Source organism: Phymastichus coffea, unplaced genomic scaffold (assembly GCF_024137745.1).
Source record: "Phymastichus coffea isolate CEN01 unplaced genomic scaffold, Cenicafe_Pcof_1.1 PCOF00020, whole genome shotgun sequence".
Lineage (NCBI taxonomy): Eukaryota > Metazoa > Arthropoda > Insecta > Hymenoptera > Eulophidae > Phymastichus > Phymastichus coffea.
In genome coordinates this window covers 2,009,842-2,081,930 of record NW_026706831.1, presented here as the reverse complement: position 1 = coordinate 2,081,930, position 72,089 = coordinate 2,009,842, and positions in this window count along the sequence as shown.

Below are 72,089 nucleotides of genomic sequence, written 5' to 3'. Positions count from 1 at the left end.
TTCAGAAAGAGCGGAAAATTCTACGTTTAGATGACCTATCATGCGTGGGGTCCGGGAGACCCGCCAAGGTCATGTGAAGGTCAACTTTGTTTTTTCAAATAGGAACCTCTATTTTCGACCCCGGATTCGGAAAGAGCGGAAAATTCTACGTTTAGATAACCTATCATGCGTGGGGTCCGGGAGACCCGCCAAGGTCATTTGAAGGTCAACTTTGTTTTTTCCTGGAGTACCCTACTTTTTTTATCACGGATTCGGAAACAACAAAAAATTCTACGTTCAGGCAAGGTGTAACTTGTGGTTGATCACTCAAGAACATGTGAAGGTTAACTATTTTTCATAGGAATCGCTATTCTCGACCCCGGATTCGGGAAGTATGGAAGGTTGTCCGTTCTGTCAACGTCGAGATGTAACGTGTATTCAATTCTTTATGCTCATTTAGAGGTAAAAGTAAGTTTTTGAATAAAAACGTCGATTTTTGTTTTGAACGGAGTGACGAATTTAGTGTTGAGATGAGTGATTATTAATAGTAAGCATTTTTTTAACAACTGTTGAAAAAGTCGTTGAGCGTTTTTCATGTAAGTATTAACAAATTATTACCACTCTTGTGGTTAGTGTTATCTTTCAAATATGCATTACGTCTTTGATATTTCTTCACAGAATGACCAATTATTCAGGAAATGAAGTCGTTGAAGTATTGTTAGTACTTGGTGAATGTCGCCGGAACTACCGAGCTGCTGCTCGGCTCTATGCTGAACGTTTTCCGAACCAGCGCCATCCTAATGACAGGCAAATCAGAAATATCGAAAGACGTTGCCGTATGAATGATCTTCATCGACAGAGAGGTGGAAACAGAAATGTGAACAACAATGATCCAAGACTTCTTGCTGTGTTAGCAATGGTTCATGTGAATCCTCACATCAGTACAAGAGAAATCGAACGTCGGTTGGGCGTACCTCGTAATACTGCTCATCGGATAGTAAGATCCGTGGGTTACCATCCATACCACATCATCCTGCACCAAGAACTCAATGAAAATGATTATTTACTCAGAATGAATTACTGTAGGTGGGCTCTTAATCAACTGGACGAGGATCCCAATTTCTTTTGGAATGTTTGTTTTAGCGATGAAGCTACCTTCAAAAGTGACGGTAAACTCAATAGACATAATTGTCATTATTGGTCACCTGTCAATCCTCATTGGCATCGTCAAGTGATAAATCAACACCGTTGGAGTCTTAATGTTTGGGTGGGAATATTCAACGGGCATATTATTGGTCCCCATTTTTTTGATGGCAATGTCAACGGCCAAGCGTATCTTGATTTTCTGGAGAATCATCTACCTGAATACTTGGAGGACATCCCACTGAATGTTCGGCAGCTCATGTGGCTACAACAAGATGGTGCTCCAGCTCACTTTGCTGTAAACGTTAGAGAATTTTTGAATGCTCAATTACGTGACCATTGGATAGGTCGAGGTGGTCCAGTTCCCTGGCCACCTAGGTCTCCTGACCTGAATCCACTAGACAGCTATTTCTGGGGATATTGCAAGGACGCTGTTTACAAGGATGCACCTACCACTAGATTAGATATGATGGATAGAGTGTGAAGAGCTTCTGCAGCTGTTACGCCTGAAATACTTACAAACGTTCTCAATAATTATCATCGGCGTTTGGAAACATGCTTAGCAAACAATGGGGGACCTATTGAACATCTCATGTAATTGTGCGTGCGCATCATTCATCACCAACTTATTGCCAGATCATTATTATTGTTATTATTGAGTTATTCCTTATCAGATTGACTAATACTGTTGATTATTACTACTAATGACTAATATTTTTTTGTTAAACTCTGTACATAAAAAGTTGAATAAATTTAGTGTGTTCTACAATTTACGCATACTTTATTTCTCATATGAAAACATGAAACTGTTCTGAGTAAAGTAATTTGCCATTAATTTGACGTTTAAATGGCCATGGAAAGTTGAATTAATTCATTACATAAAATATTTAGGATTTTTTGTACTTTTCGAATCCGGGGTTAAAATTAGGGATTCCTATTTGAAAAAACAAAGTTGACCTTCAAATGACCTTGGCGGGTCTCCCGGACCCCACGCATGATAGGTCATCTAAACGTAGAATTTTCCGCTCTTTCCGAATCCGGGGTCGAAAATAGAGGTTCCTATTTGAAAAAACAAAGTTGACCTTCAAATGACCTTGGCGGGTCTCCCGGACCCCACGCATGATAGGTCATCTAAACGTAGAATTTTCCGCTCTTTCCGAATCCGGGGTCGAAAATAGGGGTTCCTATTTGAAAAAACAAAGTTGACCTTCAAATGACCTTGAAAATGACCCTCGAGGTCAAAGTCAATGTCACCATAATATGTCCCCCTCGGAGACGAGTAACTTTTATTCGAAACATTTTTCGCTAGCTCTTATAGTTTTTGGGTTATCTTAGTGCGTAAGTTAAAATGGGACACCCTGTATATAAAAAAATTTGATATATCAAAAGCTTTGCTACCTGGAAAGTTATTTCCTTGATTCGTTACTTTTTAGACATCCTGTATATATATATATATATATATATATATATATATATATATATATACAGGATATATATATCCTGTATATATATATATATATATATATTTATATATGAAAACTAAAATAATGTAAGTATTTCGCAAGAGAAATTGTTTTTATTCCTTTATAGATGTTATTGTTGAAATTTTCTTTAGCATTATCTATGCCTTGTTGAGTTTTGATCGGTATATTACAGGTTAATTTACCTTTTAATCGAGGCACTATTTGTCTGTGAGACGTTTAGAACATAACCTTTTAATAACCTTTCGATAACTGCAAAGTCTATTAAATCAGGTAGTTTATTAGTATCAGTGGGACGATAGGTGGGTTCATCCGTTGGTATTGGTATCTGATTTTTCGTTTGCATCAACATGTAGAGATTTTTCTACTCTTTATTTTGGATGTAGAGTTAATGTTGGGTGGTTAATTAGGTGTAGAGTTGTAGTTAATATATGCAAAGAATATAATTAAGCCGTTTTTATCTTCAATTGTAACATTTGTAACTTATAGATAATTATATTTGTCTGATTTAATTTTGTAATGTTTGATAGAAATTTGATTAATATTGGCACTTCTCCATGTGCTACCTATCAGGATGATTAATCATATATACAGAGTATTATGGAATTTTTTAAGTTTTTATATGCGAAGTGTGTTTCAAATATTAGCATTAATTTAATATTATTTTCTATAAGACAAGATTTTGATTCAAGACTTCTTTGAGCTAAGCCGTTAGCGTTCTAAATTACTATTTTTATTTCAGTATTCATTTAATGTTATGTATGAGCATGGTAAGCAGATTAATCATTGAATCCATTCTATTCATCAGCTGAATCAACATATTTTCTAAATGACTATCATTGTCTACTCTTGTTGGCTGGATTTATAATTGTTTGGGTTTTTTTACTGTTTTTTAAACATTGCCATTTGCTACCTCTGCATACATAATGTTTGATCTACTGATATTTTCTATACTTGTTATTTGTTTTAATCTTAGAGTTGGGAATAATTTTTTTCTTTTTTTCTTTTATTCCAATTTTACTTTTGGTCTACCAGAGCGTTTCTTGTTTTCAATACTGCCGCTACTTTTAAATTTATTTACATTAATTGGACAGACACTGAGACCTCTGATGGCCAACCAGACCACACGCGAAACACGCGCCTGCAAAAGGACGTGGTCCTCTCGCGGCACCTGTTTGAGCGCCATTAGCTTGTCCACGCTGTTGTGGAATTAAACTCGGCGCGGAGAACATCGGCACCTGGGCGGCCGGCGGCTGCGCTGCAACGTTCTGCTGAGCTGCAATATTCGGTTGCGCAGCCTGCTGCGAAGAGCGGTTCGTCGCCTGCGGCTTCGCGCCTTGGGCATTAGCCGCGGCAACTTCGCTCTTCGGCCCTTTGCCCTTGGTCTTTGCCTTTTTCCTGCTAGCGCGCGTTTCTTTAGCCGGTTCTACTGTTAAAACTTCTTCTAATTCGCCCGCGACCTGTTCTACTGCCCCGATCGCTTTCTTTCCAGCCGGCTTCTTAGGCTCGGAATAAGCGGACTCCGGCACGAGCGTAACGTCCGCGCTCGGTGGACGCTGCCACCTTTTCCAGCCCGCCATTCGGTCTTCCAGAGCTAATCCTGCCTCTTTAAATTGGCTTAAATTTTTAAAGCTTTTTGTCTCTAGAAAGCGCTTGTACTGGGGGTGTAGTCCTTCCACAATTATAGCTACCTGTCTTTTATCGGATACCGGAGGATCGAAGCATCTTAAAATTGATTGGAAAGCAGCTACATAATCCGAAATACGTTCGCGCTCTCCTTGCGACCTCTGTCTCAGCTCTCGGTACAGCTGTTCGCGAGTAAGCCGGCGACAAAAGTTAGCCGAAAAACTCTTTCTAAATCCTAAGAAACTTGCCCACTGTTTACGGTTAAGTTCGTACCATGAACGCGCCTTGCCCCGGAAGATAGTGCCAATAGCATTTAGCATTTCTTCGTCCGAAATACCGTAATAACGCTGGCAGTCTTCTAACCCTGATAAATAACTCATCGCGTTCATGTCATCATCGCCCGAGAAACGAAGCGACCATGCTGTCAACGCACTAACGCCATCGGCCGGCACGCCATTTATATACTTAACGCGTTTCGGGCTTTTTTCTCTAGTTTTAGTTTTAATCGGCCTGTCGCTATGCTGCGATACGCTTTCCTTGCGGTCCCCGATCTCTGACTCGGAGGAGCTCGAGAGGTCAACCATGCTGCCATGGTCCGGCAAAATTTTTGTTTTCGCCTTGACCGGCCTGCTCTTTGACACTCTCGTGGAAGCTCTAGACTCCGAGCCCGAGCCTACTTTGTCTAAACCTGATGCGCGCGTGTATTCGCTACAGGGTGCGCGTACAGCCCTTTCCCATTCACGAACCCAGGTCTCTGTGTCAGGTTGCGGGGGCGATTTATAGATAGTTTCGAGAGAGCTGTTTGGGAATAATATCTGATTCATCGGCCTTTCTCCACGCAGAGGAACGCCTGGGTGAATCTGATAGACGGGGCCGGCGGCCGCTGGCATGTTCAGCGCCGCGCGGCCGGCCGACGGATCGGCCTGCAACGGCCGTTGAGCCTGTTGCAAGGCCTGATCCACTCCTCCTTGCACAGCTTCTCTCTCTACCCTATATAATGCCTTAGTACCGTCAGTGATACCTTGCTGCACCTCCCGCCGATAAATCCATCGTGGGACTGCTGTTATCGCGTCCTAAACCTGACTAAAAGTACCGTTGCTGTGTCTTTCTAACTCGGGCGCGGTCGCAGCGCGTACGCCTACCTCTGGTGTCATCGCACTAGCGGTAGCGGTGGCGGGTAAAATTTCCTCCTCTGGGATGGGAGTGATAACCCTTTCGCCCGGCGGCCGAATTGGCTCAGGCAGAACGGCAACACGGTCGGGTGATCGCGTCGCCTGTCCTGGTGATCGCCATTCTGCTGCCTTTGGCGGCGCAACCTTAGCCGATTCGACCGTCCTATTCTCGCTCTCGTCGCTATTAATTACCCTATGCATTGACTCGTCGCGCGTTACATCAGGCACGCGACCCGACGCAAAATCGCCCGGCTGTAAAGGCGACCCAAGCTCTGGCATCTCCGACGCGATCGTGAAGCGCAAGTACCTTTCCCTAAGTTCGTCCATGTCGCCGTGCAACGCTAAACCACGGTAACGCATTAACTCAAGTAGGGCAGCCGGCTCCGTCGAGTCGATACGGCGCTTGACTTCCTTGACGCGGGCATCGCGGAGAATTCTACGCATGGTTACGCGATCCTTACATACAAGCGGCATGGTGCGATCGAATCGTTAACTTAAAAAAAAAATTCAAATGAAAAAAAAATACTTAAAAAAAACTATTTTCAAATTCAACGACGCGCGCGAGTTGCCAACAGACAGCTAACACATTAAAAGAAAAATATAAACGGAAAAACTACACTATGTAACCAACCAAAAAAAGAAATAAATAATAAACGAATACAAAAAAAACTATGTTCCTTCAGTGTGCTAAGCCGGCAAGTTATCGCCTTGCCTAGAACGAGAAAGGAATGCAGCGTTCGAACGTAAACATACTCGGACACTCAAATTCTCAGAAGCGAACACGTGTTGGCGCGAGCGACCTTTGCGCGTCGCGACCTGATACACTGATGCTTCAAATTTCCACGCTTTCTCTCAAACAAAGGCGCGTTGTTTTAACACGCTTTGCCCTTGCTAACAAAACGCGACAAAATCACTTTCACAAACCACACGACCGAATTAACCGTAAAAAAAAAGAAAATGTAATTACTAATGCTACTTATTAACTATTCGCGCACACACATACAAACACCGTTCTCAATTCTGCTTTTGCCCATCCCCACAAGGGATGCCATGTAATAGTGTCGGCCTGCAATGCCGATTAATTCATCACTATCACCAATTATTTGTAAAGGGGGAAGGCAAGGGAGGCGGTGTGTCGCTCCAAGCAAAGCAGGGAAGAGAGATACAGGCAAAAGAATTTCACACACACAATTCGTTAACACACGTTTATTACAAACGCACTACCACGAGTGCCGACGAGAACACAAATCACTTATTATTATTAACACGCGAACTTATTCTAAACGAGATGACCGGCACGTTAGCGCCATGTCACCTCGTTAACCGGCTCAAACAATTACTTAAATTTACACACTGCCGAAAACTACGCCGGCTCGGAAAAGCCTGGCGTAGCAACGCGAACCGTGAGAATCGCCGAGGAAAGACAGAGATATAGAGAGAGAGGAATCGGTGACCTGACCAAATTGGTGGACGTCGCTGTTGCTGGCAGCCTTGAAGGTGTCCCACCGGCGGCTAGTCTGGAAAACTCCTCGCTGCTGCGTGGCCGGCGACCTGGCAGAAAAGGCTGTCGGGTTCTGCCTCGGTGACGGCTTCTTACAGGGCAGCTGCTGCGTCGCTGGCAGAGGAAGTCCCGTCCGGCCGATCTGCTGAGGAATGCTGACTTCTTCCGGACAAAGGGCAGGCAGCGATGGTCACCAGCTAACTCTCGACTGATTGCTGTCGCGCGCGTCGCGTCACTCCCTGTCGCGAGTGCGTGAGAGCCGGCTTCTCACGCTTTCTCCCACCACTCGCCTAATCGGCGGCACGCGGCGATGCCCGTCGCGACAAGTGCCGCGCGCCAAGCCCAATACTCAAACTATTGCTTTCTCTCTCTCTCTCTCTCTCTCTCTCTCGCACTCTCAATACTCGAACGCGTCGTCGCGTCCACGGCTTCTCCTTCCACCGCTCTCGTGCGTAGCTGAAAAATAAAGGGCAGGCATCAGGCACGTGATAACAACGTGCGCTTGATGCCGGCCGTGCACCCTTGCCTAGGAAGGAGAGGGAGATAAGCGAACGGTGCAAGCCATGACGGGCCTACACCGTCACAAGATAAAAAGTTGTTAAAATCGGTTAAAATGCGCCTGAATTTTTTTGAAGAGTTTAGAAAAAAAATTTTGTTTATGCCAATTGCAACTTTTTGCAAAATCAAAAAATTGTTCAAATCGCTTCTAAAAAATTCTCATGTAATCTATAACAAATTCTAAAAATATTTAATTCTCGTCAATTTTCTTGTTTGGTTGATTGTTGTCAACAAAAAAAATATCAAATTTCAAAGTAGTCTCATAAAAAAAATCTATCGTCTGTCTGCCGTAAACAAACTTTACGTTGCCCAACTATCACCACCGTGGAGGTCGACGAATATAGATAGTATCTTTTATTTTTTTTACGTTTTTGTGAATTTTTAATTTTTTTTTTTACTTTTTTAATTTTTTTTTAAATATTTTAAGACTGATCAAGTATGTGATTCAAATATCAGATTATTATATTTACGTTCCTGGAGAATGCAACTTTGAAAAACAGTTCAAGCAATAATATTTGTCATAATTGATGCAAAATCTGCTTGTCCTTTGACGACATCCTTCGTAGTTACACGATACTGTCTTTTTTGATTCATATTTGTGAGATTTGAAATCATCCAAATTGGCTTTTGACAAATATTTTCTGCTTACTTCCTTACAAAAATATTTTGTATTCATGTGAGCCTTTTTGTCCTTGTTGCAAATGTTCAAAATTGTTACGGTATTTGTAACAGATGCTTCAATAATTCGTAAAAATATTTTGAATGGCCATTTTTTGAACTAATAGAAGAAGAGGTTTTCTTACATCGAAAATCATGCAAATCCACGCCACCCATGCATTTATTATATACACAAAAAGCAGAAGGAAATCCTATTTCTGTTTTATCGCAAGCAGTTCGTGAGTATCTCTTCATTAGCCTGATAAGACTAACACCAACAGCTGTAGAAAGAATGGAAACCTCTTTTGAATCAATGACACTGATGAGATTCATGTTACTATTGGTATCATAGCTTACTTTGAATGTTCCCCTAGGAGCTTTTTTTTCAAACACATGCTTTTCCTTTATTCTATCTTTACGAACAGTTCCCGTCGATCGTAAGCCACATTTATCCAAGTGAATCACTAAATCTGGACTGGTGAAATAATTATCAAAGTAAATATGATAGTTAGATAGTTTTATTTTTGAAAGACTAAGTAGAAGTGGATTGATCATTTGTAAAACTACTCTGGAACCAAGTGGGCACTTCGATAAATTTATCCCAATACTTGTATCATTTTTACCACAATAAATATCTAAATTGAATATGTATCCATTAACTCCACACAAACCCCAGAGCTTTATACAATATCTATCAGGTTTGCAAGGTAAATATTGTTTGTAACGGAGAATTCCGGCCGTACCCGTCTGGGTTGCTCGCGACCGTCCGTACAAATTATTTATTCGGGGATTCGGAAAGCAAAAGACGTTCCCACGACTGAATAACGCGTCGAGCATAAACACGTTAAGCGCACAGATTCGAAGTCGGGATGAGGAGTGATACAGCGGCAAATAAACACAACAAGCGGATTAATACACTAGTCGTTTAATTGTCAACAATCAATTACAATACGGCGACCGCGGACTTATAGACTACGAGCGGCACAATAACAAACGCGAACGCAAAGGTGAATCGGTGGCTGGTCAGCCTGCCGATTCCCTTGTAAGAACTAAATATTATAACAATATATGCCCGACAAACACTTTCCGCCGATAGGCTACCAACGGGTAGCCAGCAGATCTGCCGTGCTATCAGCCATAAGCCGGCGCCCAAACATGCAAGAGAGAGAGATAAGAGAAAAACACGGCACCGACCTCGACCTTCAGCCTCTCCGACGGCTAGAGCGCTCTGCACCGTGACATCACTGGTGTGTTCCTCGCTGGCCGTCTCGCTGGTATTTTCTTTTGTCGTCGCTATCTTTCTCCTTCTCGTCCTCTCGTTCGCTCCACAATACTGCTGTTATCTTCGCCGCCTCCTCTATTGCTCGGTACTGCAGCACGTCTAAACTGCACGCACGCGCACCCGCGCGCCTCGTCGGTTACCCACACGCACTGGTGCCGGGTATCTTTCGGGACACGACTGGGCGCGACCCAGCCTCACACTTAAATACTCGTCCGCGTACCGGACGTGTCCTCGGAAACGAAAAGACGTCGACGAGGTCGCGGGGCCAACTTCGGAAAAACCGTAACCTTCGGTTTTATCCGCGCGTGCGACTTCCTCTGCTTATCGCTTAGCAGAGACTCCCCGAATTTTCCGCGGCGATCCGAAATTCGAGCGCTCTCTCTCTCTCTCTTCTTCTGTGCCATCTGCATCGCTCCAGTCGTCAGCTTAGCCCGTGTTCAGCACCTCACAAACAAAAGGTCCAAGCGTAAGTGTGTGTACCAAACGCTCACACTCTCAGCCTGGCGCAGCGCACGGACATTTGCGAGAGCCAAACTCCACGTCTGTCCGCTGGAAGAGCAGTCAAGAAAAATCCAAACTGCTGAATATTTTTCTTGAACAGATTTAAAATTTCTCGGACTTTCCAAGCCTTATCAGCATCATTTTTGTCACTTGTTTTCGAATACTTTATTTTTGATTTGATTTCGCTAAACCTGTCGCGAGACATCGCTAAAGAAACGGCTGAGCACTTGACGAGAGTCCCTTTCCCAATACTCTCTTTAATCATTCCGTATGTTGTATGATGATAGCAAGAATATCCCTAAAAATGTATCAAGTTCATCCACCGATAAATTTAAGCCGTTTTCTTCATTACCTTCAATAATATAATTTTTTATTTCCGTAGAAAAAAATAGTTCAAATAATTCCATAGGTGACATTGAAAGAATTTTTTTTTGCACTGCATCACTCAATAATAAATCATCATCTAAATTCCCAGTGATAACTTTTTCTCCATCATTCCATGAAAACTCATGATTTGGTTTTAACTTTGTCTGAGTTTCTGTATAATTATGAAAAATAGATTGATAAGATATATTTGGAACTGAAATTTCTGGTTCGAAATTTTCATCATCTGACTCAAAAACTCCATCAAAGTCTGAATCATCTGGATCAGGTATTATGAGATATTTATCTTCATCAGAATACTCATCCTCCATTGATTCAGAATCGTTATCTCTTGAAATTTCTTCTGCTTTACGCTTGGGCATTTTTTCACACTATCTAAGAAGTTTGATTGTCTATTACAAAGTTGAATAATCTGTTTCTACAACTGCAAAGAGAATCCCGCTGGTGAGAGCTTATTGTAATGCGCCAATGGCTTACTTCACTGAGTGTCTGTTTTCGGGTACGACGCGACGTCGTGCAAGTCGACCAGGACTAAAAATCGATCACTGGAAAATTTTTCAATGAAGAGTGGAAGAATCTAAAGTATCGCAAACTCTTGAGCTCAAAATTAGGAAAACTTATAAATTCCGAACCGTGTTACCAAGCGGTGTCGCGAAAACGCGAAAGAAGATAAGAGACTCTATTTGCAGCTGAACAATTTTTTCATCGAAAAACATTACATTCACAGAGAAAATTGACAAGAATAAAATATTTTTAAAATTCGTCATAGATTACATGAGAATTACTTAGAAGCGATTTGAACAATTTTTTTGATTTTGCAAAAAGTTGCAATTGGCATAAACAAAATTTTTTTTCTAAACTCTTCAAAAAATTCAGGCGCATTCTCTGACCGATTTTAAAAACTTTTTATCTCATGGGACTTTTTCCATAATATCGTAGTTTTCGAGTAAAAAAATCATGAATTATATAAAAAAATTTCCATTTCGGGTGCCATTTTGAAAATACCAAGGCAAAACATTGATCTTTAAACCATGGATTCTTAAAGTTCAGATATTTATTCCATCGGTTAAAAAGGTTTCCGCTCGATTTCCAATGCGAAAGGCTTTGAAAATTAGATTTGAAAAAAAAAGAAAGAGTGAAAATCATGCTTTTTTTGTTTAATCGCCATTTTTGCATAAATAACAATAATTTTTTGCAACTTTGAGTTCATTATCGGTAAGGGCTTATTTCAAGCTTTCAAAATATGTCTGTCTCAATTTTTTCTGACTACTGTGGAATCAATTATGAGATCCCGAAGACTAGTCTATCGCGAGTGGAGTTTTCGGCCGAAACGGGTTAAGCGATTTGTAAAAGACTTAGATTTTAATCCGATTACATCTAGGGGATCAAGCGGATTAGGCGTAAAGTCGCCCACACCTAAGATTCATCGAGTGTCACAAGTCACGTGACTTAAGGTGAGTTCAACTCCGTTCGATAGAAGACACTTAAGTAAAGTCATATGACGTAAAGGCGAATATACGTACAATCATACGTGTTTAACGAAGCGGCGGTTAGCTCTGCATCGTGGGAGTTTGTTCTTAAATAAATTTCTCATTTTTTCAGATAAACTCCCCCATTACATGTTCTACTTACATTGAGACAAAAATGAGCAACAAAAATGTTCTTATTTCAAATGAAATATTATTTTCCTGACTGTTGAGTTTCAATAAACCTATATCGCATTACGACTGGTTCTTAATAGTTATTACACTGACTCATATTTTTCGTTGATGGAGATATGCATACAGTTAAAATTTGTCTATAGTAAATAAAATAGCTTCACGTATAAATGATCTTTTTTATTCTTCCAAAGTGAAGAAAAATGAAATATTGAAAAAATTAGGCTACATGATGTTATGACTGAAAAAAAAATGTTTCCATATGATTATGTAATTTTGTTTACGCATTCTTCTTATAAAATAGAGCATTTTCTTTTAAGTAAGTTTTTTTCTACGATTCGAATTTTCCAAGATAATTAGCAATGAATATAGACGCTATTTTTGAATGAAATGCTCATATAATCAATAAATTTAGATCAACAGAATTTTTAAATGAGTATTTTGGATAGCATAATAAAAGAGTTACGAAATAGTTTTTTTAGATTTTTTCTACGATTTTTTGTCTAAAAATGGCGAGCGTTTAAAGAAACAATAAAAATTTCGTAAATTTTGTTTTGACATTCACCGTCCTGTACACAAGGGAAATACGTTAGCATAATTTTAATATACACTGCTCAAAATTGCGTTAAAAGACGTTTCAAATGAGCCGTCGCAAAGTTCTGTAAGTTTATTTCCAGCCGGGGTATGGAGTTTGAAAGTTAAAGTCGTTTTGTTCTTGGGTGGGAAAAGATTATTGGGCGGGAGTGTATACCAAGTGTATATAATAATCGTGCGCGAAACTGACGCTAGGATAGATATTTGTGATAGGCGAAACGCATTCAATCCAATTCAACTCACTGGTAATCCGTTCAGTAATCCTTGCTCTTCTGACCCCCTTGATCCAGTGTTTACTATCTCCCTTCCTCTTCAATACTTGTCATCCACTTCTGACTCTACCAATCATCCTTATCCCTGCTCCTTGAATGAAAAATAGTCAGCACTAAAGTACATATATACACACTCTCAGCCTGAAGAGTCGAATGGATAATGTATTATCAATATTATCTGACGAATATATATTTTGAAAAAGATTTGATGGTCCAGGACGGGCAAAAAACACATTATTAGGAGTCAAATGATTCTTACCCGAGAAAGACTCGATAACACTGTGAAGAACCTTTAAGCCTCCACGAAGGTAAATCAAAAACACCAATTAATGGAGGCAAAATCATAGGAACTCGAAGCATACCTTCGACTCCTTCGAGAGCTGGAGCTAAGGTAACTCCAGTCAACACAAACCAGGTACCACGATCACTCCCTTTAGAAAGTGAATATGAAGGTAGAGAATAGACTCGAGAAAAAAAAAGAATAAAAGGTTGAGTGGGATAGAGAAAAAGAGAATAAATGCCCTGAATAAACAGCAAAGTGAACAAACTGGCCACGTGAGCTGCAAACCTATCTACTACGGAGGAGGAAAAATGCGGAAGACAACCGAACGCAACCCCGACTAGCATGCAATAGGTTAGTAAAAAGTTTAGGGCATAAAGATTCCTAATATTATGCGATCGAGAAAAATATAAGGTAATGACCCAATGAAAATCTTTGATCATCTAGAGAAATATAACACCTCTTTCGAAGTCAGGCAAAACAAAATGGACGAAGGGAATATTTCTAACTTATTAGTAGTACAAATCTTGGAATCCAAAGCCAGAGTCCATTGGTCTGGATTGGCTGAAATTGAAGATCATCCGGAAAGAGAAGAATAGATTTGAGCAAGTAAAAATACTGCACAGAGGTTGCTCAAATAAGAAAGAAATCAAAATCGACTGAATGAAATGCTGGGTCAGAGAAAAAATCACGGTAATCAGATGTTACCGGTAACTCAATTTCGGACACAAACGAGACTGTAAAGAACTGGATAGAGGACAATGCTGCTGGAAGAATGATCAAACTGATCATGTCGGGAAAACTTACACAACCAAACAGCTGATATGTTTGCTGTACTCTGAAGAAGAGTGCGCATGCCCCAGAAACGGGAGCATGAGCGGTCTACCGAATCGCGCTCGAGGAGTGCCAGGAGCAGATTAAAACGACAGGAATTCTATGAGGTAACTTACGTAAGTGTGAAGCTGCCCAACTACTACTCTCACAAATAGCGAAACAAGATGCGGATTTATTGATACTAAGCGAGCAACTATGGAACCGACGTGCACGAGACGGCTGGTTTTTAAACGTCTCTAGCACTTCGGCCATATGGATAAAGGAAAAATCAATAAGACGAATACAGACATTTCTAAGGGGGGAAGATTATGTGTGGGTGAGTGTGGGTACTATCACCTATGTCAGTACATACCGAACCTAGAACGAAAATGGTAGAGTTCGAAGATAAAATGGGAAAATTGGAAGACATTCTCAGAGACTTCCTAGAAGAACTTATTGTCGTGGAGGACTTGAATTCCAGAGCGATCGAGTGGGGTATGACAACGACGGTTAAGAGAAAGAGGTTATGGCTATAGATAGTTGAAAGGCTTAATCTGGAAATGGCTAACCGAGGAACGACACCGATATATAGACGACCGGGATTTAGTTGCTTAATACCTGATGTGACAATGACCTCAGATAAGATCTCGGCGCAGATAAGTGAATGGCGATTGATCGAAAACTACAAAGCCAGCGATCATCATCACATTATCTTTAAAATGACGGATTAAGTAATGATTCACCGTAATGGATAAACCACAGACAGGACCTTAAAATACTAGAACTTATGAGAATAGGAGAGACAGCGATTTAAGGAACTGTTATAGGAGTGGGCAGTACCTGTTGACGCTCCTCCGTCAGATTTTGATAAGTAGAACAGAGTAAACTGGATACAAGGGGGGGTCAATAAGTCTTTACAAAATCCAAGAGATGGCGCACATCACGCTTATATTATGATGTTTTTGGCAAGCAATACTACTAACTAGATATCGTACAAAGCTCGATTCATTAAGTAGTTTTTTTGTGAGCGTTGGTTGAATAAACAGTTATTGGTTTATTTGAAAAATGGAAAAAACAGAGTTTCGAGCAGTGATAAAACATTTTCATTTGAAAGGCCTTACATCAAAAGAAATTACAATTGAGTTGAACGCCGTTCATGGCAAGTCTGCCCCTGTGTTTAAGACTGTTTATAACTGGGTAAATGAATTTAAACGCGGCCATACAACAACAAAAGATGAACCTCGTTCAGGACGCCTCGTAGAAGTGAGTACGCCCGAAATGGTCAACAAAATCCACGATATGGTGTTGAGGGATAGAAGATTAAAATTGCGAGAATTATTTGACGCCACAGAGGTATCAAAGGGTACAATAATTTCAATTTTGCATGAAAAATTGGGGATGAAAAAAATATAAGAAAGATGGGTGCCGCGTTTGCTCACTGTTGAAAACAAACGAACCCGCGTTGTCACCTCTGAGGCTTTTTTGGCACGCATACGTCGTAATCCGGAAGTTTTTGGCATCGACTCATAATTGTAGACGAAACATGGGTACACCACTACACTTCTGAAACCAAAGAACAGTCCAAACAATGGATTACTGCAGGAGAACCGTAGTGTAAGTGTGGATGTAGTGGTTTATTTTTGTTTTGATTATAATCGCAGTATTTCCGTGAGTTTTATTAAACGGGTAATTAATTTTATGTACAGTGTAGTTTGTTATATTAAGATAGTTTTTACTTATAAAGTGTGTTTCTGATATCAACATGATATCTATATTTTCATAGATTAAAAATGTTTTTAATTCAATGTGCCTCTGCGTAAGACCATTTGCGTTTCATATAGCGAGTTTTAAACTACTCATTATACAATTTTGTTTACTGTTGCAGTTAAAAGATTTAACGTATTATTCATTCTAATATATCAATTAGCTCTGCTTGAACAACTATTTTTTAAAAATATTTCTATCTCACTGTTATCGTTTCGTTTTGATATTACCTATGCATATGTTATGTTTCGTTTAATTCTATTGACGTTGACGTTTAACTTCAAATTCAGATTTTAATGAACTTGAATTCTATTTGATTTAACGATTTTCTTTTTGTCTAGGGAATAGTTCTGGCTGTAATTGTTTATGAACTGGGCATCTTTTATAATTTGCGGTGTGATTTTGTAAAATTTTTTAACTTTATATTATTCCTTTCAAGATCAAACGATCTTGAAATGCCCGGCTCATGAGTACGTTAAACGGCAATCCCGCTCAGGCTAGGAAAATTCAATGCAAAATCTTGATGCAACGTTCAGATTTAAACTTTATTATAATTATTCTTGATACAGCTCCCGGACACTGTTGTATGGGTTGTCGCACGGGCGCAGATCGTCTCGTCGCGGAGACGCGGAATTAACCAAACTCTCGGACGTTGATGATATGCATCAACCACTCGCCTTCGGTGCCGATCGTCGCTCTTACTCGGTATCCGCTGACGATGCTGGCTTCAAGCACTCCGCGGCGACCGACTCTCTCTCACCGTTCTGGCAAGCTGCGCGATCGTTTCAGACTCTCCCTACCTCCGAGCCAGAGTCGCCCTCGCTCGAAGCGGGAAGCGCGCGAATTTCACTCGCACATGAAACTCGCACGTTACATTTCTCCCCCTTTTTCTCCTTCCTGGTGAACAGACCGCTGATGACCAAAAGAAAGAGAAAAATCACAAAAACGAAGCTCATCGCGCGCCTGATCGACCCGAAAACGCCACACCAAATCTGCGATCCCCACGCTACACCCATACACACACAACGCATCGCTTGAGACCATCCACAAATGGTCCCTCCTTGTCGACGCACATCTTCAAAACGCATCAGTCAACTCGATAGCACATTTATCTTGAACTATCGCACATTGACTTCACAATATATTAAATCGTGTTAAAAGCATCGCTTATCGTAATTTTACTTAAAAATATTGTATATTCATCTTAAAACTATCGTACATTTACTCAAAAGATCGTAAATTGTCGTCTTAAAACTATCGCTAACGAACTTAACTTATCGTAAATTTACTTAACTTATCGCACCGGTGCTAATACTAATCGCTCGCGAGCTAAATACAAGTGTACAAATGGTCAACCTACTCGTGACTTACAAACGATTCACATCACTGCCAACAACATCGATTGCCAGAAACGCTCGTCAATCGTTACAATATCGCGCTCACGTGCAATCGTTGGCATGTCAAATCGCGCAAATATGTCCCATGAAGAGGGCCAATTGGAAAAGACAATCCTTTTACGTCAGTTTAGCATTCTAATTTTCGCTTTCGTTCTCGTAATATTTCCGCAAATTCAGTCGGTTATAAATGCCTTTCTCGGAACCATCTTTGGGATCAATCAACAAGTATGCGTTATTTCCCAAATCTCGATCGATTCTGAAAGGTCCCTCAAAAAGGTCGAAAAACTTCTTGGTTACCCTGTCTAATGCGTTAGACAAATGTCTTACTCTAAGTAACACCAAATCTCCTACCGAGATTACTACCTTCGACGGCTTTTGGCGTTTGACACGAGCCGCATATGCCCTTTGCATTTTCTGTCTCGCAAACGCAATCATTATTCCGCGATCGAGCGGTTTGGCCGGAGGAAACTTCAACAAGCGTTTAATTTCATCCTGGATATCTTGTCCAAAGTGGAGCTCATTAGGGGCGAAACCTGTACTATAGTGAGTAGTAATATTTAAAATCTGTTGCATTCTGTTCAAATAACTTGGCCATGACGTATGTCTATTTTTGCAGTACGTCCTGAACAATCTGCTGATCTCCCTCATCACACGCTCTGTTGGGTTTGACTGCGGATGTCTTATAGAGCTATAAACAACCCTAATACCTAGCTTTTCTAATTCTACTTTCCATTTATTTGAAGTGAATTGGCTTCCATTATCGCTCAAAATACTCTTAAATTTTCCACATTCGGGGATATAGTCCTCGATTAATTTCTTTAGGGATGCCGCGGTTGTTGCTTTTTTCATCGCGTATAACCTGACCAGCTTGGAAAAAACGTCTAGAACCACAAACACATACTCCACTCCCCCTCGACCGCGAGGGAGGGGCCCATAAAAATCGACGGTGACCAATTCAGATGGCTTTTCAGCATTAACCATTCGATATGAACCCTCCATCGCGATCGTGAGGTATTTGACACGCTGACACAGGTCGCAACCGACAACAAACTTTTTCACGTCCCTACTCATAGTACGCCAATAATAAAAGCGTTTCAGATGTGTGATAGTTTTATACACCCCGGGATGACCGAGCTTTGTGTGAGTTAAGTAAACCAAATGGGTTTTGAACTCTTTAGGGATAACTACACGCCATATTTCGTTTTTCTTCTCTCTCAAAAATAGCACATCGTTATATATTTGGAGATGATCGGTTTGTTTGTTTTTGTTATTTAATAGTTTTGTTAAAGTTATGCATGCGTTATCTATCTTTTGTTTACTTGAAATTTCGCTCATCATCTTTTTTAATAAGGCGTCCTCAGTTGATAAAGCCATCATTATTAGTGACGTGACCTGATCGTTTTGTATTGTCAGCGTGTGATATTTTACTAGTGTTGAGATAAGGATAGATTGCTGCGTCTGTTCGTGGAATTTGCTTTCGGGGTTTCGACTGAAGAAATCAGCTACAAAATTTTCCTTTCCGCTACAGTGAACAATTGAATACGAATATTGTTGCAAATACATAGACCATCTTATCAGGCGAGAATTATGAAAGTTCGTTGAATTTAGGAAAGTCAAGGCCCTGTGATCCGTTATGATTTCAAAATTCTGTCCGATTAAAAATTCTCTAAACTTTGAAATACAATATACGATTCCTAAAAGTTCTAATTCAGTAGTGGTATATCTACTTTCAGTGTTGGATAAGCATCTGCTTGCTAAGGAAATTATCCGCTGATTACTATCCTTATCGATCTGAAACAAAACCCCTGCAACGCCACTAATGCTCGCGTCTGTTTGAAGTTTGAAAGGTACTCCAGGAATTACGTGGCTTAAACAAACCGATTTGATAAAATTGCTTTTTAACGCGTCTAAAGCGCGTGTATGATTCTCAGTCCATATCCAATCGGCGCCGTCAGCAAGTAGATCTCTAAACGGTGACACGTAATTGCTATGCATTATCGCGAATCGCCGATAATAATTACAGACGCCCAGTAGACTTTGCAATTGTTTTTTATTTCGTGGAATTTGAAAGTTTACTATTGTTGAAATGCGGTCGGGATCCGGCTTGATACCTTCCTTTGAAAGAATAAAACCCAAGAATAGAATTTCTGTTAATAAAAATTTACATTTTTTTAAATTTATCGTGAATCCGTTCGCCATCAACTTAGAAAAAATTGTTTGTAAAACCTGAATGTGTCTCTCAAATGTCGGTGTTCCTATCGCGCAATCGTCGATGTATGTTGCCGATTCTTTATTCAAATTGACTTCAGATATTTGCGTAATTTCGCCTTCGTTTTTTCTTATTATATTTCCAAGTTCAGGTTCCAATTGAAAAATGTCAATAATTTTCGCGCTACTCGATAAAGCCAATGTAAATGCTCTAATAAAACCGCTACCTGCAGTTTTTATTCCGAATGGCATACGAACATACTGGTACATTCGGCCTTTAAACGTGAAAGCTGTAAGCGGGCGCGAGTCCTCGTGAAGCGTTATTTGCCAGTATCCCATTGTCATGTCGATTTTGGAAAACCATTCACAACCGTGAAAAATCTGCATTATATCCGATATTATCGGTGGGGATTCGTGATCGTCCTCTATGTTATCATTCAGAATTCTTGCGTCTAAACAAACTCGTACGGAGCCATCACTTTTTCGAACTATTCGAAGCGGGTTACAATATGGGCTTACGGCTGGCTCAATTATTTTTGCTTCCAACATTCCATTTAAACACGCATCAACCTCGTCACGCAATGCATACGGAACCGGATAGGTTTGTTTTATTTTGGGATTAGAGTTCTTTAGCTTTAGTTTGTGCACGTAATTTGTAGCGCATCCGGGTTTATCTGAGAATAATGGTTGGAATAGTTTTAACATTTTGATGAATATAATTTTCTGTTGTTCATCGACGGTTGTAAGGTTTCCCGCGATCGAGTCAAACTGTTCGCAGAGGTTTAATTCCTTTTCATTTTCGATTGTGCAGTTGTCTTTTGTTAATTTATCTAAATTTATAAAATGTTCATTTGTTTCAGGTATTTGAAAACCTTGGACGATTTCTTTATTTATATCCTCTATTAAATTCATGTCAAGGATTTTATAATTGTTTTTCTCTTTATTTGACTCTTGACAGATATTCACGGGTAAATCTTTCCACTCGTTTTTCTTATTTGTTTTTCTCTTTTCTTCATCAAGAAGATTTTTACAACTCACAATATAAATATATGTTTTTTCATTTTCTTTGGTTAACAATAGTTTCTCCGAACTGCTTGGCTCGAACAACACCGATGAGCCAGATACTTTACAACTTTTTATTTTGATTTCTCTATTCCAATAGTCTATGATCAGTCCAATTTGCAAATGAAAATCATTACCTAAGATAATTCTGCTTGTCAGTGACGGTACTATAAGAAAAATAAATTCGAATGTCTGTTTATCAATCTCGACCCGCAATCGCGTTTGATTCCTTATGACCGTAGCTTTTTTTCCTATGGCCACAGAAACCACCACGCCTGCCACCGGCAATTCCAACAAACTTGTAGACTTTTTTATTTCATTATAAAATTCACTAGATATTGCGCTTATCTGGCTTCCCGTATCAACCAATGACCAGATTTCTCTATCATATATCGTGCATAATAAATGAGGTGAAGGAGGAATCCGTCCCGGTAATCCACTCTCATGCGATTGGCCCTTATTGTTTATCTCTTTGCTAAGCTCACTTACGATCTCATCATTGTATTGACGCGCCGACGGGCCAAAACTCAACGCGTCTATTTGGTGTTTAAATGATTCTGATTGTTGTGATTTTGAGTGTTGATGCTTGTTATGGGATTAGTATTAACATCTATTGAAGGGGGGGGGGGGGGGGGAAATCCTATGTTTGGGATTAGTGATGGAGTTTGCTGGTTCAAGTCCGATTGTTGTTGCGGAAAACGTATTTGATGATGATTATTCCGATCGTTAGGTGAATTGAATCGTGTACCGCGTCCCCTGTGTCTTTGAAAATTGTTCCTACCTCGATAATTTGGCTTAAAATTTCTGTTATGAATCTTACATTGATTTATATTTACGTTTGCTGACTTGTTATATGAAGAACTATTTTCCTTTGCCGATTGACAATTGTAATTTGAATTACACCTATCGAAATTATTGTTTTTTACTTTCTCACTATACAGGGTATCCAAGTTTATTATGACTTTAATTAGGTCGCCGGAGTTACTGTAGTCTATAAGAGCCAGATTTTTTCTGACAGACATCGGAAGTTGCTTTATTATTGTAAAATTTTTTTCGTATGTAGAAGGAATTGGTCGTAGGAAATTTGCCTGTTTGAGTTGTTTATAATAATAACTTTGCAAGGTTTTATCCTCTGTGCTATTAAATCTCCTAGTCAGCCACCGATCGCGAAAATAAATCTGCGTAGCTGGGCTATAAAATTCCCCTTGAAACTTGACTTTAAAAGCATCAAAAGTAACAAAAGGTTCCTGCAACTCGTACCAATGCCTAGCCTTTCCGAGCAACGCGACATTTAAAATTCTTAAGCGGTTATTTTCGCTTATGTTTTTCGTTAAACAGAATCTCTCAAAGTCGTCGAGGAATTCAATCGGATTTGTGATATATTCATCGTGAAATTCCGGCATTTTAATGTCTATGTGCATACTTGTGATATTACCCATTATGGCGCGTATTTCTGCAGTGTGGTCGCGATTCCGCACCTCATCCAGGATTTGACCATGGGTAGCGCTCTGTGGTTGTGGCATTTCGTTTGAAGCTACACCATCTTGCCGCTGGTTCCTCGCTTCACGTAGTTGTTGGAGCTCTGCCTCTTGTTCGTCGCATCTAGCTCTAAGTTCGGCTGCCTCTGTTTGATTTGCGATTGTAGCTTGAAGATCTTCCAGTTCACGCTGTTGACGTTCAAGTAGTTGTTTCTGCTCATTGTTGATCGCACGCATTTGCTCAATTTCCATGTTTTCAGTGTTTCTATTTCCGCCGACGGGCTGATCGTCTCGATTGAAAACCATAATTGTGTTTTTAGTATTTATTTTATTCTTAGCAGGCCTACTCGAAAAATTCAGATTGCTCCTAACTTGCCTTGAATTCCTGCCCGATTTAGTTACATACACAGCGTTCGATGCACTCATAGAGCGTGAAATTCGAATAATCAATAAAAATTAATCATCCTTAGTTGGTGCGCCAATTGTAAAATTTTTTAACTTTATATTATTCCTTTCAAGATCAAACGATCTTGAAATGCCCGGCTCATGAGTACGTTAAACGGCAATCCCGCTCAGGCTAGGAAAATTCAATGCAAAATCTTGATGCAACGTTCAGATTTAAACTTTATTATAATTATTCTTGATACAGCTCCCGGACACTGTTGTATGGGTTGTCGCACGGGCGCAGATCGTCTCGTCGCGGAGACGCGGAATTAACCAAACTCTCGGACGTTGATGATATGCATCAACCACTCGCCTTCGGTGCCGATCGTCGCTCTTACTCGGTATCCGCTGACGATGCTGGCTTCAAGCACTCCGCGGCGACCGACTCTCTCTCACCGTTCTGGCAAGCTGCGCGATCGTTTCAGACTCTCCCTACCTCCGAGCCAGAGTCGCCCTCGCTCGAAGCGGGAAGCGCGCGAATTTCACTCGCACATGAAACTCGCACGTTACAATTTCCTTTGCAATTTGTACATGTTATATCTTTTATTTTTTGTTTAAGTGGACCAGCCATGACTTCACCTGCAATTTAAAAATATAGCATTAATTATTTAAGTGACCATATTGTAATTAAAATGAGCTAATTTTCTGTGAGTACTCTGCATACTTCACCTATTTAAACATTCACAAATGTCCTTTTTTTCTCCGAATAGCTGGAATAATGTTATGAACATTCCAGAGCCAAAACTGCTTTACCGTAAGCTTTAATCAAATTGCGTTGGTTGGGATTAATTCTGACGAATACTTCCTTCCCTTTTTTGTGTCATCACAGCTTAAGTGGAAGACTTTTCTGGAAAAAAATTAATACATTATAAAAAAATTCAATTTTAAGTCATTATTTCAATGCTTTATAATTACTTTATGTAAATAAATTTTTATATCAACTGCTACTTACTTTTCTTTAATTTTCTCAAAATCTGCTCTACTTAAGCTATAACAGATATGTTGAAGAATATTTGTGTCAAATTTCAGCTCAATCCAATCAAAACTCATGTCAGGATCATGTAGTAAAGGTGTCAACTTTCTAAAAAATCAATATACAAGAAAAACCAGTTTAAAGTTTATATGGTAGTTATCATAATTCACACTATATCACTAAATTAAATTATTATAAATACATATCTTTTATGAGTCAATAAGCTTTAAAAATTCTTTCATTTCCTTTATTTTTTTGAGTCCACGCATCCATTTGCCAAGATGTAAAGTCACCAGTTCCAGCAGAGTGATATAAATCCTAGAAATAGAAAAATGCCAATCTTATTAAAACTTGATATAAAAAAAATCAAGCTCAAGCATATTAAAATATATTCATCTTTTTCAAACTCACTCTGATAATCAAAAAGCAACAATTTCAATAAAATGATATAAATATTGTAACGTGACTTTTGGTTGAGGTATTTCGAGCAGAAGCCGAAAAAAAAATTAATAATTATTCGCGGATGAAAATTATATGTAACAGGCGCTGTCGCTATCCTGTACAATCCTATACTCCTACATAGGCGCATCTAGGGTCCAGCTGCTTCAGGTTGCCTCCTTCGTCAAGAGAAAGAAATCAGCCCGCGGAGAGTATCGTGAGCTACTCGAAGATCAACCAGTGAATAACCGAGAGGGAACAGGGCGCGAATCAAGAAAACGACTGACAGTTATAAGTAGAGCGGGAATGGTTAGGTTAATAACTTGGCACAAATTTCAGGTAAACAGTAGTTTATATTAGCAAGGGGCAAGTTAATATAAGTTTTAGTGTTGTAGAACGCAAACTCAACGCAAATCGGGCGACGAACCTGCGTCACATACGCCAGTGCAACACAAACACTCGTAGGCATACATCCGAGATAAACGAGTATAGCGCACACAACACGTGAGTGAACCGAACGCGGACTTATGCCACGTTATGAGCTGTCCCCGATAGAAAGTGAACAGGCGCACCCTATACAAACTTGTAAGCTGACATGCTTATTCATTCGCATTCGCAGGCGAATAACAGTCGGCGCGACAAAGCATCAATACGCGGTACAAAGAAATGATAACATGTCCTTGACGCACATGCTGACGGAGACTCGGTGGGTGCAATCACGACGTTGGGGGAGATGTGCATGGAGTTGGTGGTCGGTGCAAGCAAGCGACGTGATATCACGGGCGGGATGCAGGCGAGGCTCGATGGTCATCAAGACATGCATGAGATTGCGTGTGTATGTGTGTGTGTGTGTGAGGCCGCTCTGCTGCTGGATGCCTGTTGACGGCGAAGTTATGTTCGGTGTAGACGGCAGTGAAATGTCAAACAGTGATCCATTGTTGCAACAAGGCGATGCAATTGTTAGCTTGGGATCACTGGATGACCACTGCCTGAAACCAAAAAACTCACTCCGGAGAGTGATATAGCGTGTGAGAAAGCCTGTGAAATGCAGAGCGAAAAAAGTACGTGTGAAGGCACTCACGGAGAGAGAGAGAGAGAGAGAGAGAGAGAGAGAGAGATTAGATTAGATTAGATTAGTTCGTTTATTGAGCCAATGAGGTGGAACCCCGTCTGGCAGTTTGGAAAATGTACATAACAAAATAATAACAAAATTTAAACATGACAAAAGAGGAGATGCGAGGATGAATAGTGACGCATTTAACTTTTTGAAGAAGATGAATTACGTGAAACTGTGTGAGTAGTATTACGGTGAGCAGCGAGTTTCCAATGACATTAACAGTAAACACTAAGAGTATATATGTAAAAATAAAAATAGAATAAAATATGAAAATATAGTAAAATAAAATATGTAACGAACAATATAAATGAGTTATCAGATAAAACGACAAAATTAACAATAATAAAAGATGAAAAATAATACTAAAATAATAAAGACAATAAAGGTAACAGAGAATAATAAAAATAATAAGAACAACAAAATACTAAAAGTAGTAAAAAATAATAAAAGTAGCAAGAGTAGTAAAGACGTGAATGGCACCTGTTTTACAGAGTAAAGTGGGGAGTAAGTGTCACACCCAGATTACGAGCACTGGTAACATAGTCGAGTAGAACCTCGTTGATGGTGATCTTCACGATGTCATTCAAGTTGATAGCCCTAACGTACTGTTCGCTGCCCAGTATCATGACCTTGGTCTTGGTGAGGTTCAGGGAGATACCGTTTCTTAGTGCCCAATACGCTATAGCCTGCACATCAAGCTGCACCCTCCCCAAAGCCTCCGCAAGGCTGCTGGGATGACAGTGAAGATAGACCTGCGTGTCGTCGGCATAAAGCATGTAGTTCATGAAGGAGAGAACAGAGGGCAGGTTCGAGATAAAGATTGCAAATAGCAATGGTCCTAGAATACTACCCAGCGGTACTCCAGTAGCAACCCTGAGCCAATCCGACACCCTGCCATCCTCCCCCATAACAGCCTGAAACCTGTCAGTCAGATAACTGAAAAACCATCCCAGGACAGTGTCAGACAGGCATAGGTCCCTGAGCTTGACCATCAGACGACCATGGGGGATAACGTCGAAAGCCCTGGAGAAAACCAGCATGACGAGGATTGTAATTTTACGCTCCTCAATAGCCCTGCAGACGTCGTCCAGGACACCCAGGAGAGCTGTCTGGGTGCTGTGAAACCGCACGAAACCCGCCTGCCATGGATCACGCAGCTTGTGGCGGTCCAGATAAGACGAGAGTTGTAAATGAACGAGCCTCTCAAGCACCTTTGATACCTCAGATAACCTTGCTATCGGTCTGATGTCCGATAAAAGAGCGGGCGAAGGTACTTTGGCAAGAGGGGTGATGAGAGACCGTTTCCAGGAGGTAGGAAAGACGCCGCACATTAATGATTTGTTGACAAGATGCGTAAGAGATGAGAGACAAGAAGAGGAGACGAATTTAAGCATCTTGACAGACAAACAATCAGGTCCGAATGTTCTGGATGTGGACGAGTTTAGTGCATCCATGACCTCCTGGCAAGTGACCTCACGAAAATTGAATGGGGAGTGGACGTGAGGAGCATTTGGGGGACTCGCTAAAAGGGCGTCCAAAAAGTCACGTGTCAATGGAGGAGACGAGTTGACTATGTTGGCAAAGTGGGTGTTTAGTACGGATGGAGAAAAAAATTGAAACGGGGATGGAAGAGCGCGCCTTGTGACTCCCAAGTTTCGTAACTCTCTCCATCTCGCCTTGCTGGTGGCTGCGGAAGACAGTCTGCCTGAAATGCAAGAATTTTTTGCAGAGTCGAGGGCATTTGAGACATCGTTACGTAGTCTTCGATACCCAGCGACGTCACTGCCCGAGCGGGAGAAGGATGCCAGTTTATAGGCAGCGTCACGCTTTTTCATAAGCGCAAGAATGCTCGGAGTCACCCAGGGTTTACGCCTAGAAGACAACCTGATGCACCTAAGAGGGGCTACTCGTTAAAGGATTTTATGAGGACTTCAGTGAGAGAGTGCACCAAGTTGTCAAGGGGATGCACGTCGGCTTCGATCGACGGGTCGAAAGAGTGCTGCAGTCGTGTTGAAGAAATGTCGACCAGACACGAGAGAAGGCCCCTGAGGGTTCCATTTAAGGCCGCTTCGTCCACCCGATTTAAACCGCGGGACCTAATGACTCTGGTGATATGCTTGTTAGTAGCGAAGCGATAGGTGAGCGAGATGAAATCATGGCCAGCAATAAAAGGAGTATCAGATTTTTCAAATATCTGGATAGCATTTAGGTCTTTCACTATGAAGAGGTCAAGAGTAGTATGGGAAGGGGGATTTGTATCAAGACAGTGATGAGTGGGAGCAGTGGATACGAAGTGGAGGTTGTGCAGGTCAACGAGAGATCTCAAAGCTCGAGCATCCGGCAGAGAGCTGGAACCTAGGTCTGCGTTAGAATCACCGGTAATGATGACATTTCCGTACAGGTGGAGGTAAGTGGCCAAGCAGTTGAAAAAATATGTGGGAGAGCATGCAGAGGGACGTATGTATATCACCGCCATCAAAAGCTTGGTCATGTCGGACTTTAATTCACCAAGGATGAATTCAGGCGTGTTATCAAAAACTGGATCTAAATTAGCTAGAAAACTGAATTTAAGATAAGATCTGACGTACAGGCCAACTCTGCCACCCTGCTTTCCAATTCGGTCAAGCCTGAAAAAATTGAAATCGGGGAGGGAGAGATGTGAGTCAGAGATATAAGGTGAAAGGAAAGTTTCAGTAATGGCTATGACATCAAAATGTGTAGAAGTGGCTTGTGCTTCGAGAAGAGCAAAGTGACAGGGGGAATTTAGTCTGTTAATATTGATGTGGCCGACAACGAAGGAAGCAGAGGGCGGGGTATGGTCCAAGATTAGTTGGCATCATGGACCAGAAACTGGAGGAGATGAAGTTGGGATGGCTTGAGATAGCTGGGCCGGAAAGACAGACACTGTCGGGCTAAAACAACCGTCTGTTTTGCTAAGTTGCGGAGCCGGATTTTTTGGGATGGAGGCAGTAGGTCGCGATTTGACAACCTGGGGCGCGAAGTTAAGGTTGAGTGGAGCATGTCTGCGAGTGCCGATCGGAGTGGCAGCCACTGACATGGCACCAGAACACATCACACCACCGGCCTGGGCAGGAGGCTGACCAGTAGGCAAAGGCGCGCAGGTGTCAAGGTCACTCTCCGACGTGATTGGGATCGGGGTGGAACGTGTGTTCTCCCGCATATGGACGACCATGCCCGAGACGAAAGAGCGCGCGAAACCCAGCTCACGACTGCGCGCGAGCGCCTTTACAAAGAGATTGTGGATCGGCTGCAGTAACAGCTGGCGTATGAAGACGGGATTTCCGTGACCGCACTTAAAAATGTCCCTCGCCGTCTTCCCAGCGAGCTTGCCCGAGCGCTCCAGTATGACATCACGCACCACCGTTGAGTCGATACGCACGACGAAAGTGGACGTAGTATCGGTCGGATTTGGACGAGAGCGAGTGGCAGTCCATCTTCTGGTGGCCACTATGCGACCACCAGCGTTTTGGTAGCCAATCGCCTCAAAAAGCATCCCGGCGGCATCCTCCAGCGAACCCTGGAACCCCTGCGGTAAGCCCATAATAAGGAGCTCGGAACGATCCTTGAGACCCACCACGGACTTGAGGCTCTTCACCTCGTCGGCAACACGATTGACTTTTGTTAGAATGGAGGTCTGGGTGGCTCTGATCTCGTTCCGAAATTTAGTGAATTCATTATTCACGAAGCCAGAAAACCATGCTGGTGGTTTGTCGCCCGTGGTAGATGCCATACTATCCAGCAAGTGGGTTTGGTCCTCACTGGAGGGAGAAACAGTGGGAAGGACGGCCGATCGGTCAGCACCACAGAAGTCACTCTTATTAAACGGACTTTTTCGTCTAGTGAGAATTATTAAATAAACAGCGGACACGTATGTGGAGTTATCTTTATTGTAGCAAAATAAGTTAGGTCAGATATAAAGAAATATATCATATGTACGAGGTTACTACAACCATTGGCCATACGGTCATTAACTGTATCCGAGGTTATATTATTAGCATTGAAATAACTAAGCTTGCGTTCCCGTTGAGTATAATGGTAAGTATTTATTTTTATCGCCCTAAATAATCTTTGCAAGCATACAAATAAATTATTAATTTATCTCGAATATTTTGCTATATTCGTTTTTTGAAATAAATGTATCGACAATGAAAGTATCGCGTAAAGACAATAACATTTCTCCCAAGTTCTTAGAAGTTCATGGCTTCATTAAGTTTTTATAACTTCGCTAATAAGATTTCGAAAATACGTGAAAGTTAGAAAAAATATTTCACTAAAGTTTGTTACAAATTTTAACAACTTTTCTTAAATTTGCATCACGGAAATTATTGTTACCAACAATTTTAAGTTGTTTCTTCAATAAGTTTTAACAACTTCCGACATACTTGTCCTAAAAAAGGAGTAAGAACGGCGCAAGGATATGGAGTTTACCGAACATTACATAAAATGCACGATTGTGTAAGTTATCTTCATTTTTTAACTTTTTGTTTATTAATTCTATTGTGTGAGTTAATGTATATTATGTTGATGAAATATATTTATTAGTCATATAGAAATTTTAATATTATTGAACTAAAAATATAACTTGTATCAGTGCAACTAATCAAACAACATTAAAAATTCACTTGTTAGTCTAATTTTTAAAATTTTTGTCTTTTCGCTCCTGCTTTTTGTTAAAGTTTACGCTTTCTAAGCGAAACATCATATTTATTCGCACGAGTTTCTTGACTTGATAATATCTTCATTATCGAATCCCTTTAATTTGAGAATGTATTCTTGTTTAATGAATTTTTCCTTTTTTCCTTGGAATTTACTTTCTTCGTATATAACTGAACATTTTCTTGGTTTGCATCGTTCTCGTCATTTTCTTTGCTTTATACTAGTGTAGTTGTGACTTGAATTTAACTTTCATCAGCTTTTTCCACAGATTCTACTAAATTTTCTTTAAACAATATTGCAAATCAATCACTACTTTCATCGACTTTATTTGCTTCTTGTATATTCGGCTATATCGATTTTGTATTTAGTTGTTTTTCTTGCAGTCACTGTCGTTGACAAAGTCTATTGAAACAGAATGAAACATTTATATTTATTAAATATTTATATAACCGTATTATAATACAGACCAAAAACTGCATGAGTAAATGTGATATGGAATTGATGGCCAAATTTTCTCTGTAACCGAGTGGGTTTTCAGTTCATCGCCCATGATAAGTCCTATCGCCTTATGAGTTACCGTGGATTTTTGTAATAACTCTTTGTGTATCTTTTTACTTCATCTTTACTCATTAAAACTCTTGATTTGGTGCAAGTTTCACCTTGCAATAAAATATAGATATTGCAATGGTAGTCGATCTCTATCTCTCTCTCTCTCTCTCTCTCTCTCTCTCTCTCTCTCTCCGTGAGTGCCTTCACACGTACTTTTTTCGCTCTGCATTTCACAGGCTTTCTCACACGCTATAACACTCTCCGGAGTGAGTTTTTTGGTTTCAGGCAGTGGTCATCCAGTGATCCCAAGCTAACAATTGCATCGCCCTGTTGCAACAATGGATCACTGTTTGACATTTCACTGCCGTCTACGCCGAACATAACCTCGCCGTCAACTCGCATCCAGCAGCAGAGCGACCTCACACACACACACACACGCGCAATCTCATGCATGTCTTGATGATCATCGAACCTCGCCTGCATCCCGCCCATGATATCACGTCGCTCGCTTGCACCGATCACCAACTCCATGCACATCTCCCCCAACGTCGTGATTGCACCCACCGAGTCTCCGCCGGCATGTCAATCGTCGCTTCAAAACTGCGATTCTATGAGAGAGTGAGTGATCGATTGTTCGTAAAGTGTCGTGTATAACAGTACAGTTTTGCGATGCTTTATTATTGCTCTGTCAGTAATGTTCATATTTTTGCTGAGTCATTAATTTTTAAGGCTAGGACCGATAATATTTTCGCGCAATAGATTCAAGTTGGCAAACTTTGCTCAGCACGTTGGCATCCGTGTGCGCACGCCTTTCAAATCCGCTCAAATTTTTCTTGTCTGCTGACGCGACATTCGCTTTTTCTTGAACTACTTAAGTTTTCGCGGCAGTCGATAAGTTAACTCCCATAATTGCCTACACGCCTCACCGCACATTCGATGTCATCGACTCTCAATTACGACGCGCCGCGCAGCACATATATCGCGATCCTGCCTTAAGTGCAATTTTATACTGCGCCGCACGTGTGATACTCTTTTGTGCAGTACATGTAACGGTCTCTATCACGTAGACTGTGTTTCTCCCAGCACTAGACCGAAGTCCAAATCTATGTCGGATTTCGTCTGCCGTCTTCACTCGAACACGTGTGTTGACACGTCCCTCGCCGATTGCGCTACGGCCGCTCTCGCTAAGGCCACGCCCCCATCGCAGCTGATTGGCTCTAAGAAATGCTTGGCCTCCCCACTGTAGCCGACTGACACGCGAATTTCGAAACTTCGCTGCTCGTCTTCTCCATCCCTCACTAGTATAACGTCGACTCTCTCTCAGCTTTTCTCGCCCCTACGCGGCCCAAATCTCACTGAAGACACGGCATTCTTTGCTAACCTCGAAGTCACCACACCCAACGATATATCATACAACGTCCTTCCACCGTGGTTCTCTGCCTACGTTGCTGAACAGCGTGCATCCCGCAGTGAAGATGCCGCTCTCGCCTCCGAATGATACCAGACGCTCGTAGGACAAAACGAGAAAAAAACCAGGGATGACGCCGCCCGTGACAAAATAGCTGAATTTGTAGACGAGGCCGAAGTGATGGTTCGTGGTCTTCCGCGTGATTTTAAAGGCACCTACTATGACGCCGCCAAGTTTCTTCTCTCTGCCATAGGTTTTGGACGCGGCCATGACATGCCCAGCATTATTGACACACGCAAATGGAGATTCTCACCGAGGCCAGATGCCTCCGAAAATCAAATGGACACACACCTCATTCCCGAAAACTCTTCGTCCCTCAATACCGTTGCTCCCCACTTAAAGACTTTTTCTTTTTATCTAACCTCGCCAGCTGTTCGTGACCGTGTTATCCGCGCATCCGGCCGCCTTCGCCAATTCACTGCATCCCAAATCTTCGGCTGCGGAGGAGCCACTTCAGTGTACATCAGAGCAATCTATCCAAAGCCTGTTTTTGAACTCCTATCCAAAACACGTACTGCATCCGACTCACTTGGCTACGCCCGTCCTGTAGTCCGAAATCTTCGAGTTTTCGCACGCCAGACCTTCCACTCGAATCTTATTCCCGTACTTGCAGAAGAGGATCTGCCAAATCTTCCACGGCTCCAATACGATCAGGCTCGGCATGCCTTTCCAAATAGTACTTCACCCGGCACCAAGTCAACTAATCCTACTCATCATGTCCATCCCTCGCATTCGCAGCAGCAGCATAGACTGACTGGAATAATGCCCAAAAACCCCCGCAAAACACAGAACCGTTAAACAGGCCCAAAAACTCTTCCGAATCTCAGTCAGCAACTCTTCCAGCCCCCCTATGCTCTACCTCTTCCCCACACGTCGTACCAGCAAAACTCAAACTACCGACGCACCTCGCAATTCCAACATCAGCCTCAGTAATTCAACCAACAGCAACTGCAACTGCAACAGCAACAGCAACAGCAACAGTAACAGTAACTGCAACTGCAACTGCAACTGCAACTGCAACAGCAACAGCAACAACATTTCCTCGCACAGCAGCAGCAACACCTCCTTCAACAACAACAGCTAATCCAGCAATACAACCAGAATATTCCTTCTCAGCCGACTTTATTGCAGAATATAGTGGCTAACACCAGCCCCAGTGCCTCCATAAACATTGGAGCCCAGTCAACTGAATTATCGAATTTTCCACCAGCGATCTCGTCAGACTCGCAACCAATAAATACGCTGACCGACTGCACTTCCTCTCAGGCTAACCTCACTCCCTCAGTTTCCGCCGCAAACGCCGCATCGTGACGCTTGGCCAACAATCGCATCGACAACTCCACCTCTCTCTTTCCGTTTTCCATAGCGCACTCTAACATCAACCACCTTAACTGCCCAGCGAACTTTGCGCTTTTAGAAACACGAGTGCATGATTTTTATTACAATGTAGTCGCCGTCACTGAAACGTTTCTAAAAGATCCCATTTTCGATTCTCATTTATAGCTTGACGGTTACAATTTTTATCGGCATGACCGAGCAACTCTTGAAGGCGGCGGAGTTGGCTTTTATGCAAGAGACATGTAATCTGTTAAAATTCTTAGTAAATCCGCACCTGATCCTCTGTGTAACTCTGCGGAGTACATAATTGCTGAAATAAAAAACGATTACATATCACTCTTACTCGATGTTATTTATCGATGACCAACTGCCTTCGTTCTCGCGGTGTTTTTTAAATGCTTATCCTCTTATTTACCACACTACACTAACGTCATTGCGACCGGCGACTACAACGCCGACTTGCTGTCAAACACTCTGCCTCACTCACGGGCACTCAAGGATCTCATCGAGTCTCACGGACTGGTAGCTGTATCAACGGAGCCCACGTGTCACAAACGCAGCGACGACACTATCACACATACAGCACTTGATCTCTTTATCGTTAAACACAGCATGGACATATATTCTTTCTCTAAGACCGAGTCTCCTTTCATAGAATGGCACGATCTAATAGAATTAGCTATTAACTGCTTTGTCCCGCGAAAATCCTCGAAAACTCTCTACTCAAGACGCCTTCACACAGTTGACAAAAACGCCGTAAACTTCCTCGCTTCACAGCTAATCACGTCGTCGAGTCCGCAAGCTCCGCTCCCGATTTCGTCGGGTGCACCTCCTGTATCACACTTGCTGACGTTGACTGTCACGAGCGCGCGCTATCGAATGCAATCCTAAAAACCTTTGATTATCTTGCTCCTATTCGTGAGGTCAAGCTATCATGCAAAAGAAAGCCCTGGATTACACCTCAAATCAGAGCGCACAAGCGAGCTCGCGACTCTGCTTTCAAGCGCGCCCGTTATACATCTCTCCCAGGCGACGCTGCCAAATACAAAGAGTTGAGGAATATGGTATCGAACGAGCTCGACACTGCTAAGAATGCGTACATCGCTGATAAGCTCCGAAGCGCTCCCGATCCGAAAAATAAATGGCGAGAATTACGCAATATCGGCATCTCTCACAGAAATTTCCCATCACCATTCCTTTTTTTCTCACCGCAAGCTCTCAATGTCCATTTTGCCAACATCGTAAATCGCTGCCCTCCAGTAACTCAAGATGATCTCACCAACATCATCGGCACGGCACCCGTGCGCCGCTTTTCTTACCCACCATTCATGCTTCACCCTGTAACAGCGAAAGAAGTCAAGGCTGCGCTTGATGATGCTAACTCTAAATCGAAAGGAGAGGATGGTCTCTCACTGCATATGCTATCGCTTGTATCAGACTCCGTTATCCCACACCTCACAGCATTATATAACACAGGCCCACAAAAAAAAATGAACTTGGATGTCCATCGACAAAACCCATGTACTCCTACGTATTTTTGCGCGCTGAGTCCGAATCTGGCATTCGTTTAACCTCAGCACGTCGGGTTCAAGGGCATTTGAAGGTCACATTGCAGAAATCAGCAATAACTAATACAAGACATCTGTCTGTTAAGTTTTTGGGGTCGCTGAGTTTAAATCCGGTATTTGTTTTTCTCCATGAGGTAAGTTTGAAGGTTAGTTCAAGGTCAAAGCTGTTTACTCTAGGAAAAATGAATTTTTGACTGCAGATTCTGAAAGAGCGGGAAATTTTACGTCCAGATACATATTCAATTTTTTTTAATATAACCCTCAAGGTCATGTGAAGGTCACTTAATCTTGTTGGATGGAGGATTCGTATGACAATAAGATAATGGAATTTCATGGGGCAAACTACCATGTCGTTATGTTTTCAGGGTCGCCGAATCCAAATCCGCGGTGTTCGTTTGTCTCCATCAGGCCGCATTGAATGTCGTTTAAAGGTCAAATCCTCGACAATTAGTGAAATCGAGTCAAGTTATCATTCTAACATATTTTTTGAGCATCTGAACCCAAATATAAAGACCGCTTAATACCTCAGGGTCAAAATCAAGGTCATCCCAAGGTCAAATATACATTTTTTTTATTAAAAAAAGGAAATTTTGACCACAGTTGCATGAAAAATTGAAAATTTCACATATTAGTGAATTATGTGCCATAAATTAGTATTTGAGAAAAATACTGAAGCTGACTAATCGTCGCATGACAAACAGCCACATATGGAGACATGGGTATCATGTATTACAAAACTCATGATTTTCTTTTTTTTCTTGTTCTTTTATCTTCGAATGATCTATGTAGGGGATTCCGCTTTCGTTTCTTTCCGTCGATAATATGTTCTCTTTTCAATGTCCAACAAAAGTCCGCTATCATATTTATGTCCCACCGGCCCTGGTATCGCTGTTCCATTACTTTAATATCTTGGTGAAACCGTTCCCCTTGTTCTTCGCTATAATCTCCAAGATTTTGTGGAAAGTAGTCTAAGTGTGAATGAAGAAAGTGTAGCTTGTAATTCATCAAGCAACCCAAACTATTGTAATTTTTAAGTAAGTCTTCAACTAGTTTTTTGTAGTTCTCGCTCTTGTGATTCCCTAAGAAATTGTCCACTACATCCTTGAAGCTAATCCATGCTGCTTTCTCTTTATCGTCCATCTTGTCTATGAATGCTTCATCCTTTAACAATGTGCGGATTTGGGGACCGTCAAATATACCTTCTTTCAATTTAGCGTCAGATACTCTTGGAAATTTTGTTCCCAGGTACGAGAAACATAGCCCTTCTTTATTCAACGCTTTAACGAATTGTTTTATTAAACCAAGTTTAATATGGAGAGGAGGAAGAAGGACCTTGGATGGCTCTACTAATGGCTTGTTAATGATGTTATCCTTACGGGGTTCGAACGTTGATCTATCAGGCCATTCTGCTTTTACATAATGATTCTTACGATCCCTGCTATCCCACATACATAAGAAACATGGAAACTTTGTGAAGCCTGATTGCTGACCTAGCATGATGGTAAGAATCTTGAGATCACCACAGATTAGCCAGTTGTGTTTCTTGTACTGTATTTTATTTAATACCAACTCAACATTTTTGTAATCTTCTTTCAGGGTAACCGAATGGGCCAGAGGTATTGCAGAATATTTATTAGTGTTATGTAATAATACAGCCTTCAGGCTTCGCTTAGAAGAATCCAGAAATAATCTCCATTCCTCAGATTTATAAACATCCTTCTTAAATTCGTTCATCAGATCCTTAACATTGTTGCAAAATACGAGATCATTCTCCGTAGAGAAATATTTTCTGAAGTCTTTTTCTCTATTCCGATAGTAAGAACATTTAGTACCTTTCGCCAGTAAATTTTTTTCCTTCAACCTCGAAGCAAGCAACTCTGCTCCCTCCTTTGATAAGCCTAACTCTCTAACTAGGTCATTAAGTTCTTTCTGATCAAATTCTCCTTTTATCTTTGTTTGTGATCCAGATGGCACATACTCGTCATTACTCTCGTCCGTTTCTTCTCTTTCACTCTCGGCCTCATCAGAACTAGAAATCTCTAATTCAGTAAGTGCAGAAGAAAGGTCACTTTCTACATCTGTATCTCTTTCTTCTGTTGGAGCTATAAACGGCTTGATTACACTAGACACACTCGCGTATACAATTTTGTGGACATTAGATGAGTTAAAACCTATAGTTTTTGTCATACAAAAATAACAATTCTCTACATTTTCTGGCTCACTCCAAACCATAGGTTTGACAAATTTTAATGGAGTTTTGTCCTTTTTGTACCGGCTAAACATCAGCCTACAGCTATTGCATATCAATTGTGGCAGCCAATCTTGCTCACCATCAGTGACTTTACAACCGAAACACTCATCGTATACTAGTTTCAAATCATCTGTGAATTTGCGAAGATCCGACTTTTTCAAAAAGTATTTGCCACACACATAGCAAAAGGAATTCACTTTTTGCTTACAACTATGAGAATTAGAGCGTATTCTTGTATTGTTGTACTCTACAGAGACCAAGTTTCCAACCACTGTAGAGCTGCAGTCGCATGATGACGATGATTGCGGACCTGCTTGCTCATCCTGACCAATCGCCGATACTGGGCATCCGAAACCCTGCATCGTACCTCTTCGTGTGCCAACCATGACGGCATCATGCCTTCACCCCAGGGTTTTGCCGGAAAACAAAAAGCCAAAAAAAAAGCCGTTTTCCGCCGTCACCACGTGGAGGTACCCTGGGTTGCGGCACACGATTATTTCGGGAGTGTGATCAAAAAAATAAGTAACGATCACAGCTAGATGTAAGATTTTCCATTTTCTCTGAATCTGTGGTCAAAATTTTCGTTTTTTAATGAAAAAATGTATATTTGACCTTGGGATGACCTTGATTTTGACCCTGAGGTATTAAGCGGTCTTTATATTTGGGTTCAGATGCTCAAAAAATATGTTAGAATGATAACTTGACTCGATTTCACTAATTGTCGAGGATTTGACCTTCAAACGACCTTCAATGCGGCCTGATGGAGACAAACGAACACCGCGGATTTGGATTCGGCGACCCTGAAAACATAACGACATGGTAGTTTGCCCCATGAAATTCCATTATCTTATTGTCATACGAATCCTCCATCCAACAAGATTAAGTGACCTTCACATGACCTTGAGGGTTATATTAAAAAAAATTGAATATGTATCTGGACGTAAAATTTCCCGCTCTTTCAGAATCTGCAGTCAAAAATTCATTTTTCCTAGAGTAAACAGCTTTGACCTTGAACTAACCTTCAAACTTACCTCATGGAGAAAAACAAATACCGGATTTAAACTCAGCGACCCCAAAAACTTAACAGACAGATGTCTTGTATTAGTTATTGCTGATTTCTGCAATGTGACCTTCAAATGCCCTTGAACCCGACGTGCTGAGGTTAAACGAATGCCAGATTCGGACTCAGCGCGCAAAAATACGTAGGAGTACATGGGTTTTGTCGATGGACATCCAAGTTCATTTTTTTTTGTGGGCCTGTGTAATCATTCCATTGAAAGATACTTTTACCCACCATTCAGGAAAAGGACCCTGATCACTCCGCTATCAAAGACTAAAACGCCCTTAACGCTTTCCGATGTCAGGCCGGTTGCCAAGCTTTGTGAGCCAAGCTCTACCTGGTTCCTCAACTATCTAGCCGATTGGATTCAGTCAGTAATAGATGAAAATAGCTCAGTCACTCAATGGCTTCGCGCTGCCTCTGGCGTTCCGCAGGGTAGTGTCTTAGGACCTCTGCTCTTCGCAATCTATATAAACGACTTGCCGAAAGTACTTCAATTTGCTAAGCATATCATCTATGCAGATGACACGCAAATTTATATCCACTGCTCACCTCACGACCTTAAGATGGGCTTACATCAAGCCCAGATTGATGTACAGGCAGTCGCCGGCTGGGCAGCAGCAGACTGCCTCGACATCAACCTAACTAAAACCGAAGCTATGATTTGTAACGTTTGAATATATCTCGCGTTATTAAAATACTAGTTCGGACTCTTTACATTAAATTCGCAATAACGTCTCCGAGAAAAGCAAGAAGTTGACACGCGCGCAATCTAAATTATCAAAAGAAAATCTTTCGAGTGGCAAACCACGAGGCTTGCTAACTCGATGAGCTGCTTCGAAGTGCAATTGATAGCAATCGCATCTATCGGGGAGAGGCCCGACAGCGCCGCGATTACTACTCAATTTGACTTCTTAACAATCGATATGTTTCAGGAGGGAAGATCTCTAAAGGCTGCTTTTTTCTCATGAGAGAAATAGTCTCATGAGTTGAGCTCTTAGAGATCGTTAGGAAAGGAGTTCAACAGGCTAACCACTGAAAAGAAATTCGTCTCAGGAAATAGCTGAGGCTTTATTTCTACACAGTGCTCGCGCTGCTAAGCAAGGTAGGAAAGTGAGTCCTTTTGCCGCAGCGACGAGCGAATTTATACATGCGAAATGGGCTCCTTTCTACGCTTGGTAGCCCCTACAACGCTATTTTTGTCTTTGACGCAAATTTTGTACATGTTTTATCGCAAAATGGCTCGATCGAAATTACAATTATACGATTTAAAAAATTAAACTGGAAAAGATGAATTTTTTAACATAAATTGCATCTCTAGGAATAATCGCCTCTTAAAGTTATAAGCTATACAATTTAATAATCAAATTACGCCATTTTTACAATAAAATTATGGAAAATTTTTACTTGAAAAATCGCTTGTGGTTAGAAGATTGTTATCCATATAAAAGATGATTAATGTTGCTCTCTAATTTTGAATAATAATTAAAAAACAGATTTGCAATTTTCTTTTTTAGCGGTTTAAAAATCAGCAAATTAGTAACAATCATAATCATCAATTTTACAGATACTTATGATCGATTTTCTATCTAACCGTGTCATTTTAATTGTTTAAAAAAATTATAAATTGTTTATTTATTGATAACTTAATGGGTAATTAGTTATCAAAGTGTCAAATTCTTGCTTTTCTGTTTCAATACGTCGAGATTGTAATCGTATGCTCGAAATAACAATATCATTGTTTATTGCAAAATAAGTAACAATGTTAACTTGTAGATTAGATTTGACTAACAAATATCGATTTGAGAGTTATATCAACATGAAATTCAGAATCAGCGCATCAAATTTAACTAAGAAATACTTTTGTTCGTTTAAAAAACTTTATAATTAACGATTTTCTGTTGTAAACAATAAATTTTCCCACAGTCGTGACGTCACGCTCCTTATGTGGTAATGTTTTCGCAGAGTCGCCCTAACACATTTGCATATACGTGTGAAAAGCGCCTACGCTCAATTACCGATTTTCTTTAATTGTCTCGTGTGTGACGGGTTGCCGTTTTGCAGAGGAAAATAGGAGACAAATCAGACAGGACCGTTACAGATTATTGGCAGCGAGGCAATTATTTCAGAGATTAACTTTGCTATTCTGCCACAAATTGTGATAAACGGCATACCGATTCCATTCTCAAACATAGCCAAAAGTCTTGGGGTTACTTTGTCCTCCACTCTCCAATGGAAGTATTACACTTTCGATATCATTCGAAAGGTTCATAGCTTTCTGTATTCTCTAAAATCCCACCGAAAATCTATGTCCTTGAGCATGAAGAAAAATCTGGTCGAAACTCTTGTATTCCCAATCTTCAACTGCGCCTCGGTTGTTTTCATGGACCTTGACAAAGAGCGCTCATCTGATCTTCAAGTCGCACAAAACGCCTGCGTCCAGTTTGTTGCTGGGTACATCCCATATATTCCAACAAATGACCTCTCAACACACATATCATTCCACCGGTTGAAACTCAACTGGCTCTCACTCGCCTCCATGCGTAACATCGCTCTCGCCAGACTCCTGTACAAGGTCACTTGTGACAGTGTGCCCGCTTACCTCGTGACTAACTTGTCTCTTCTTGATGAGCAAACCATCATTAGCAGATCCACGAGAATTCGGCCACGAGAGCAGCTTTTCACTTCCGCGCTCCACGTACAGAAACCTGGAAACGCTCATTCGCTATACGTGGAATGGACCTCCTCAATCAGCTATCGGTCACGACCATATCTTTTGACAGAAAATACGAACTGAGGCACTGTCTCCGTAAGCTCATACAGCTTCTTGAGGTCCAAAAGTTCAAAGCTAGGATTATAAACGAGCACATGGTAAATATCCCTGCCCTCTCATTGCTACCCGAGGTTCATTATCCCTTTCATGCTGCTGCGTTCACGAATACATCGGCATACCTATTGGTACCAGGTCGTTACCTTCTATATGACTTCGCCAATAATATCTAGCTTTTTAGTTATAATCACCTTACTTTATATACCTGCGTGTACTGTACAGCGATCAGAATTAAACGCGTTTGTTATTCTAGTTTAAGCCTTTAGTTCTTTAGACTACTTAATAATATTGCGACCTATATTTGTACACACACGAGCGGCTCTTAAAATATACTTAGAGTCATGCGTTTTCATTTCTCGCTGCGTTATATTATATTACATAAGCAAGAACTATCACACTTACTCAACTTAATTTTTCTCATGTCATCGTTCATATACTGCTATTATTATATAGCCATTGTAATATTTGAATCATATGTACATCACACAACCATACAGGGTCATACCCTACGGTTCAATAAAGTTAATATCAATATCAATATCTCTCTCTCTCTCTCTCGCTCTCCTTCGATAGTAGGGCGCTTATGCTGGCTGAGTGTGGGCCCTCGGAGAGAGGGTAGCGTCTCTAACTTGCTAAGCGCGTACACCGTATAGTGTGGATGCTGTTTTCTCTTCCTCTCTCTCTCTCGCTCTTCTTCGATAGTAGGGCGCTTAGTAAGCTTATGCTGGCTGAGTGTAGGCCCTCGGAGAGGGGGTAGCGTCTCTAGCTTGCTAGGCGCAGCCACCACCCACCCACCCATCTCCCACCTTTCGTCTGACTACCCCCTCTTCAACCTATAGCGCCGAAATCGCTGCTTTCAGCGCCACCATAGTGCTTATAAGTCGTGCTCGATTGGAAAAGAGCGCAGTCTTTCGAGACAGCCCACTTCACTAGCTTTCTTAGCAGTGACAAGCAGTAGTAGTAGTAGTAGTAGTACTAGTAGTAGTAGTAGTAGTAGTACTAGTAGTAGTAGTAGTAGTATTACTAGTTATTCTACGCGCATTTTCATTACAATGGCTTCTATTTCTTATTTTGAAAATACAGTACGCGATTTATGGAAAGCCTATTACAACTCAGACGCTAATAAGAATGATTTTATTAGATGGAAAAATATAATAATTACCGCTTTGAATTCTCTTGAAGAATATACGAGGTGTGTTCAAAAAGTACCCGGAATTATCGTTTTTCCAAAAAAATATTTATTTATCCGTTTACATCAATGTGGTCCCCTTCAAAGTAATCCCCCCCCCCCCCAGATATAATACATTTATGCCAGCGTTTTTTCCAATCTTCGATGCACTCTTGATATTCACTTTTTGGTATATCCTTGAGCACTCTCAGCGATTCGGCCTTTATTTCTTCAATCGAGGAAAAACGCCGTCCTTTCATGGGTCTTATTAACTTTGGGAACAGGAAAAAGTCACTCCATATCTGGTGAATATGGAGGTTAGGATACGACTACGGTATTGTTTTTGGCCAAAAAATTACGAACAAGCAACGACGAGTGAGCAGGTGCGTTATCGTGATGCAAAAGCCATGAATTGTTTTTCCATAAATCGGGGCGTTTTTTACGGATTGCTTCACGTAAACGTTGCATAACTTCAAGGTTTAACCGTACGACCTTGTGATAAGAACTCATGATGCACCACGCCCCTGCAGTCAAAGAAAACTGTAAGCAAAACCTTCACATTTGATCGAACTTGACGTGCTTTTTTCGCTCTTGGTGACGTTGAATGCTTCCACGTGGACGATTGTGCTTTGGTTTCGACATCATAACCGTACACTCATGTTTCATCACCAGTTATGACCCTTTCAAGCAAACTTGGATCGTCGTTGACGTCGTTTAACAGCTTCTGAGCAATGTTCATGCGATTGTTTTTTTGGTCAAAGTTCAGCAGTTTTGAAATGAATTTTGCTGCCACCCGTCTCATGCCCAAAACATTTGAAAAAATGTTATGACATGAGCCAATTGATATGCCAACTTCATCAGTAATTTCTTTAATTGTGATTCGGCGATCATTCAGAACCGTTTTTTCCACTTTTTTCACATTTTTATCGATTGTTGACGTGCTGGGTCGACCGGAGTGTTCGTTATCTTCAACGTCTTCGTGGCCATCTTGGAAACGCTTATACCACTCATAAACACTTGTTTTTTTCATAGCAGACTCACCATAGGCTTTTTGTAACATTTCACACACTTTGTTACAATTTATTTCAATTTTTACGCAAAATTTAATACAAATTCTTTGATCCATTTCTTTTGAAAAACGAAAATCGCCGAGCTCATAAAAACACATCAAATCTTAGCGACTACCGAAGACAAAGTAAACAATGAATATAGCTGAAAATTTTATCATACTTCAGGGGCATGTACGAGCCTCATTTTTTCAATGTTTCCGATAATAATGAGGTTGGATATATTTTAGAAGTTGATCTAGAGTATCCAAAAGAACTACACGTCGAACATAAGGACCTTCCACTTTGTCCTGAACATAACACACCACCCGGATCAAGACAAAAAAAACTTTTAACAACACTGTATAATAAAAAACGGTATGTCATTCATTATAGAGCGCTAAAGCAGGCTATTAAATACGGACTCAAAATAAAACAAATACACAGAGCACTTCAGTTTAATCAAAAGCCGTGGCTTAAAACTTATGTAGATTTGAATACAGAAAAAAGAAAACAAGCTAAAAATGAATTTGAAAAGTTATTCTATAAACTCATGATTAATGCAGTATACGGAAAGACTATGGAGGATGAAAGGAAGCGAAAAGACGTTAAATTAATTAGTGCATGGAGTGGCAGATATGGAGCAGAAGCACGGATCGCCCAACCCAACTTTCATAGTAGCTCAATCTTTGATGAAAATTTAGTAGCAATACAGTTATCATGGACGTCTATTAGTATTAAAAAACCAATATATATTGGACTTTGTGTGCTAGATCTCTCAAAAACATGACTTCCACTATGGCTACATAAAAGAAAGACTACCTCATAAAGCAAAATTACTTTATACTGATACACATAGCCTCGTATATGAATTTCAAGATGTTGATATATATGAAATAATGAAAGAAGATATCAATAAATTTGATACATCAGATTACTGAGAAAATAATCAGTTTAATATGCCGTTAGTTAATAAAAAAGTTCTCGGTATTATGAAAGATGAAAGCAATGGTAATATTATGAGAGAATTCATTGGACTGCGAAGTAAAATGTATAGTATACTAATAGAAAACCATCAAGCAATAAAGAAAGCAAAAGGAGTAAAAACACATAATGTCATAAAAACAATAGATCATGAAGATTTTCGAAACTGTTTATTGGATTTAGAAATTACTAGGCGTGAGCAATGCAATATACGAAGTGTATTGCACCAACTAAGAACAGAAAGAGTGCAGAAAGTAGCACTAAGTCCATATGATGATAAACGATGCATATTCGATAAAAATCCTGATACACTTCCATGGGGTCATTACAAAACTATTGAAACGTCAAAGCTTAAAATCAAGAGTGCGGAACAACGAAGGCAAAGAAAGATTATAGAAATGGAAGAAAATCCTCAAGAAAGTTGTAAGCTTCCTCCAACCTCCGATAGAAGTCGCTTAGAATAGAGTAGTAATAGTAGGGAGGAAGAAGGCTTAGTTAGGAAAAGACTAAGGATAGAATAGTGAGAGAGTGGGGACAACGGTAGAGTGGGGGACAACGGCAGACATGGCGACTGAAGTCGGAGGAGTATGGGCAATGGAATCATATGAGAAATTACTCAAGTGGGGATAAGGCGAAAATAGAGGGAAATTATGGTGGCTCAAGTTCTCAGAGAGGGGGCGTATGGTACAAAACGGAGAACACACCTCAGTCCGTCGCAGTTTTTCAGCAGTAGGTTGAAGCAACAGCAGTAGTCTCTCTTCCTAGTTCTCCTATTCGACTTCTAGATTTTCTTTTAAAAGTAAGTTTCTTGTATACGAGTAGCTCTCTAACTATATCCTAGTAGTATTAATTATTGATTGATTTTTTTTATTGTAGAATGGATTTTTCATCAATTAACAAAATAGCCAAATCGGCATTCTTACCTAGAAAAACAATGTCGCAATTAGAAAATAACTGTACCTATATGATAACGACACTAAGATGGCTGAATACTCGTTATGGATTCAGTGTTGTAATAACCGTAGACGACGAATTTGAAATTTTTCTACCTGAGCGAGTAAGCTTAGCGTTAGAAGAAATTATGTTGAAGAAATTATTCGAGACTATGGATTCAGTGTTGTAATACCGTAGACGACGAATTTGAAATTTTTCTACCTGAGCGAGTAAGCTTAGCGTTAGAATAAATATGTTGAAGAAATTATTCGAGACTATGGAGAAAAAGGAGTTGTTTATTTACCATCGAGAAGGCTCGAATTTTGAATTTAAAAATTAATTTAGTATAATGTGTAAATGTATACACAGTAAATAAATTTATATTTAAAATTTTAATTATGTCTTTAATCCTAATTTAATTATTCCTTCAAATCCTTTTTTTGGAGAGGTTGAAGTAATTACTTATGCGTTCTTTCTGACAAGTTTCGACTTAGTGTAAAGGTCTCATAAGCAATGTTAGTAGTGGAAGCACCTCACAGGTGAGAGCGATGGTTGGGACTCTCACCATTCCCTATCAAAAAAACAATAAGAAAGAGAGAAGGGGGCGATTTCGGCGGCTCGAAAAGCGAAGTAGTGGGGTTATATTCTAAAATAGCGATAAGATGTTAATAGGAAGCCCATTCTGTTCGAAGCAGTGGTAAGAAGAAGAAGTAGTAGTAGAAGCTTAGCCATGCCAGCTATAAAAGACAACAGGAGATCTCACTCCTCTTCTAAGCATGTATGGTTTGTGAAGAAAGTTAAAATACATCATCTTCCATACGAAGAAAAAGACTCTAGAAAACGTATTTGGGAGCAGATAGCACGAGATCACGAACGTTTCCAAAGACGTATTGCTGAATTGAATAAAGTTGTATCACGAGTATTACTCAAGAAACGTATGTTGATGATGAATCGAATGCTTGGTCCTATATTAGAAAATCATCACACTATATATACGTTATAAATAAAATGGAAATCTAATTTAAAGTAGAGGGAGGCGGTTGTGGCGGCTCGAAAACCAAAGTAGTGGGGAAAGGTTTTAAAATAGAGGGAAATTACGGTGGCTCAAGTTCTCAGAGAGGGGGCGCATGGTACAAAACGGAGAACACACCTCAGTCCGTCGCAGTTATTCAGCAGTAGGTTGAAGCAACAGCAGTAGTCTCTCTTCCTAGTTCTCCTATTCGACTTAGCTTAAAATAAAGGTTTTCGCTACAATAAATAATCATACTATGAAAACCTTTATCATACTTCTGTGAGCCTCGAAGAGCTTCATTCTGTCTCAAGAATCGAGTAGTAGTAGTAGTAGTAGTAGCAGCAGCAGCAGCAGCAGTCACATCAGTACCAACAGCAGTGAGAGCAGTAGTAGAAGTAGTAGTAGTAGAAGTAGTAGTAGAAGTAGTATTCGAAGAAGAATACGTAACATTCTAGATCTCTTTACCAACAGCAAGATAAATTTTGAAATGTTGAATAACATTGGAATGAAGCTTTTCGATATACTTCCTGAAAAAAGTCATTATGAATTGCATGAAGATGAGAATTATCTAATAACATTCATGAGACAAGATGAATCTCGAATTATTCTTGAACTCGATTGTCAGTACAAAATTGTTCTACCGGACCGAATGTCAAGAGCGATAATTCATCATTTGGATCTTTTTATTTATCTTTCTGATAGAGTACAAAAATATGCATTATTTATTCAATATCATGGATGTGATCGATTTCAATTTAATATTAAGTAAATGTATTTGTATATCTTATTTTATCTCAATAAAGATTGTATTATATAAATTTATTTTCTGGAGAGGTAAATGAGTCATTAGCGTTTCTATTAAAGCAGGTTCCGACTTGTCTTAATGGACTCACTAGTGTCGAATATAAAAAATGGAAGTACCTCACAGGTAAGAGCGAAGGTTGGAGCTCTTATCCTTAAAATAAAAAAAACAATGTAATATTTATAAATGAAAACAATTATTTATTTAAATACAAGCTAGATAAATATAAATTTATATTTGTAATTCATTGTTGTATAGTCTCCTTATTTATCCAAGAATTGTGAGTATTATCAAATTCAAACCATTTTACAAAGACTTCATTACCCCGTCTTCTGAGAATTTTTTCTACAAGATAAATATCAGGATACGTAGCTTTCTGTAGTTCTTGCTCATAAAAACCACCAACAATGGGATTTTCTTGATAATCTAGTAGGTGATATGTTATAGGTTTAGTTCTCGAAATACCAACAATGGGATTTTCTTGATAATCTAGTAGGTGATATGTTACAGGTTTAGTTCTCGAAATACGATGAATAGTAAAAATTTCTGTAGACCAATTAGGCGTATATCGTTTTTCAAAAACGTGTTTAGACTTGCTTACTCGCACTTTATCTCCTACCTGGAATTTCAGTTTTTTGAAAAGACGATGATCGTAAGAGAATCGTGTCAAGACCTCCATTTCATTTTCTTTAGTCACGTCTTTAGGCTTCATATTTATTGTCCGATGTTTTCGATTGTTATAAGATTCTATTAAACTGGGGAGAAAATCAATCCACTTATAATTTCCTATTAAACTGAATTTCTTCCACATAATATTTTTTAGTGTTCGATGGAAACGTTCACAAATTGATGCTTTAAGATTGCTATAAGTAGAATAAAGGTTTATTTTATATTTTTTTATTAAACTTTGAAAATTTGTATTGTAGAACTCTTTGCCTCTATCCACTTGGAGATTTTTAGGAATGCGTCCCTTTTTTAATACAGACTCCATTGCGTTAGTGACATCTGTAGCAGTTTTCTGTTTTACTGGAGCTCCCCAAGCATATTTAGAGAACGTATCTATAATAGTTAATATATAGCGAAAACCTTTATTCTCTTTAGAATAGCTTTGCATCTCAACAAGATCAGCTTGCCACGTCTCATCTATTCCGCGTATATCGACTTTTCGACGAAGATAGTTTCGACGTGCTGGTTTGTGTAACTCATCCACCACTCTTGGATGTTTCATTTTTTCAATCTATTTGTTATAATTGAATGAAAAGTCAGACGGCGTAATCCTTATTCCTTTCTACTTATTATTATCATTATTATTATTTGTTTGTAAATATTGAATCGCTTCTCCATACGATCGTAATTGTATTCTTATTATATTTAAAGATTTTTTAAGATTATTTATTCTAGTCGTAAGCGTATCGACGTTAGCTTCACTAGTTTTTTGCAGATTATTTATTGTAGTCGTAAGCGTAGCGACGTTAGCTTCACTAGTTTTTTGCAACGTTCGTAAGTTTACAGCATCGTTACTCTCCTGAGGATCAGCTATATTAGAAATTCTTTTGTTATCCACGTCGTATTGTCCGTCTTTAGTAATTTTAAACCCTACACCAGGAGAACCTCGATTACCCTCCTTTTTATTCAATATACGTCCAAACACATCAACACTCATTTTATTACTGAGGAATATTTAGGATTCTCTTAATATATATATAGACAGCTTCACGTAATTCTTCAGTAATTGAATGAATTTCATTAATATGACTAGGATTACCAGCGGTTTGTTCGGCGATAAGCAATCTCAATCGATCAACGAGCTCGTTTGGATCATCCCAATATACATAATCAAATAATGTTCCTTTTCTTGCTATTTTATAGTTAGGAAAAAGACCTCTTCCATCAATAGTCAATTTTCGCTTCTTAGCACTACCACTTAAAGATAAATTTGGACCAATATATTTTTTGAATTTATTTACACGCTTATTGCGATATTCCCCATTTGTTTCATATCTCTTACGATGAGCGTTAGTGATTTCAAGAATTTTTATATAATTTTCAATGTCCGATAAACTGATTAATTTAGAATTAGGTTCTTTACGAAAGAGAAGTTCCATTAATCCAGGCGTCTTGCTGAATGCTTTATCATTCACAGTCACATTATTGTTTTGGAAAGAAATTGGAGAATTGCCTATGACATATGTATTTTCATGCAAGCGAACGCCAAATGTCTTGTCTAAATTACTCTTCTGTTGCGGTTCATGCAATAGTCGAATATAGTTTCCTACAATCGAGTCATCCAATAGCTGTTTTTTTTGTTTTGTAGTTACATTTGAACTAACATTGTCTAAATTTATTGTAGTTCTATCAAGTGTTGATTCACTAGTCTTACTAAATTCGTCTTCATCAGCATTATCAACACCATCATCAGTAGCATCAGCAATAGACACAGCGGATTCAAATGTAGAATCAAGCGGATGTAATGTAGAATTTAAGTCATTAACAGTACTATTGAAATATCGAGATTTATAGGGAGTGTCAGCTGTTGTTTTTGACTTGAAAACTTTATCGAACGTAATTTTCTTCTCCTTGTTCGTTTCCTGTTCAGTATTATCGTTAGTTTTATCAATAGCTACCTCCACAAGTTTCTTCAATCAACCATAGGTTTAAAAGTTTCATTCAATGTATTTTCTAAATCATCTTTGTCACGTTTTATTAGTTGATACTTACGTCTGATGGTATCACGAGCCTCAGATAATTGCTCGAGCATCTTCTTTTCTTTTTCAAAATTAGCCACGTTGACGCTTGTAATTTCTAAAGTTAAATAATCTTCATTCATTCACTCCGCTATATTTATAGCAAAAGAATCGAATCCTTTTCTATACCGTCCATGATTGATTCGTCTATCTCTATCAATAACTATAAATCCATGATTATCGTCTCTCCAACATTTTGAACAAATTGCTTTAAACTTCTCAAAAGTCATATCTGAGTTAACATGATCGTTGTAAATATGTTTAATATTCACGTCATCTTGTCGAAACAAAACTAGTAAATTCACATTATCTCGAATGAGATGCTTCGGTATGCGAGCGTATGATTGACAGAGATAGAAACTATCTACTTTTTTATGTCTTCTCATACAGAAGAATGCTCTCACGTTGTCCTGTTTTTCAGTGGCTATATCGTCAAAAATCATGATGGAATTTGGATTAGCTTTATCCGGTGAAACAACTGCCTCATGCTCGCTGAATGCATAATACTGTATACCATCAATCAGTTCCAATAAATCTTTTAAAAACTTATACTTTGGTTGATTGAGGGACTTTGAATAAACATAAATGTGTTCGAATCTAAGTCCATTAGGATGTGTGATTAGTGTTAGCAAACAGTTAGTTTTCCCACAGTTACTAGGACCACAGAAAACTGCTCGTATACTGTCAGGCAGTAGTTCACCATGTCTTTTTTCTCGTTTTTCCGTCTCAACCACATTATCAAAATTTATGACTTGCAACTTAAATGGTTGCTCTTTGAAGTCCATATTGTTTTCTAGTCACCGATCGAACGACGAATGAGACTACTAACTATAGAAAGACTGTTTATATATTTTTTAGTTTCATTAAGACTTTGTCTTCTGATGAGGTATGATTATTTGTCACAAAAGAAAGACTGGTGGTGCTGGCTTAGTGAATAAGATCATTAATAACTTACCATTCGAAGCTCATTTGCCTGGTTATCAGTATTACGGGCCGGGAACTAAATTAAAAAAACGACTTGCTCGTGGTGATCCTGGAAAAAACTCCGCTAGACGCTGCTTGTAAAGATCACGATATTGCTTATTCTTAGAACCGAGAGAACATTGAGGCGAGAAACGAAGTCGACAAAATTTTAGCTAAACAGGCCTGGGATAGAGTGCAAGCGAAAGATAGTGGTTTTGGTGAGAAAGTTGCTGCGTTTGCTGTAGCCAACATAATGAAAGTTAAAAGTAAACTTGGTATAGGTGTTAAAATTTTAAAACGAGGAAAGAAACGAGGTAAAGGATTAAAAAATCGCCAACAACAACGACAGCGACGAAAGACACATGTAAAAAGTAAAAATCTATCAATTACATTGAAAAAAATTATTAACGCTGCCTCGAGAAGTGTTGTACCTAGTCATAAATCACTCTTTGTCATTCGTTCGGCTATAAAAGGCGCTAAAGAAGCTGTGAAGAAGGCTGGAGGAAGAAGAAAAATAAATTTTTTTTTTTTTTTTTTTTTTTTCTTTATTTCCACGTTTATTTACAATCTGTCTCGCCGTTTGAGACAATAAGTAAATTTAATTACATTTAGCGAAGTTTACATTATTCTAGTCAGGATACTCCTTTGAGTTTCTGACTTTGTTTTACATTATGATTAAGAGACTATATATTCAATTATATATCCATCGGATTACGTGCTAATGTTTTATGTTTCTTTAGTCTGGTGTTTGTGATGGAAGTCTTGAGAAGATTGTTGACGAGTTCGTTAGGATGCTTATGGAGTCTTGCATTATATTTTCCGTAGAATGATTTAATTTCTTCTTTGACTGATGAAACTTGTAGATCATTTCTAATTATTTCGTTTGTGACGAACCATGGGGCTCGGACTATGTTACGTAACACTATCGATTGAAATCTTTCCATTATTTCAATATTCGAGATTGAAGCAGCGCCCCATAGCTGAATACCATAAGTTCAGATAGGTTTGAGTACCGTTTTATATAGCAACAGTTTATTTTCGATCGTCAGCTCCGATTTTCCTCCCATGAGCCAGTACATTTTCCTCCATTTCAGTCCTAGTTGTTTGCGTTTACTAAATATATGTTCTTTCCATGTAAGTCTTCTGTCTATGTGTATGCCTAGGTACTTTACTTGATTGCTTTGAGGGATGTATTTATCGTTTAATTTTATAGGTGGACAGGTATCTTTCCGAAGTGTAAACGTAGTATGTGTTGATTTGCTTTCATTCACTGTTATTCTCCAAGAGTGAAGCCATTTTTGAAGATAGTTGTCTATGTATATTTGTAGTATTTCTGATGCTATTGCCGGCTCTGTGTGTACTGTTAAAATTGCTGTGTCATCTGCATATGTTGCTGTTAGAATGTTATTGGATTTTGGTAGATCCGCGGTATAGAGTAAATAGAGTATTGGGCCAAGAACACTGCCCTGTGGCACGCCTGCTGTTATGAGCTGTCGTTTTGATTTAATATTATTTATTTTGATCTGGAAGGTTCTATTTTGCAGGTATGACTGTAGTATTTCGTAGTGTTGTACAGGAAAACATGATTTCAGTTTATGTAGTAGTCCCTCATGCCAGACTTTATCGAAAGCCTGTGCAACATCAAGGAAAATGCCAGTGCAGTACTTTTTTTCTTCGATTGCCTTTCTCGCAGTAAGTGGTATTCGGTTTACTTGTTCTATAGTAGCATGATTACATTTGAAGCCAAATTGATGATCTGGGATAAGTTTTCTGTTTAATATAATTGGGTTAATTCTGGCTAAAATTAATTTTTCTAAGATTTTGGAGAATATGGGTAGAAGGCTAATCGGTCTGTATGAAGTCACAAGTTCTGGTGCTTTACCAGGTTTGGGAATCAATATAATCTCCGCTATTTTCCATTGTGTGGGAAAATGGCGTAGGCGGAGGCATGCATTAAAAATAATTGTAATAAATCTTACTGCTATAATGGGTAACATTTTAATCATTTTTCCGGTAATATTATCAGATCCGGGGGCTTTTTTGTTTTTAATATTTTTAATTATTTGTAATACTTCCTTTATTTTTATCGATTTGATAGGAGTTCTATCTTGAACTTCCGTAGTTTCAAGTAAGGTATCTTCTTCTTGCTCTGTGATAGTTCTTTTATGAGGGGTGAATACTGTGCTGAAGTGATCCGAGAATGCTTCTGCTTTTTCCTCGTCTGTTTTAGCCCAATTTCCTGCCGGTTTTCTAATTGGTGGTATGAACGTTACTGGTCTTTTGAGACGTTTATTAGCTTTCCATAGCGAGTAGTCTGTTGCTTCTGTCGGGCTCAGGTTTTGGAGATAGTTCTGCATTTGTTTATTTTTTTCTTCATATAACATTTTTTTCAGTTCTTTGGCTGCTTTGTTTACTCTTGACTTATCTTGGCTTGATCTGGTTGCTTGGTACCTTTTTCTTATTGCTCTTTTTTCTCGAATTTTTTGATCGATTTCGCTCGAGTTTCTTATCCTTGTTTTATTTCTGTTACACTTAGTAGAACATTTATCGATAGCTTCGTTAAGAAGTGAGTTAAACGAATCTATGCTGCTTTCTATGTTTATGACTGTTTTGAGGCGAACATTGCATGATATGCGTTCCTCTATATAACGGGTATATTTCTTCCAGTCAACTTTATTATAATTTTTATCTGTGGTTGTTACTTGTGATAATAGTGTGATTAATACCGGCGAGTGGTCTGAGGTTAAGTCTAAGCATGACGATGTTTTAAAGTAATTTTTGCTTATTCCTTTTACTATTGCAAAGTCTATTAGATCTGGAAGCTTTTTAACGTCTGCTGGCCAGTATGTTGGTTCTCCCGTGGATATTGGAGTGTAGTTATTTGCTTGCAGTATTTCGTACAGAACTTTTCCTCTGTATGTTGGAGTTGGTGATCGCGATCCCCACCATGGGTGTTTAGCATTATAATCGCCTCCTGCTATAAAGCGGTTTCCCAGTGAATGAAAGAAATCTGTCCAGTTTTCTTTTGTTATTGTTTTATTTGGGGGACAGTAGATAGCTGATATAGTTATCGGTCCATATTTATCCTTGATGACTACACTCGTCGCTTGTAGGTAGGTTTCGATAGTCTGTGAATGAAAGTAATGATTTATTTTTGTTTTAATTATAATTGCCGTACCTCCGTGTGCTTTATTAAGTGGGTGGTTTGTTGTATATACTGTGTAGTTTGGGATGCTGAGATAGTTCTTGCTTGTGAAATGTGTTTCTGATACCAGTATGATGTCTATGTTTTCATGTATTAAGAATGCTTTCAACTCCAGATGTCTTTGCATAAGGCCGTTTGCGTTCCAGATAGCGAGTTTTAAGCTGTTCATTGTGCTATTTTATTTACTAATACTGTTAAGAGATTAAGCATAGAGTCCATTCTCTGCATCAGCTGCTCCATCATGCGTTCAAGTTTATTTGTGTTATTGTTGTTATTGTTGCCGGAGTGTTTGCTTCGCTCGGACTGGGCATTTAATTCGTCTGTTTCTACTGTTACGTTTTGATCGTTTTGTTTTGATGTTGCTTGAGCATATGTTGTGTTCGGTCTAGTTTTGTTGGCATTTAAATTTGAACTGTTATTAGTATTAGTATTTATTTGAGCTTGTTTACTGTTTGTAACTAGTATTTTTTCTCTTAATTTGGGAAACAGTTTTTGCTGCAGTTGTTTGCGAATCGGACATCCTTTGTAGCTTGCCGTATGATTTCCTTGGCAATTTGCACATCTTACTTCTGCAATTCTTTCCTTCATAGGACAGTTTTCCGTTGCATGTTGTTCTGCACATTTAACACAAATTGCACTTTTGTAACAATAATTTTTTGTGTGCCCAAGTTCTTGACATTTATGGCACTGTGGAATCTCTCTTTTAACATTCGGCGGTTCGAACTTTATCACTGTGTGTAATAGCTTGGTTACCTTGTAGATGTCTTGACTTTTGTAGTCTTGTTCGATTTCCACCGCGAATAGTGGTAGTGGAATTTTTGTCACCCGATGTCTAATATTCCGGATGTTCAACACCTTATGTCCGTATTCTTCGATGGAAGTTTTTAACTCCTCAATGTCAACTGATGGGTGGATACTTCTTAGAATAACTTTGAATCCCTTCTCTTCTTTCCGCTGATAGGTGTAAAATTGTGTGTTTTTTTCTTTGAGTGCTTTGATAATTGGCAAATATTTTTCCGAGATTGTCGGCTGGATTTTAACTTTATTTTGTCCAATAACTTTTAGTGTATAATTGTCTTTAGCTATTGTATTTAACATGTTTTCTAGTGGTTTGATATTTTCTACATTGTAGACGAAAATCGGAGGAGATTTGTTATTTAACTTGTTTTCTTCATTGTTCACTATGTTTTCTTCTTTACTTTGATTTTCTTTATTGTTTTGGAGTATTTCGTATTTATTGTTTGTATTGCTTAGCCAGTAGTCGGTTAATTGTGTTTGTTGTCTTTTAAATTTAGTTAGAAATTCTGGACTGCTTCGGCGTCTTTTATTATTTACAGTATTCCATTTTTCAATTTGATGTTCATTTAATGTTGTTAAATTTTCCCCACTTTGAGTGGCCATTTCGGCCGTTGTTTTGTTTTTGTTTTGCTGTTCTGTTATGGTTATTTTGAACTGTAACTGTCACTTTACTTGATTGGCTATTACTATGGATTTTCCGGTAGAGCACAGTGGTTTCACGTCTGCTCACCTCAAGGAACAAAAAAATATAAATATGCCTCGTATTTGTGATATTCGTATCACTTATAAATAAAATAATTCAAACTCTCGTAAACTAGCTAATGAGTAAGAATTTGTTTCCAATGATTTTACTCTAATAGTCAAGAAAATAGATAAATCAATCAAATATAATAAATAAGTAAATCAAATATACATAAGTAAGTGCAATATTTCGAGGAAAGTCAGACAATGCCCTAGTTTCTTATGGTGCGAATTGTCCCATAAGCAGAGCTAAAGTCTTTCTTTGATAGGATATAATTCGGCCCAAGTTTCTTATAGCGCGAGAAGTTCTATAAGTCGAGCTCAAATTATAAGGAAAGGATAGTCTTGCTTAGTTAATCACAATGAGAGAAAGAACTTAGGTATTAATCCAAGTTTATTCAGACTCATGCGCTCACCTTGCAAGGCTAGAAGTGAATGCTAGCCTGTGCAAAAGTGGACCTATTTATACACAGATTTTCCCGCTTATTTTTGCAGGAGAGATGTCATCGAAAATTCGAGAGACATTCGCGAATTTTGAGAAATGAGTTTTTCTTAATTTACAAGTAAATAACCATTAATATTAAGTTTTTAACACATGTAAACTTTACAGAATTAGTTATTTGTTGATTTTATACAATATGTAATTATCGCCAATAGTGTCGTCAAAAGTTATTAACTAATAAAGTTAATTAACATGATATTACAATATTTACAATAGAAAATTATTAAATTTCATATAACTTTATAGTTGATTAATTTTGGGAGTATTCTCCAAAATTAATTATTTAAATTAATTAATAACATTTGAATTATGACTAATTTTTCATATTTGTAACGGTTTTTTCTAATCTTAATATGCAATTATTAGATTAATTATCTAAGATTTCTAAATCATAAGGTTATCATTATCAAGTATTAACTTAATATTTTCGTTCTATATATAGCTTATTGTTTAAATAAATTATTAATTATTTATTTATTAATAACAGTTATTATTCAGCTGTTATTAATGAAACCAATTCTTACTCATGTTCTATGCTTATTCATTTTGCATATAAATTATTCATATTTTTTTAATATTTCATATGTTAATAAATAAATCAACTTTTGCATATTGATTGAATGAGAATTTTGTTATAATATTATTAATCTACATGCTAAAATATATATAATCAATACTTTGTTATATTAAAATTATCTATAATTAACATATTTTTCTTAATATCATGAATCATTATATCTATGTCTATTATTTTGTGACGTCACGCTGTTTATTTTGATTCGACTCTTATTTGTATACAGTCGCGTAAACAGTGAGGTAGCGCGGCTTAATGTATTGATTTTGACTAAACAGATAGATACGTTAGACTAGTTGCAGTCATTCAGTGATTTAATAAATAGCTCATATATAGGACCGTTACATATTCTACCAATTCCTAGTAAAGTGGGTGGAGCTCTTCCTTTTTTAATTCCATTATTTGCCGCTTTGAGCGCCATTGGAGCTTTAGCTGGAGGAGCTGCTTCAATAGCAAAAGCCGCACTATGGGCTAAAATGAAAAATATTGTGACAAAATAAAATTGCATGCGATAGAAACACGATATGAAAATGAATCAAAGGCTGTTTTAAAGCTGAAGTGATGCTGAATACAGGAAAATTATTCCGATTCAAAAATATTCAATTTGACCTTGAAAATTTCAAGGTCAAAGTCACAACATTCACAAAAAAAAACCACTTTAACGTTTTTTAACACACTCAGCGATTTTCTTTTGAAAAAGTAAGACAGCCATTGTGTAGGCCTTGAAAAACTACATCTAAAAACGCTCTTCAACAAATTTTTTTCAATTATTAGTCATCGAGGTACGTATCCTGAAAGGTACACATTTTTTCAAGTAGAAAAACTCGGAAATGGTTAGAAATGGTTTTATATTCTGATTCATTATCAATCAATATTATATTGCCATTTAATATTTACAGACCAAATGCAAATAGCAATGTATCCGAAGATAGTCAAAATACACAGTCGGATGAAGAATGTAATGAACAAGAAGAAACTGAAATATATTCGATCGATGAATTAGACTGTGATATTGTTATAGACATTTAAATGTATTTCATTAGATTGTAAGTATGTGTTGTATAAACAAGAATCTTTTCGTTTCTATTATTTTTGTTTTGTTTTAATTGTGACATACTCTTACTAAAACTACCACTATAGGTGTGAATGTGTGTGTGTACGCGAAATTCGTACTTTTCATCCGGTCATTGAGGGTTGCTAGTACTGCTATTGGGTTATTCGGGAATTCATAGTATTGCCATTGGATTATTAGGGGGGAAGTTCTTATTTGGGGGTTATTACCATTGCCGTAGGGTTATTATGGGTATATTAATGGATTAATAGGGGGTGACAGCATTTTTTTATACGTAGAATTTCATGCAGAATTCGAATCCACGATAAAAGTAGGTGTTTCTGTCGAAAAAACCCCTTGACCTAGAAATTACCTTGACGAAACATGTTCAAGGTCAATATAAATGTTACAGAAATATGGCCCCTTCAATGTTAAAGAACTTTTGTATGAGATATTTTTTCGCTCTCCCAGATTGTTTCCGAGTTTTTCTACTTGAAAAAATGTGTACCTTTCAGGATACGTACCTCGATGACCAATAATTGAAAAAAATTTTTTGAAGAGCGTTTTTAGATGTAGTTTTTCAAGGCCTACACAACGGCTGTCTTACTTTTTCAAAAGAAAATCGCTGAGTGTGTTGAAAAACGTTAAAGTAGTTTTTTTTGTGAAAGTTGTGACTTTGACCTTGAAATTTTCAAGGTCAAATTGAATATTTTTGAATCGGAATAATTTTCCTGTATTCAGCATCACTTCAGCTTTAAAACAGCCTTTGATTCATTTCCATATCGTGTTTCTATCGCATGCAATTTTATTTTGTCACAACATTTTTCATTTTAGCCCATAGTGAGCCGTTAACAGTGCTAAGACCGCTCAAAATTAATTGAAAGAAGCTCATAGACACAATAAAACTATGGAAGCTATTGCTATTGGTCAAGGACTTTATTTGAAACCACATCGTAAAGGTTATGGTCTTCATCTGAAACCATATTCAAGTGGAAAAGGTTTAAAAAAAAAACTCGAAGTAACTTTACCTAATCGAGCACTGACAGATCATGATATAAGAAAATATGCTAAAATACTAAAAATTGCAAATTTTCGAGGTGTTTTTATGCGTGATGCTCTACCGACCGATGGACCTCGATATCAAGAGACAGTCATTGTAAATTTAGATAATAAACGGGGACCAGGTACTCATTGGGTAGCATATAAAAAGAAAGGGGATGAGGTTATATATTTTGATAGTTTTGTAATCTACAGCCGCTTATAGATCTATTGCTTTATCTCAAAGTTAATAGAATCATGTATAATTATATTAGATATCAATATTTTAATACATATAATTGCGGCCATCTTTGTCTCAAATTTCTTTTAAACAAACTATAGAAAAGTCAACTAGTATAAAAAATACTCATTCGACGAATGACTATCATTTGTTATGAATCTGTCATGGAGAATCCACTGACAATGAGTCTCTTTGGAACATCATCTGTACTCGAATCATATTATTTTTCACCGATCGAATTGATACCAAACAAAAAATACGTTCTTGGTCTAGTTGAGCTATTAACATTTAATTCAATACCAAACATTGACGTTGGTTATAATAAATTTTACATTGAAGGTCAAGAAGCTATCACTTTACCGACTGGTAGCTACGAAATAGAAGATATTGAAAGCTTTCTCAAAGAAGCATTAGCACCTAAAGGTATATCGTTTATACTGAAACCAAATAATAATACTTTATGTAGTGTCATTCAGTGCAATCAAAAAATACATTTTGAACCAGAAGATTCTATTGGATCAATTTTAGGCTTCACTAAACGCACGCTCGTTGAAAACGAAACACATAGTTCTGACTACCCGTCACTATATTCAAAGTCAACGCTTTACGTGTAGAGTGTAATATTACTACAGGCTCTTACATAAACGATCGCAAAGTACATACTATATATGAATTTTTCCCAGCAGTCCCACCTGGATATAAGATTATAGAAGTTCCCTCTCACGTCATTTACCTTCCAGTCGCTGTGAGGAGCATTGATCATTTTCAAATTCGTATAGTTGATGAAGACGGAAACCTAGTTAACTTTCGAGGAGAAGTCATCACAGTGCGAGTACATATAAAGACTATATATTAGTAATGGGTATCATTTACAATATAAAGAGTGGCCGAGGCTATACTAAAAGACAAAAATGTCAATCAACAGCCCGTCAACAGCGAGCTATCAGACCGCTCACACCTCAGAGAGGTTGAGCTTGAGACTAAAAGTCGTCGAAAATCGTGAAAGAAAATATTGTGCATATTAGTGTGTTGTATAAAACAACAACAATATGGAGGGAATTCTAGACATTCATTCAGCTGTCGCTTTCGATGAGTCTATAGCTCATTATGAAGTTCATGCGCATCAGCCTTATTATCATATTTCAATAATAGCGATGAAATTCATATAGTATAGTAATCCAACATCAAGATTTATCTCTGCTTCCATCGCGCACTATGCTTCATATTTGTGGTAGGTTGACCAAGCCGGACGGTACTACGCCAGTGGAGAACACTTTATTAGTCAACAACGCCCTCTGTCATTTGTTCGAGGAAATACGATATGAAATAAATGCTATTGAAATTGATAAAGTAAAAAATGTAGGCTTAACAACCCTCATGAAAAATTGGCTTTCACTCAATTCATGTCAGAGTTCTATCGCTGAAAATGCCGGATGGAATGGTGATAACAATGAAGTTTTAATATGTAATGCTCTAGGTTTTTTTGATGTTACTATACCTCTCAGTATGTTGATGGGCTTTGCTGAAGATTATCGGAAAATTGTAGTCAATGTCAAGCATGAACTTATTCTCACAAGATTAAGAGATGATTTGAATGCTATTTTAAGTATTCCAGTAAGGAATCCTGATGCTTCAGAAAAATCAAAAATTACTTTAACTAAGGTTGAATGGTTGATACCATATGTGATAGTTGCAGACAAAGAAAAAATCAAATTACTCAATGAGATTGGACGAGATCGTGCAATTACAATGAGTTATCGTACTTGGGAAATGTATGAGTATCCAAAATTACCACGTACATCAAAGCATGTTTGGAGTGTTAAGACTTCCAATCAATTGGAAAAACCTCGCTTTGTTATTTTAGCTTTTCAAACTAAACGTAAAAGTTCAGCGAGTGTTAATTCTAGTAATTTTGATCATTGTAATATTAGTAATGTGAAGCTATTCCTCAATTCACAATGCTATCCGTATGGAAATCTCAATTTGAATATCAATCAAAATCAGTATGTTGTTCTCTACGATATGTATACTAATTTTCAAAACGCTTATTATGGTAAAGAAAACGAGCTGTTACTCAATAAAAAAGATTTCATTAACAAAGTGCCGCTAATAGTTATAGACTGCTCCAAACAAAATGAAACATTAAAAAGCGCGCCAGTCGATGTTCGCCTAGAATTTGAAACTCGGACTGATTTTCCTGAAGATACTGCAGCCTACTGCTTAATATTACACGACCGTATTGTACAATATATAGTAACCCAATTAGTGGTGGTGTTAAAAAATTAGTTTGAAATTAACAAGACATTATGTAATCAATGTATACAATACTTTTCAATAAAAAAAAATAAATTATATATATTGTTGGAATTTAATAAAAACTACGTATACTCATATTATATAGTAACTATGACGCCCTATACTTTCGAATGGTGAGGTATGGTGACTATGACGCCCTCTACTTTCGAATAGTGAGGTATAGGCTTTATATAGAAAAAACACGTGCCTTTACTCTCATAACGGTTTTGGGAACTAATAGAGTTCACATTAACTTCAGCATATTTTCAAATGGATTTCGTAATAGATTTTCAAGGCTTTCAAAGTTTAAACGAGACTTTTGTTTGTAAAGAACTCGCATATCTACCATTAGATGTAGATACTGTTCCAACTGTGTTTTTCTTCCAACCACCATATCATTGGTTTCAACTTCCTTTCAAGTGTCGAAAAGTGAATCATTTCTTAGAAACGTGTCATCATGGTTTATTTTGGAGATCCGGTCTTATTCCATATAAAAATTTAGCACGTGTACTAAACAATCATTTAAATAATTCTAGAAATATTTATGTAAAAGGTTAAAAAAAGAAACAATGGTTACAAAACATTTTACCTGACAAGTAAGTATTTTTATTTTTTTTTGTTAGAAATTAAAATCATTATTAATTAAAAATTTTTTTTCCTTTTTCAGAAAAATTTTAGAACTTGAAAGCGAGATGAGATGTCCACCAATGAGCGCATTACCTTACCCATTAGAAACAATATGTACATATCATTACAATAAACCAGCTAACTTTGTATATATCGTTACAGATGCACAAAGATTGTTTATATAATAAAAGCTAGACGGAAGCAATCTGAAATGGAAGGTATTGATGAAATTGACAATATTACATATAAAAATTCAACTCAATATTTCAATATAGCGATGTTAACTACTGAAAATAAAGATTATAGACAGACTGTATTATATTCAATGTATAGATGAATGAACAATAAATTAATAATTAAACGAAAATTCTATAAGTTTTATTAATTAATATTCAAATAAAATTAACTGTGAGGTTGAAAGGTTTCCGAAATCTAATGAAACTACTATAGCGCTTGCTTGGAGAAAAAATAAGAGAGAGAAAGCGAGAGAGCAGCATATAGCTTACCAAGCTATATGTTACCCTCTCTCCAAGGGACCACATGCCCTACTATCGAAGGAGAGCGAGAGAGAGAGAGAGAGCAGCATCCACACTATACAGCGTATGCGTCTAGCAAGCTAGAGACGCTATCGCCCTCTTCAAGGACTATACGGCGCACGCTCGTAGCAAGCAGCTAGAGACGCTACCCCCCTCTCCAAGGGCTATAAGGTGCACGTTCCTAGCAAGCAGCTAGAGACGCTACCCCCTCTCCTAGGACTTGCACGTAGTCACCATATTTACTGAGTACCCTACTGTCGAAGGAGAGTGAGAGAGGAAAGGAGGGAGAGAGAGAGATATATATATATACCGGGTGTTCCAGACCATCCGTACAGCCATTTTAAAATCGAAAATTCGTGTTTTTGTGAAAAATGTTTCAGATGAAAGTTGTTTACAACAAAGAGGGTCATCTATCTGTATAATTAGTTTTGACCTTGAACATCGTTTTCAAGGTCATTTAAAGGTCGAATTGTTTTTTTTAAATGAGAACCCCTATTTTTGAGACCGGATTCGGAAAGAGCGGGAAATATTACGTCCAAAACAGTATTTTTTAATTTTTTTTCATGGCCTTGAGAAGGTCGATTTAAGGTCAATACTTAAAAAACTGCCTAAAAGCGTTTTTTTAATTTTTAAGATATCGAAAAATGACCTCTACAAAATTTGTTAAAAACAGAGTGGGCCACCCAATGCACCAAAAACCTTTGACCTTCAACCTCATTTTGAAGGTCATTTCAAGGTCGAAGTGTTTTTTGTAATGGAAACCCCGCTTTTTACCCCGGATTCGCACATAGCGCGAAACTCAATATAATACCTTATCCAAACGTCGGATTTCGCGCTATGTGCGAATCCGGGGTCAAAAAGCGGGGTTTCCATTACAAAAAACACTTCGACCTTGAAATGACCTTCAAAATGAGGTTAAAGGTCAAAGGTTTTTGGTGCATTGGGTGGCCCACTCTGTTTTGAACAAATTTTGTAGAGGTCATTTTTCGATATCTTAAAAATTAAAAAAAACGCTTTTAGGCAGTTTTTCAAGTATTTGACCTTAAATCGACCTTCTCAAGGCCATGAAAAAAAATTAAAAAATACCGTTTTGGACGTAAAATTTCCCGCTCTTTCCGAATCCGGTCTCAAAAATAGAGGTTCTCATTTAAAAAAACAATTCGACCTTCAAATGACCTTAAAAACGATGTTCAAGGTCAAAACTAATTATACAGATAGATGGCCCCCTTTGTTGTAAACAACTTTCATCTGAAACATTTTTCACAAAAACACGAATTTTCGATTTTAAAATGGCTGTACGGATGGTCTGGAACACCCGGTATATTTTTTTTTTATTTAAATTAATTTATTTAATTTAATATCAATACATTTTATTAAATATACAATTTCATTAAATTACAAAAATTTTTTTTTAATTTTTTTATTGTTTTTCTTACCACATGGTTTGCTAGGTCGTGTAGGTTTCTTATTAAAACAAGAAAATACACTAGGGTCCGTGATGCTTTCAATAGATTTCACCTTCGGTACCACTTTCTGCGTGCTCGTGGTATTAGTGGTAGTAACAGTCATGCTGCTACTGCTGCTGCTGCTGCTGCTGCTGCTGGTAGCGATGTTTGCCGTTGGAAGGGCATTTTCGATGCTACTCATGGGATATCTATCCACAGCATCAGTAGCAACATTCATCTAAAAAATAATATTCATTTTTAAAAATTTAGTTATTCAATAAAAAAATGTATTTATCTATAATAATAAATAATCTTACCTTAAGAAATTTCTTCTTTGGTGGAAGAGATGTAAACGCTGCTAACGGAACAGCGTTTACACATCTTTTTTTGGGTGCTTTTACGGCTGTTGTTTCGGTCGCAGCCCTCGCAGCCTTTTCGGCTACAGCTTTAGTAGCCCTTTCAACCCTTTCAGCAATATATTTTGCGGCCTTTGCTGTCCTTTCAGCCGCGGCCCTTTCAGCTGCAGCTTTTTCGGCCGCAGCCCTTTCTATTCTCTCAACATCGCTCTGTAACTAAGAAAAAAAAATATATATACTTATTTAAATATACTTATTTAAATATAATTATTTATATATATATACATACCTTTATAACTACTTCTAATATATGTTGAATATATCGCCTATGCGACGGCTCCGTCACGATTATATTTAGCTGAAAGAAAAAATAAAATGATTAAAAATAAATATATTTTATATATATAAAAAATGCTTACCACTCTTAAAATAGCAATCAATAAATAATAAAATATGCTAGTCGGTGAACTAGCTAGCAGGATCGACGGAGTCTAAAAAATAAAAAATTTATTATAAAAACTATCTTGAATAATTAATAGAATAAATTGTGACGGTAAACGTCGTATTAGCGCTAACAGCCCAACTATGTGGCTACCGGCGAGGGCAGCACCTGCCGGTTGGGGCAAAATGTACTGAGGGAATTCGGTACGAGACGCGACGGAACGCGCGCGAATGAAAACGAACCAGTCTAGGATTAGCTATAAAAACATCCAGCGGCAATTATCAAAGGCGAGAGCTTCCGAATGCTGAAGTGAGCCGGCTGAATTAAACCACCTTAACCGATAGTGGAGGACTAACTACCGATACGTCTAGTCGCAAAGTCGAGGATTAGAACCCGATCGCAGAGCTGTGCAACAAATACATTTGACGTTTCCCGAGCTTTCCTGAGTGCTGAAACGAATTAATAAGGAGAGACATAAACTGTGCCATCACCCGATATAGACGAGTGCGTGTAAGCGTGCGCGTGTGAGGAGTTTCGCCATCGAGGGCGAAATCGATAGCGAGGGCCGATCGACCGCAGAAGCAGGTTTCCCCGAGTCACGTCTACGAACTTTTTCTTTCGTTCTCCGTGCGACTGATAATAAGGTAAGCTGGTCAGCTTAATCTCGCGATCGTAGTAGAATTGTCTATAACTAGTCTCTCGTACTCAAAATAATCGTGCATGTAATAACTCGGCGAACAAAGAGCGGCGAGCGATCCGACACTGCATGTTGTTGTCGTGCGCACGCCTTGTAAACATAAACACGTGGGCCTAATATATTGTAAAGTTTAGAGGGGCGGTTGCAATCACGACGCTCTCAGGAAGCTCGATTATAATCCGCTTAGCAAAAACATGGATGATTCATATAGTGCACCATATGGCCAGCCGCGAGGCTGGCCAGGTCACTTTGTGCAAAAATCTTTTGTCAAAGCGGGGGACAGTAATAGTCTTCCTTAGCAGAGAACGGAGACTCCGCAAACAAACAACTCGTTGTTTTGGAAGAGGACGTCGAAAACTTCTCTCTTTTGTGTACGGGCATATACAAATGCTGAAGTACAAAATGCGTCACCGATTGCCCTCGACAAGCAGCTAATGCTAGTCGACCCGAAGTGAATGCAATGTATATTTGAACGAAGACTTGCAATCACATGTGCGAATGTGTGTACCTTCACATGGTGGAGCTGAAAACGCTGTCTCTGTAAAGAAACAGTAGGCAAAACACACAACGCTTGCCCCAGGGCAATAGGCCAACCGGCCAAACAAAACAAACAACACGGACCATGACAATACGTGGTGAGGTGCGGCCTGTAAACGCCCAAACATTCAACGCGGAGTCTACTACACCCCAAGAGCTCAACTCGAGCCCAGAAAAGCCAAAATCCGGGAGTCACTTGAGGGGAAATCTCTTAGGATTGTGGTACTGCGCGCCCTCTTAGAGGACGGGAGACCGCTCCGGGAGCTAGTTGCAGAGGACCAATGGTCCCGGCAATCCGAATTTAATTCGGGTAGGTAATAAATTACTCCCTATCGACTGGCAATCGGTAGGTGCCACTACTGTGGGTAAAGAGTCGCGGCCGTGGTCATAGCAGCCACCCAAAGTTCTTTGCCTCGAGTTCCCGGAGTAAGGCCCGACACCAATTGTGCGAGAGAACAGTCCATTGGGCCGAGTAACTCTCGATGACTAGAACGCACTACGGATGCCAAAACCCTTAGGAAAAATATTTCCACACAAGGGCAGCATCCTTCCTGCTAAGGAATTGTTTAAGCCCTAATAGCGAAAGCAATTTTGCAATTGAAAGCGAAATTAGTGGCTGTCAGCTCTCTTTGAAAGCGAAAACCATGCACTAAATGTCCATCAGATCCAGTGCTGCTAATGGCGAACACAGGCTAAGATGATAGTAAAGGCGGAAACCCGACATGCTCACTCAAATGCTACTTTGGTTGCAATTCGTCTAACACCTAACCCGGACTTGACCAAACGAGGTTTGATTAAAAATCAAACCCAGCGTGAAATAAAAACACGCTGGTACACTCGTAATTAGTTTTAAGTTATATTATAATTATATTGGTTCTTAAGTAGTTAACAATAATTTAAGCAATAGTATAAGCAGTAGTGTAGTAAATAGAAAATAGTAAGAAAGTTACCAATCAAAGTAAAATAAATAAGAAAAAATAAAAAATTACAGAAATTACAGATTTAAGCCCAGATTCAAAATCTCTAAATCAAATCAAAAAGAAACAAAAAGAAATAAAATAAAATAAAATAAACAAAATCAAAATAAATAATCTAATAATAGATTAAATCGCTAGAAAAATAACTAGCTTAATCAAATTGTAAATAAAAGAGCCATGGAAAACCATGGAGAAACCCGCAAAGGTAACTAAAGAAGCTCACGTCAACACACAAGCACTCACTACTCGCACTCGAACGCCACTTGCTTAATTGAACGCGCACGTTAACGCCAGGACTAAAATCGAAAGCTACCCTCCAGAATCGCCAGCAGCGATCCCAAAGGAGGAAAAATATAACTAGACATTGCGTTGTACCTTGAAAGCGATATGGTCAACCACTCTAGGTATAACAAAGCGAGGAAACGTAAGCAGGAGACGACCGTTGAGAAACCAGAGCACTCTTCTAACACTCCGGTGTCCACTCAGTTTCCCTCGCAACCAAACAATGACGAAAGCAAAGACGATTACCCACCAGTTAAAAGGTTTAAATTGAACGCACAACAAAACCCCGAACTGGGCCCGAAATTGAGGATCATACAATTGAACCTCAACAAAAGGCAAGTAGCCAACGATGAGCTGGGAGAAATCATGACAGACAGAAATCTTGACATACAGGTGGCACTCGTGCAAGAACCATATCACTGGAATAACGCGATTTCAGATATGGGCAGCATCGCAGCTATTCATGGAACCAAAAAGGGCGAAAAGATTCAAGCTGCGATACTTTACAATCCGCAAAAAGTCACCGCTACCAAGATTTCTAATCTGTGTGACTCCCATTATGTTTGCGCACAAATAGTCGGAACCTTTGGTGAAATTTATTTCATAAGCATCTACTGCCAGTTCAGCCACAGCAGGAAGACCTATCTTGACAAACTAGCTGAGACTCTAAAGCAATTGAAAGGCAAAAGAGTCTTAATTGGAATGGATGCAAATGCCAAGTCAAAGATCTGGTCTAACACACAGGACAAGAATGGAATAGTCCTTGAAGAATTCATAGACCAATTCGGGCTAATAGTGGCCAACAGGAGGGACCAACTTCCAACGTGCCGTAGTGCGAGGGGTGAGACGGACATCGATGTAACCTTACACACATCTAATCTGTCAAACCTCTTGACTAGCTGGGCGGTGAAAGAATGGACCACCAGTGACCACAGGCCCATAGTGATTGAACTGGATTTTGCCTCACAACCAGCCAGACTCATACGAACCGAAGAAAGATTAGAACCAAGGTTTAACATGAGAAAAGCTGATTGGGAGAAATTCGGGAGACTTTGTAAATTCAAGAAAGAGAACCTTTCTAAACTCCCCTTAGAAACCCCTAAAGACATTGAAACATATGTTTCAAAATTTGAAGAGGTTCTGATAAGGGCAGCAAAGGACTCTATTCCATCAAAAATGAGAAGAACGCGCTCTCAACCCTGGTGGAATCCTGATTTGCGAAGTAAGAAGCGAGCGATACAAAGACAACAAAAAATCGCTGCTCTGAAAAACAAGGAAGGACCGAATATAAAACAAAGGAAAACCCTCCAGAGATCACTTGGAAAATTGAGTCAAATGAATTCCCAATATGCAACGGATATTAAAAGAGCCAAAAGCAATAGCTGGCGGGACTTCTGCACTATTGAAAGCGAAAAGAACGCTTGGGCGTATCCATACAAACAAGCATCCAACAAAGTCAGAATCTCAAAAGCAATGTGCACGGTTAACCGTAATGGTTCAGTTACAAAAGACTGGAAAGAAACAAGCATGGCTTTACTAGAAGGATTAATGCCTGATGACGACCCAAGCTGCGAAAACGATGCACATGCAGAAATTCGTAGATATATGCGGGAGGTTCCAACAACCGGCGACGCAATGCCTTTCCTAACAAGGGAAGTCGAAATGGCCCTTAGAGCGAACAAGCCAGGGAAATCACCAGACAAAGATAAAATAGAGTCAGAGATGCTTGTTAACGCAAAACCATTACACCAGGAACTGACGCGACTTTTCAACGCCTGCTTAAAATGCGGAGTGTTCCCCAGAAGATGGAAAAGTGGAATGCTAATCACGTTACTCAAAGGGGTTGAAAAACCCGAGAACGAGATTAAATCATATAGACCTGTATGTCTACTCCCTATAGCGGGGAAGACACTCGAGAGGCTTGTGATTCAAAGAATATCCAACATTCTTAATAGCTCGGACTGGTCTTCGGAAGATCAATTTGGCTTTAAGGCAAATAGATCTACAGCGGACGCCATTAGAAGACTACATGAAATAGTAGAAGAGGCAGAATCTGATCCGTCGACCAAGTACGTAGCCGCTATTCCACTGGACGTCTCAGGAGCATTCGACGCCTTATGGTGGCCAAGCCTGCTTTCCCAATTGAAAGAAAGAAATTGCCCGAAGAACATCTACAAGCTCCTCCAGAGCTACTTCAGTGATCGAGAGGTGGGCATATATGCTCACTTCGAAGAAACACTGAAAACAGTGACGAAGGGGTGCCCACAGGATTCAGTATTTGGGCCGGTAGGCTGGAATGTCATCTTTGACAAACCACTCCGGGCAATCAGGGACGCAGGATACGAAGTACAAGCCTACGCAGACGATGTACTTCCTATCATTAAGGCGAAGACACGCATTGATCTTGAAAGACAAGCCCAAGAAATCATTAATATAATGATGAACTGGTGCAAGTCTGACAAAATGAAGTTGGCAGTGGAAAAGTCAGCACTAATATGGCTTAAAGGCCAGCTAAGCGAGAATAGGAACCCTACAGTCAAAATTGGGAAAGACAACATTAGAACGCACAAAACAGTCAAGTACCTAGGAATCACGATCTCGAAGGGCTTCCGATTGGAAGAACATATTCGAAACGTAGTTCAAGACTGTAATAACACCTACTTCAAGCTAAGTAAAATAGCAAAAGCGAACTGGGGCCTAAAATTCAATTCCATGAAAAAGATATATAATGGTTTCCTATTATCGAAAGTTACATATGCCGCTGCGGGCTGGTGGCAAAGAACTAACATCAAACAACAATCTGCTTTAGAAAGATTGCAGCGATCAGTTCTTTGCAGAACACTCAAAGCCTACAAATCGATCTCTCATGAAGCGACGCATGTGCTAGCAGCCTCTCGACCAATAGCTCTAGAGCTCGACGCGAGAGTTGCAAAGTACTGCGTCAGGAAAGGGAAATCGATTAAAATGCACGGCATCCAAATTAAAACCGAAGAACTTCGATCGGGCAGACTAAAAATCTCGAAAGCCATACAACTCATCAACGATGAAATCGAAAGGGTATGGCAGGAGAGATGGCAGTCAGCCACAAATGGCAGGAGAACGTACTGCTACTTCCCAGTAATCAAGGTCAGATTAAAGAAGAGGTGGCTAAATCCCAATCACTACACAGTCCAGTTTATGACTGGACATGGCGCTTTTAATTCATACCTCCACAAAAGAGGACTATGCGAAAACCAACTGTGTAGTTGTGGTGAAATAGAAAGCGAAAATCATATTCTCTTTAACTGCGAAGATATAAGGGAACTAAGGAAGCCATTAATAGAGGCTGTCGAAAAGGAGGGTCATACATGGCCTTGCCCGGAAACGGCCCTAGTATCTAGCAGGAAAATCTACAAAGCCTTTGAAGACTTTGATAGAAAAGTCATAGAACCCAGAGAGGGAGGAGCATCTATAACAAAGAGAAAGCGCAGAAAAATAGTCACGAACTATGGTAGAAAGACGCCGCCTCTTACAAGGTCCCTGACCAAAGGACAAAAACTCCCACAATAACCTAATTTTTGAATTTTTGAAATCTTGAACCCAGACAAGCTTATAAAGCTTGAAATTTTTGAACGATAATTTTTGAACGTCAACTTCAGAACTAAATTCTGAAGCTTGAATACTCGAACGCAAATTGCCCCATTTGATCCAACGACGGAGTTTTGAACGGAATGCGTAGCATGACCGACAAGAATAATGAAAACTGCCTGGGGAATCGCCTTGTCGGCTAGACGAGACCCCGCCCTGACATAACAAGTCAAAAACCAAATCGAAAAAGCAAATATCAGTATCAGCCAAGTCATAAAACCATTCTTTAGAAAGCGAGATCTGACTTTGGGACAAACGGCGTAAAAACAACCTTTCGAATGACAGATACCCACCAGCGTGAGCGGGGATGACCGAAACGCAATGGGAAGATGTGCCTCGGCACGTCGAAGCGATGGATCTGTGAGTCGTGGGAGAAATCCCTTAATACAGGTACGCAGGGTGGAATGTTTTTCGAACGCGAGCCCAAGAGGGGAGGCTTAGTTGGTTGATCGTCTTAGGAACTCCCTCTGGCTGTCCTAACTAAGTTTCTCTTCTGACATCCCAATTTGGGTTGGCCTCTGCGGGGTAGTGGTACCAGGTCAAGCAAATCTCATAAGATTTGTATGCTGCGTGCTTCCGACGCAGTAGACGTTGGGGCAACTAGAGTCCCGTCGCGCCCAAACCGAGGGTCAAGCCTTTAGTTCCGCTCTCCTTGAGCGTTGAACCTTGAAAAGATCGGTACTCCTCTCGAGGAGGTCGCCGCCTTAGATGAAAAAGGTTCCGACTCGCTGTGTACGTCAGGGATGTCGCAGCAAACTTGACTTCCGGATCTCCAAAAATGTTTGAAAGCGAAGGAGTAAAAGATAGTGGGCTATGCCAACCAGTTGGTGCCCAGTGAGAAGGATGGTAATGTTTGATTACGCTGTGCCTCCCTCAAATCGGAAAAGTGTGACAACACACAAACACTAACTGTAAAGTTTAGAGGAAATAAACGATCCCGTATGTGATATTAACAGTAATTTCGACGTATTTATTTCACGTTAGTAGATAGTTGGTTGACTGACACCCGTTCCCTCCTGCTCTCCGATTTTTAAATTTAAACGTGTAGATAATCGCCCGCGCTCTTCGATACGATTGCGCATAAATTAAATAAATGGTATTAACCCCGTTACAATATACATAAAATACTTACATTAACCATGAAAATAATCATGGCATTTATTGTACTAATTATTTGTGTACTATGCATTTCTTTAAATTTGTTTTATAAAAAACAAAGAACAGTTACTAAAAAATACTAAATGCTTCGTCGATGTATTCTTCTTGAACACTACCGAACGATTGACTCCGGAAAAGATTTTCGAAAAAATCAAGATGATACCTACTCTCCATAAGAAACTCTAGTCAAATTGATAAAAATCTTTAAAGGAAGAAGATTATTGATTTCGCTTTAGACGCTTAGCATGTGGGGGATGTTAACGGAACTAAACAAGGCTAACTCAAAAACCTTATCTCTAAGGCAAAAAGCAATAAAATGACTGACAGACAATTCGTCATTAAGATTACTCTATCTCCAATCACTTGCTGCGTAATACATACTTTCGAACGCATCTTCATTGAAAAAGGAACATCGAATGCGTTTTAACCCTTAGCATGAGGTAAAGCGTTATTGGAAAGAGTGCAAGATGGTGTGAGTGGTCGAAAGTTTTCCTAAATTAAATGTGACCCTGAAAAAGGATAGTGCACGCTATAAAAAGCATCTTCGTTTAAAAAGGAACATCGATTGTGCTTTAGACTCTTAGCAACGACTTCTACAGCAACCTACCTTAACAATCTTTGTAGGTGGGTGGGAGAGTGGGTGAATGGGGGGGGGGGCACTTTGTCGAAGGGCCCACTGGCTTCTGTCTCAGGACATACACATATACCATATGCATTGGCGGCGCATCTTCAATGCATAAGCTACATCGATAACCTTTTAGGTACTCAGCGGGAGGTGTCAAAGG